Below are 72089 nucleotides of genomic sequence, written 5' to 3'. Positions count from 1 at the left end.
TCATAACATCTTCCTCTACAATGACAGACAATAAAATAATGTATAAGGGCATTGCGCACAGTGGTACAACAAGTTTACAGAGATTTTACATAGTCATGTGGCCTAGTAAGCTGGATTTTTTAAACATTATCTTCATTCATAATAATTTCATTACAAACATCAGAATAGGATTTAAAGGGATAGTGTGAAAACATATTATTTAATGCAGTTTATAATATTATTTGAAAAACATGAGTGAGCTTAAGAAGAAGCCCACATATACTCCTCCACGCCGCCTCTTTTCTGGCCCGGTTGGACTAGTGGGCATCCCTCTGGTCCCAGATTTCTGGCCTTTCTTGGACCAGGACAAGAAGCATTTCCACGTTAATCAGAGAAGCCATACTGCAGGACTCAGTGGAGGCATTCTTCCGGGATGTGTGGATCGCTTTTTGAGCTAATTAGCATGTCTAAACTTCCTGATAATGGCTTGGCACATTTCCTGTCACCTGGAGAAGTCTTGCGTATTTCTCGCAAGTCACACGCATGGTCCGTGTGTAATCCATATTTTTCTCGCCCCCATAAATTTTCATTGGCGTATTTTTTGTGCAATATGCTGACAATCCCAGCATGCTGCGATTTTCTCAGCCCATAAAATACAGCCGAGAAATATAATATTGTGAGGTTGATATCTATCTAGGAAGTATCTCAGGGTACTATCCCAATTGATTTAAGGTGATCCCGGCAGGATCACCTTGTGATTATGGTTTCTGGACCTGGGTCGTTTTTTCGAGAAATATACGGCTGATGGAAGCTGCCCCATAGAGAAACATTGGTCCGTGTGTAATGCGTTGTTTTTGTGCCTCTCCCTAGTCCGTATTTCTCTCTAGTATGACGCCGGCCTAACGCCTCTTTCACACGTTCTGATATTTCTGGTAGCGGAGATGTCCGTGTGTGCAGTACTTGGGGCACACATGTGGCATGCGTGTGCCGCATCAATACCACAAGCGCCAGGGAAGAAGTGTTAGGCCGGGGACACACTTAACGTATAAAAAAACGGTCCGTTTTTCACGGCCGAGAATCGCACAAATGTTTCAAAAACAGTGATCCGTGTGCAGTGCGAGGATGCGATTTCCTCGCATCAAATGATCCGTGTGACATCCGTGTGACATCCGTATGGCATCCGTATGGCATCCGTATGCCGAGATTTTCTCGCAAGCTTGCAAAACCGACATCTAATGGATTTATGTGCTCAAATGTTCGGGAAAACATATATACAGTATATATATATATATATATATATATATATGTCATTGAGACACATATATATATATTCTGTATTTAGATTTCATTCAGCGCGATATCTGTGAACAGCCGGTAATTCAATTGCCGGCTTTTCATTTCTCCTGCACAAACCCGACATGATATGAGACATGATTTACATACAGTAAACCATCTCATATCCCCATTTTTTTTGCATATTCCACACTACTAATGTTAGTAGTGTGTATGTGCAAAATTTCAGCGCTGTAGCTGCTGAAATAAAGGGTTAAATGGCGGAAAAAATTGGCGTGGGCTCCCGCGCAATTTTCTCCGCCAGAATGGTAAAGCCAGTGACTGAGGGCAGATATTAATAGCCTAGAGAGGGTCCATGGTTATTGCCCCCCCCCCCATGGCTACAAATATCTGCCCCCAGCCACCCCAGAAAACGCACATCTGGAAGATGCGCCTATTCTGGCACTTGGCCACTCTCTTCCCACTCCCTGTAGCGGTGGGATATGGGGTAATGAAGGGTTAATGCCACCTTGCTATTGGAAGGTGACATTAAGCCAGATTAATAATGGAGAGGCGTCAATTATGACACCTATGCATTATTAATCCAATTGTTGGAAAGGGTTAAAAACACACACACACATGATTTAAAAGTATTTTAATGAAATAAACACAGCGGTCGTTGTAATAATTTATTGTTCTCTCAATCCATCAGGAACACCCTCGCTTGGAAAAATAATAAACGCACAAGATACATACCTTCTGGTGAACCGTCTCGTCCCACGAAGTAATCCATCTGAAGGGGTTAACTAATATTACAGGCAGGAGCCCTGCTAAATGCAGCGGTGCTCGTGCTTGTAATTCCCCGGCGAATGAATGAAATGTAGGTCATTGACCTACATTTCCTTCAGTCGCGGTGATGCGCTCCCTGGTGGATGTCCTCATATGACCTGGAGCGTGGGAAAAAGTTCCCAGGCTGCAGTTCATGAGAACATCCACCAGAGGGCGCCTCACCGCGACTCAATGTAAGTACAGATCCAGCTTTCCTTTCAGCACCCGGGGATTACAGGCACGAGCGAGTGGTTTATCGCAGCTCGTGCCTGTAATATTAGTTAACCCCTTCAGATGGATTACTTCGTGGGACGAGACGGTTCACCAGAAGGTATGTATCTTGTGCGTTTATTATTTTTCCAAGCGAGGGTGTTCCTGATGGATTTAGAGAACAATAAATTATTACAACAACCTGTGTGTTTATTTCATTAAACTACTTTTAAATCATGTGTGTGTGTGTTTTTTAACCCTTTCCAACAATTGGATTAATAATGGATAGGTGTCATAATTGACGCCTCTCCATTATTAATCTGGCTTAATGTCACCTTCCAATAGCAAGGTGGCATTAACCCTTCATTACCCCATATCCCACCGCTACAGGGAGTGGGAAGAGAGTGGCCAAGTGCCAGAATAGGCGCATCTTCCAGATGTGCCTTTTCTGGGGTGGCTGGGGGCAGATGTTTTTAGCCATGGGGGGGCCAATAACCATGGACCCTCTCCTGGCTATTAATATCTGCCCTCAGTCACTGGCTTTACCATTCTGGCGGAGAAAATTGCGCGGGAGCCCACGCCAATTTTTTCCGCCATTTAACCCTTTATTTCAGCAGCTACAGCACTGAAATTTTGCACATACACACTACTAACATTAGTAGTGTGGAATATGCAAAAAAAATGGGGATATGAGATGGTTTACTGTATGTAAACCATGTCTCATATCCTGTCGGGTTTGTGAAGGAGAAATGCAAAGCCGGCAATTGAATTACCGGCTTTTCTATAGAACACCGCTGCGTATTTCTCGCAATGCACACGCATGGTCCGTGTGTAATCCGATTTTTTCTCGCACCCATAGACTTGCATTGGCGAGTCTCGGCCGAGATACGCTGACAATCGCAGCCTGCTGCGAGTTCCCTCGGATCCTGAATACGGTAGAGAAAATATCGGATGATGGGAGCTGAACCATAGATTAACATTGGGCCGAGTGCTATGCGATTTTTTATCGCATAGCACTCGTCCGTATTACGGTCTAGTGTGACCCCGGCCTTACAGTAAGCGCTGTTCCTTTGCGCCAGGTGCTGAGCATGGCTCTCATCATTCTCCCCTGCTCTGACGGCGATAGGTACAAGCAAGGGAGAATGATGAGAGCCGTGTTCAGCACTCGGTGCCAGGGAACAGCGCTTACTGTAATGCTTCTTCCCTGGTGCCCATGTGTGTCACAAGGATGACATCCATGTGTGTTATGTGTATGCACATGTGCTGGATGTTTTGTGGCCCGTGCAGACATAAAAAAATGGACGTGTCAGCATGTTCTGCCCACGGACACACGCTCCGTGGAAACACACTGACGTGTGCACAGACCCATTCACTTGAATAGGCAAATAGGCAAATAGCGCTCAGTTCCTCCCGAGTCTCTCTGCATGACTGCTCAATGGTATAAAATTCTGTGACACACCCATGGTGTCAACATGATCACTGCACCCCTAGATGAATTCAATGAGAGGTGTAGTTCATAATATGGGGTCACTTATGGGGGGTTCTGCTATTTTGGCACCTTATGGGCTCTCCCAGTGGGTCATGGCACCTGCAAACCATAACAGTAAAATCTGGCGTTCCTTCCCTTTTGAGCTCTGCCATGTGCCCAAACAGTGGTTTACCCCCACATATGGGGTATCAGCATACTCAGGACAAATAGCAAAGTAAATCTTGATGCCCAATTTCTTCTGTTACCCTTGGGAAAATAAAACATTGGGGGTGAAACGATAATTTTTCTGGAAAAAATAGGATTTTTTATTTTTATAGCTCTACGTTATAAACTTCTGTGAAGCACTTGGGGGTTCAAAGTGCTCACCACACATTTAGATAAGTTCCTTAGGGGGTCTAGTTTCCAAAATGGTGTCACTTGTGGGGGGGGGGGGGGGGTTCCTCTGTTTAGGCACATCAAGGGCTCTCCAAATGCGACATTGTGTCCGATCTTAATTCCAGCCAATTTTGTGTTGAAAAAGTCAAATGGCACTCCTTCCCTTCCGAGCTCTGCCGTGTGCCCAAACAGTGGTTTACCTGCACATATGAGGTATAAGTGTACTCAGGACAAATTGCACAACAACTCTTGTGGTCCAATTTCTCATGTTACCCTTGGAAAAATAAAAAGTTGGGGGCGAAAAGATCATTTTTATGATTTTTTATTTTTACGGGTCAACGTTATAAACGTCTGTGAAGAGAGAGAGCGACCCCAGAATGTAAAATGCATGATTTGTTTAAAAAAAATGGAATCCGTCGCTGGATTCCATCATTTGACCTCACGTTTCATCGTTTTTCGCCAGATCTGTCGCTGTCTGTCTGTCAATGTCCGTTTTCTCCGGCCACCAAAAAACAAATTTTCGACGGATCTGGCATAAAAAGGATGAAACATGAGGCCATCGGTCGCAATCCGGCGCTAATACAAGTCTATGAGAAAAAAACGGATCCGGCGGCAACTTTTGCCGGATCCGTTTTTTCAAAATTCGCCGGATTGTGCCTGATGGCAAAAACCTCACACATCAGGTTTTTGCTGCAAGGCACAATCCGGGGAATGTTGAAAAAATGGATCCGTCGCAGATTGTGAAAAACTGATGCGATGGATCCGTTTTTTCGACGGATCTGACTAGCTGATCCAGCTAATTGGATCCTAAAAAATCGGAGCATGCACAGTTAAAAAAAAACGGAATCCGGTGCCGGAATCCGTCATTTGATGGATGCGGCGCTGTCCGGTTTTTCGACGCAGACAAAAAATGTAACTTTGTACGTTTTTTCCAGACGCTGAACAAACAATTTTCACCGGATTCGGCGATCGACGGATGAAACGTGAGGCCATCCGGCGCTAATACAAGTATATGAGAAAAAAACGGATCTGTCGGATTCAGCCTGACGGCAAAAACTTGATGTGTGAAAGCAGCCTTACTTATTAATAATTTTGTGTGACATATCTCTGTGATTTAAGGGCATGAAAATTTAACCCCTTAATTCCATATGACGTACTATCCTGTCGAGGTTACCTGGGACTAACTTCCCAGTGGTTGGATAGTATGTCATATGCAATCGGCTGCGCTCGCAACTGACATCCGGCACTATGTGCCAGTAGCGGTCACAGACCGCTCCTCACACATTAACCCCCGGAACACTGCGATCAAACATGATCGCAGCATTCCAGGGGCATAGGGAAGCATCGCACAGGGAGGGGTCTCCCTGCGGGCTTCCCTGAGTCTCTCGGTACAAGGCGATGTGCTCACCGTGTACCAAGCATCTCCTCCCTGCAGGCCCCAGATCCAAAATGGCCACGGGGCAACTTCCGGGTCCTGCAGGGAGGTGGCTTACTAGCGCCTGCTCAGAGCAGGTACCTGTAAGCCTGGAGCAGTGCACATCAGATCGCTGATCTGACACAGTACCCTGCAAAGTGTCAGATCAGTGATCTGTCACTATATAGTGATGTCCCCCCCCTGGGACAATGTAATAATGTAAAAAAAAAAATATTTAGATGTGTATAAAAAAAAAAAAATAATAATTCCTAAATAATGAAAAAAAAAATATTGTTCCCATAAATACATTTCTTTATCTAAATAAAAAAACAATAAAAGTACACATATTTAGTATTGCCGCGTTCATAACAACCCGACCTATAAAACTGTCCCACTAGTTAACCCCTTCAGTAAACACCGTAAAAAAAAAAACCAGGCAAAAAACAACGCTTTATTATCATATCGCCAAACAAAAAGTGAAATAACAAGCGATTAAAAAGACGGATTTAAATAATCATGGAACCACTGAAAACGTCATCTTGTCCCACAAAAAACGAGCTGCCATACAGCATCGTCAGCGAAAAAATTAAAAAGTTATAGTCCTCAGAATAAAGCGATGCAAAAATAATTATTTTTTCTATAAAATAGTTTTTATCGTATAAAAGCGCCAAAACATAAAAAAATGATATAAATGAGGTATCCCCGTAATTGTACTGACCCGAAGAATAAAATTGCTTTATCAATTTTACCAAACGTGGAACGGTATAAACGCCCCCCCACAAAAGAATTTCATGAATAGCTGGTTTTTGGCCATTCTGCCTCACAAAAATCAGAATAAAAAGAGATAAAAAAATGTCACATGCCCGAAAATGTTACCAATTAAAACGTCAACTCGTCCCGCAAAAAATCAGACCTCACATGACTCTGTGGACCAAAATATGGAAAAATTACAGCGCTCAAAATGTGGAGACGCAAAAACTATTTTTTGCAATAAAAAGCGTCTTTTAGTGTGTGACAGCTGCCAATCATAAAAATCCGCTAAAAAACCCGCTATAAAAGTAAATCAAACCCTCCTCATGACCCCATTAGTTACAGAAAAATAATAAAATTTAAAAAATGTATTTATTTCCATTTTCCCATTAGGGCTAGGTTTAGGGCTAGGGTTAGGGTTAGGACTAGGGCTAGGGTTAGGGCTAGGGATAGGGTTAGGGCTAGGGTTAGGGCTACGGTTAGCGCTAGGATTAGGGCTAGGGTTAGGGCTAGGGTTAGGGTAAGGGCTAGGGTTAGGGCTAGGGTTAGGGCTAGCATTAAGGCTAGGGTTAGGGTCGGGGTTAGGGTTGGGGCTAGGGTTGGGGCTAGGGTTAGGGTTGGGGCTAGGGTTAGGGCTACAGTTAGGGTTGGGGCTAAAGTTAGGGTTAGGGCTGGGGCTAAAGTTAGGATTAGGGTTGGGGCTAAAGTTAGGGTTAGGGTTGGGGCTAAAGTTAGGGTTAGGGCTACAGTTAGGGTTGGGGCTAAAGTAAGGGTTAGGGTTGGGGCTAAAGTTAGGGTTAGGTTTGGGGCTAAAGTTAGGGATGGGGCAAAAGCTAGGGCTACGGCTACAGTTAGGGTTGGGGCTAAAGTTAGGGTTAGGGTTTGGATTACATTTTCGGTTGGGATTAGGGTTAGGGGTGTGTCAGGGTTAGGGGTGTAGTTAGGGTTATGGTTGGGATTAGGGTTAGGGGTGTGTTGGAGTTAGGGGTGTGGTTAGGGTTGGGATTAGGGTTAGGGGTGTGTTGGCGTTAGGGGTGTGGTTGGGGTTAGGGGTGTGGTTGGGATTATTGTTAGGGGTGTGTTTAGGTTAGGGTTTCAGTTACAATTGGGGGTTTCCACTGTTTAGGTACATCAGGGCTCTACAAACGCGACATGGCGACCGATCTCAATTCGAGCCTTCCCTTCCGAGCTCTCCCGTGTGCCCAAACAGGGGTTTACCCCAACACATGGGGTATCAGCGTACTCAGAACAAATTGGACAACAACTTTTAGAGTCCAATTTCTCTTATTACTCTTGGAAAAATAAAAATTTGGGGGTTAAAAAAACATTTTTGTGGGAAAAAATTATTTTTTATTTTCACGGCTCTGCGTTATAAACTGTAGTGAAACACTTGGGTGTTCAAAGTTCTGACAACACATCTAGATTAGTTCCTTGGGGGGTCTAGTTTCCAATATGGGGTCACTTGTGGGGGGTTTCTACTGTTTAGGTATATCAGAGGCTCTGCAAATGCAAGGTGACGCCTGCAGAGCAATCCATCTAAGTCTGCATTGCAAATGGCGCTCTTTCCCTTCCGAGCTCTGCCATGCGCCCAAACGGTGGTTCCCCCTACACATTTAGGGTATCAGCGTACTAAGCACAAATTGGACAACAACATTTGGGGTCCAATTTCTCCTGTTACCCTTGGGAAAATGTAAAACTGGGGGCTAAAAAATAATTTTAGTGGGAAAAAAAAGGAATTTTTATTTTCACGGCTCTGCGTTATAAACTGTAGTGAAATACTTGGGAGTTCAAAGCTCTCACAATGCATCTAGATCAGTTGCTTAGGGGTTTACTTTCAAAAATGGTGTCACTTGTCGGGGGTTTCAATGTTTAGGCACATCGGGGCTCTTTAAACGCAACATGGTGTCCCATCTCAGTTCCAGTCAATTTGGCATTGAAAAGTCAAACGGCGCTCCTTCCCTTCTGAGCTCTGCCATGCACTCAAACAGTGGTTCACCCCCACATATGGGGTATCAGCGTACTCAGGACAAATTGCACAACAACTTTTGGGGTCCAATTTCTTCTCTTACCCTTGGGAAAATAAAAAATTGGGGCCGAAAAGATTATGTTTGTGAAAAAATATGATTTTTTATTTTTACAGCTCTGCATTATAAACTTCTGTGAAGCGCTTGGTGGGTCAAAGTGCTCACCACACATCTAGATAAGTTCCTTAGGAGGTCTACTTTCCAAAATGGTGTCACTTGTGGGGGGTCTCAATGTTTAAGCACATCAGGGGCTCTCCAAACTCAACCTGGCGTCCCATCTCAATTCCGGTCAATTTTGCATTGAAAAGTCAAATGGCGCTCTTTCCCTTCCGAGCTCTGCCATGTGCCCCAAACAGTGGTTTACCCCCACATATGGGGTATCGGCGTACTCAGGACAAATTGTACAACAACTTTTTGGGTCCATTTTCTCCTGTTACCCTTAATAAAATAAAACAAATTGGAGCTGAATTAAATTTAATGTGAAAAAAAGTGAAATGTTCATTTTTTTTAAACATTCCCAAAATTCCTGTGAAACACCTGATGGGTTAATAAACTTCTTGAATGTGGTTTTGAGCACGTTGAGGGGTGCAGTTTTTAGAATGGTGTCATACTTGGGTATTTTCTATCATATAGACCCCTCAAAATGACTTCAAATGTGATGTGGTCCCTTTAAAAAAATGGTGTTGTAAAAATGAGAAATTGCTGGTCAATTTTTAACCCTTATAACTCCCTAACAAAAAGCAATTTTGGTTCCAAAATTGTGCTGATGTAAAGTAGACATGTGGGAAATGTTACTTATTAATAAGTATTTTGTGTGACATATCTCTATGATTTAAGGGCATAAAAATTCAAATTTGGAAATTTTCAAAATTTTTGCCAAATTTCCATTTTTTTCACAAATAAACGCAAGTAATATCAAAGAAATTTTACCACTATCATGAAGCCCAATATGTCACGAGAAAACAATGTCAGAATCACTGGGATCCGTTGAAGCGTTCCAAAGTTATAACCTCATAAAGGGACAGTGGTCAGAATTGTAAAAATTGGCCCGGTCATTAACGTGCAAACTATGCCCCGGAACACAGCGAAATACTTCCGGGACATAGTGCGCTGGCGCATGCGCACTAATGCTTTTCGGCTTTGGCCGCAGTTGGGCAAAGCATACTGGGCGTGAGCAAGGCAAGATTGCCTTGCGCAGGCGTGTACTACGGAGGACAGCGAATGAACTTCAAGCCAATATTGCGGCGAGCATGCAGCCAGCGGGAAAGGAAAAGGTGAATCAAACACCCGAAAACACCGCCCATCGGACCGAAAACTGGTCCCGCCAAATTCAGGTGACAGGTTCCCTTTAAGCCTGTCTGTGAAAGCCCTATTAACAGCTTCTAGGCTTCCACGAATATGCAGCGCCCCTACTGTCGCAGGGCCGAGGGGTACCCAGTACCGGGCCTCTGAGTCTCTGCTCTGGGGTTGTCACGGTGGCTAGGCCCAGTCCGTGACCCTGCTGAGGGGTGCCCAATGAAAGGTGTGAATGGTGGTGGTAGTGTGGTGCAGTAAATAACGAGGACACCGGGTTTCAGTCTCTTTACCTCTTTACTGAAGGCTTCAGTGTCCTCGGTCCGGAATACGGTTAACTGGGCTGCGCAAGCCTGGTCGGTCCGATGGCACCTCCAGAGTTCCCTTTGCAGGTGGAAATCTGTGCCTACCTGCTAGCGCTTGTGTGTTGTAGTCCTTCCCTGCTGAGCACCACGGGATAGTCCTCACAACTGTTGTGTCTGTTTCTCGTGTTCCCTCACAACTCTATTCTGATGTTCTTCCACGCCCCCCAAATCTTATGGTTAGGACGCCCCCGTATGACGGGGAGGCTCGGAGCTCTTCCGGGACTCTAGCGTCGCCCCACTCCTGTTGTTACCCCCCCTGTGTCTTCCTGGGTCAATTGTGTGAGACAGCCCGCCTATAACTGACTGTCCTGCCGTAGGTTTAAAGTTTGGCTTGGAGCTCTATACTTCCTCGGCGTTCCGGCCACCGGTTATGCGCCTCAATAGGATGTTGCCTCGTCTTACCGCACGACTCCTACTGGTATTCTCCTTGTTGCGTTGATCTCGTTTCTCACTCAGCTCAATATACCTCGCTTCTTGTCCTTTCTTGGGGTACCGCCGCTATATCGTGCAGGCGCGGTCCCGTAACGTTCTCTCTGGTTGCTAGGCCTCTGTCAGGATCCCACCCCTGACAGGGACCCCTCTGAATCTTCCCCTACAACACCCTCTGCCACAAGGTGTTGCCTGGTTCCAACCCAGTCAGCTTTCTCTCTAACTTCCTGCCTAACCCCCAGTTTTACCAGACTGTGAGGAGTGGCCTAATAAATAGAACCCTTAGGTCCCCCTGGAGGCCAGACTGTGAAATGTATTGGTGTCTGTGATACCTGGTCAGATGAACTCCTTCAGTGCCATCAGACGTACCATAGCCCCCCTTAGTGGCGGAGCTACAGTACTGCAACGACCAGGACTCTGGGGCGCTGCAAATAGTTCAGCAGTGACACCCATGCAATACAGTAAGCAAGGAATATTATTGATCACTCATTACTTTTTGAATAGACATTTAACAACTTATCTCCTACAGGAAAAAAGTACTGAGCGTATTTCAATATCTTCTTGTACCTTCATTATGTAGTTTTCTACGTAACTATTTCCCTTATAAACTTCTTGAAATTGAAGGGAATCGCCTAACACCAGCTGTATCACCAATAATTTTTCATCAATCATTCTTTTTACCATCATACAGTTTTTGTATTGCGTTTTTGTTCTCGTGGTATATACTGTACATTATGATTAGTGATGAGCGAACGTGCTCGCCACTACTCAGTACTTGCCCGAGTATCACTGTGCTCGGGGTACTCAGCGAGCACCGAGCACTTTCGGGATTACTTGATGGGAGCTCGGGTCTCTGCCTTTAAATTTTGGTGCTTTTTAGAGCGCCAATGAACATGCAGGGATTGTCTGCCATGCACTGTAATGCTGCAGCCATCTTTGTTGTGGTATTACAGTGATTGGCTGGCCGCACAGCATCATCAGGTCTATAAGATACCTGGCGCCGCCTTGCTCGGCGCATTCACTCCGGAATCAGATAGTGTAGGGAGAGCTGCTGCTGAGATAGGGTCAGATTTGATCTTTTATTAGTAAGGGTACTGTCACACATTGAAATTTCCATCGCTACGACGTTACGATTCGTGACGTTCTAGCGATATCGTTACGATATCGCTGTGTCTGACACGCTACTGCGATCAGACACCCTGCTGAGAATCATACGTCGTAGCAGATCGTTTGGAACTTTCTTTCGTCGCTTGATCACCCGCTGACATCGCTGGATCGTTGTGTGTGACACCGATCCAGCGATGTCTTCGCTTGTAACCAGGGTAAACATTGGGTAACTAAGCGCAGGGCCGCGCTTAGTAACCCGATGTTTACCCTGGTTACAAGCGTAAACGTAAAAAAACAAACCGTACATGCTCACCCGTCGGTGTCCTTCAGGTCCCTTGCCGTCTGCTTCCTGCTCTGAGTGCAGCCGTACAGTGAGAGCAGATCGCAGCACCGCTGCGCTTAGTTACCCGATGTTTACCTTGGTTACCCGGGGACTTCGGCATCGCTCCAGCGCCATGATTGCAACGTGTGACCGCAGTCTACGACGCTGGAGCGATGATTATACGACGCTGCGACGTCACGAATCGTGCCGTCGCAGCGATGAAAATTTCAATGTGTGACGGTACCCTTAGTGTGAGTCTACCATTGTTCAATCCAGAAATCCTAATAAACCAACAGTACTTTTTAGGGCTAATTCAGGGGTATATAGATTGCAGTACTAGGTAGGCAGGGGAGTCTATGTGCACATATCCACCTCAGTGCAAGGCCTGCAGGCACTGTATGTGAGTATATAGATCTCACTGCATACAACAAAAGGCTCCATTACTGTCTGCTGCTGTGTATTTTATATATAGCATATACCTAGCTGCAGGTATCCGTGGCTAGGATTTTTTTTTTTTTGCACCTTATACCTGCTAATTTTATTACAAAGCAATCCATAGCACCCTTTTTTCTACATTTATTTGCTTGGTCACACTGCAGACTACAGCCAGGTCATTTTAAGACAAGAGCATGAAAATCTAACAATTGAAAAAGTTTTTTTTTGTCCCAGGCATCAGATTTGAGTGTGCAGAAAATTCTGCCCTTTTTTTGGTACTATAGTATTTTTTGCAGTGTCTTACAACATTTTTGGACACCATTTTGCTGACCAAAAAATCTTTAGCTGGCCCAAAAATATTTAGCTACAGTTCTTATATTTATCACTGTGATTTGTACGCCACACGCATCGCATATCATTGCGCTAAATATTTTACAATTTTAGCACTCCAATTTTTTCTTTTTTAGTGTCATAGCCAACTTATTGACACAATTTTGGTGGGCCCAAAAAGATCAAGGCCCCATTTTGATCAGTCTGTTATCTCCGTCCGATGCCTGGTCTGTCTGTGCTCTACTTTCTTTTCAGGCATACATTCCACTTTTTGTCTGTCTGCTACCCTTGGTCTATATGGTATTTTGGGGTAAAAAAATTTTTTAAAACTCTAGGCCACATATTGAATCAGTCTGTTATCTCCGTCCGACGCCTGGTCTGTCTGTGCTCTACAAATACTTGCTTTTCAGGCATACTGTCATCTCAGTCAAATGCCTGGTTTATCTGTGGTCTACAAATACTTGCTTTTCAGGCATACATTACACTTTTTTGTCTGTCTGCTACCCTAGGTCTATACAGTATTTTGGGGTAAAAAAAAAAAAAAACTCCAGGCAACATATTGAAACAGTCTGTTATCTCCGTCCGACGCCTGGTCTATTTGTGCTTTACAAATACTTGCTTTTCAGGCATACATTGCACTTTTTGGTCTGCCTGCTACCCTTGGTTTATACAGTATTTTGGGGTAAAAACAATTTAAAAAAAACTCCAGGCCACATACCGAATCAGTCTGTTATCTCCATCCGACGCCTGGTCTATCTGTGCTCTATAAATACTTGCTTTTCAGTAGTGATGAGTGAATGTGCTCACCACTACTCGTTACTCGACTGAGTATCACTGTACTCGGTGTACTCGACAAGCACCTAGCATTTCCAGGATTACTCGGCAGGAACTCAGGTCTCCACCCTGCATTTTTGGTGGTCTTTAGAGACCCAATCAACATGCAGGGATTGTTTGCCAGGCACTGTAATGCCGCAGCCATTTATTTATTGTGGTCTTGCAGTGATTGGCTGGCCGCACAGCATCATCAGGGGTATAAGAGACCAGACGCTGCCCTGCTCGGCACATTCAGCTCCGGAATCAGACAGTGTAGGGAGAGCTGCTGCTGAGATAGGGTCAGATTTTGGGATTTCTTAGTCAGTGTGGGGTCTACCATTCTAAACTACTCAAATCGAGCGAAACCAACAGTCCTTTTAAGGACTAATTCCGGAGTATATAGGTTGCAGTGTTAGGTAGGCAGGGGAGTGTACGTCGCTCTATACATATCAGTGCAAGACCTGCAGGCACTGTATGTGTGTATATAGATATCATTGCATACATCAAGAGGGTCCATTCCATTACTGTCTCCTGCTGCTGCTCCGTATAGCATATATTGACCATATATACCTAGCCCAAGGTATAACTGGCTAGGAAAAAATTTTTTGCCAGGTTAATAGAGATTATTTTATTGCAAAGCAATCCAGAGCCCTTTTTTTCTCCATTTGACTTTTGACACTGCACAATACAGCCAGATCCTTTACCTAGCACAGTGTGAAAATCCAGCAATTTTAAAGGGGTCACAAAAATCACTTATGAGTGCGCAGAAAAATCTTTAATTTTTTTGTGGTACGGTAGAGTAGAATTTTTTTTGAGTGTCTTACACAATTTCTTGAAACCATTTTGCTAAACCCCCCCAAAAAATACATACAGGCCACATATTTTACAGTGTGGTATATCTGTGACACACCTCATACATCCATGTGCTAAAACTTTGGGCATTTTAGGCTGGTATTACATTTTTTGGCTGTCTGTTACTCTAGTTATATACAGCTCTATTTTTCATTTAAAAAAAATACAGGTCATAAATTTGGCAATGTGGTATTTCCGTGACAGGCCTCATATATCTGCATGCTCCAAGTTTGGGCATTTTAGGCCTTTAGTCCAGTTTTTTCCTGTCTGATACTCTACTTATATACAGCACTATTTTGCATTGAAAAAAAATAAAAAATACAGGCCACATATTTGGCAGTGTGGTATTTCTGTGACAGGCCTCATATATCTGTGTGCTCCAAGTTTAGGCATTTTAGGCCATTATTCCAGTTTTTTTCCTGTCTGTTACTCTACTTACATACAACACTATTTTTCATTTAAAAAAATAAAAAATACAGGCCGTATATTTGGCAGGGTGGTATTTCCGTGACAGGCCTCATATCTCTGCTCCGAGTTTGGACATTTTAGGCCGTTACTCCAGTTTTTTCCTGTCTGTTACTCTACTTATATACAGCACTATTTTACATTGAAAAAAATAAAAAATACAGGCCACATATTTGGCAGTGTGGTATCGCTTTCAGACGTCTGATGTATTTGTGGCCTACAAATTGTGGAAATTCAGGCCTACATTCCACTGTATTTGCTGTCTGTTACCCTAGTTCGGTCCACTATTTTGGTTTATAAAATTTAAAAATACAGGCCACATATTGAACAGTGTAGTATATCAGTAAAAATTCTTCTGTTTCAAGTTGTTATGGCTGCTTAATGACTGTTTTAAATGTTCCAACTACTACCACCATCATCATCTTCTGCCTAGAGGCAGTCACTGCGCACATAGAAAGTCTGAGGAGCAGAGGTTGAACGCTTGGGCGGTTACTGTACTCTGTCTCTGGATTACAAAAGCAAAATCTTCTAGATTAAATCATGACTGGAAGAGCAAGAGCACGTGGAAAAGCACGTGGCCAGGACTCGCAACTACTGAAGGCTAGTGTTCCTGTTATTGAATCAAAATCTTGTTTTTCTGACAACTCTGTTCAGGTGTGCAGAAACTATGTCAAATTGGTAGGTAGACCCCAGTGGGTCTTGTCACTGTGTCATGTTGACTACAGTCCACAGATGTTATCTAGAACCCTAATCTCACCTCTACTTTACCAGCATGATGAATTAATAGGAAAAGGACGTGGTATTGATGGAGCTGTTGTTTTCTTGCCAAAGAAACTCAATGAGATTAATGAGGTGGTTAGCCGCACATGGAATGGAGAAATAGTAAAGATGACAATTACTTTCACATTTGAGTTAAAACACACTTCACCAACTTGCTTTCACTTTTACAACATTATATTTTGAAGCCTTGAATAAAAAGTTGAACATATTGTGAAGCAAATAGGTATGAATAATTATCACCCAAATGATGTAACATAAGTCAGAACATGCACAACCTATCTGTGAGGAAATTATTTACCACCGAAATTTTGAAGTATGAGACTAGTGTCATCTTGTGGATTAATATGACCCACAAAGTCCTTCAAAGTGAAACTGTTCTGGATGTAATGTATAATTTTATCTTGAAAATTAGAAGAACATGCCTTCTATGATGCTTGCATTAAATATCTGATTGGCCAGATATGTATGGACTCAGGATGACCGGGCTGTGGGTACCTGTGCTGCGCCGGTTCTGGAACTGTCAAGGCTATGTCACCTGTTTCCCGGGGGAAGGAATAGGGGAATGGACAGGCCCCATTACCCCTGTCTGTTTAGATAGGAAACCTGGCCGTAAGCTGAGGGGAAAAAATGCAAACCAGGAGTGAGTCCCCAGCTGTCAGCGTGTGAGCAGCAAGGTGGGCAGTGCACTACGCACCTGAAGCACCGGTGCTGCGACCAACTGCAGCAGACAGACCCTGTGACCTAGAACCAGAGGGCCAGCTTAAGAGAAAGCGGGCACGACAGCAGAGATTTTTGGCGTGGACAAGCAGTGCATAGGAGGCTGAGCAGCGTGATCTTTCCTTAGAGCACTGGCGCTGCAAAGGACTGTTCCTGTTGGCTCCCACCACTAAAAGCTGTACTGCCAGAGAGCGAGGCACCGTGTGCCCAGTGACTGCCAGAGAGCGAGGTGCCGTGCATTCTATGACCGTGAGTACAGCGCATGTGCACAGTAGAGAGAGCCAGTTCATGCTACGTGTTCAGCTTTGCTAACCAAAAATTAAAAGCCACAGAGGAATGACAGAGGACATTGGAACAGTCAGTAAGGTACTCCCTTGGCATTTACCCAAACTTTGTATTCCTTGTGAGAGTCCCCCGCGCCTCAGGGTCAGGGTGATGAGAGGGTCTGAGAAAACTCTTCTCGACCTTTGCCACTGCCTCTGCTGGATTGGAGTTGTGTCTCTCTCACCTGTACTCCTTGCTTGGCCAATGAACTGTGACCTCTGCTGCCAGCGTTTTCCGATGGGAAATTTTTTAATAATTCCACAAGAAGGGCCATCTGGTCCTCCAACATTTTTGTACACCTGTCTGCCTCTGGAATAAGAGATATAAAGTTCTCCTTGTAGCATGGGTCTAGAAGTGTCACCAATCAGTATTGCCTGTCACCCAAAATTTTGAGAACACGAGGGTGACGGGAAAGGCAGTGTAACATAAACTCAGCCATGCGTGCAAGACTGCTAACAGTCAATACTTCCGTGTTCTCACCAAGAGGAAAACTCACAATGCTCTCCTCCTCCTCCTTGTCTTCAGGCCTCCACAACTTTCGACAAACCTCAGTAATATCATTGTAAATACATCATTGTAAATACATCATTGTAAATACACCCCTGTGGTTTTTATCTCTCCCACCTCGTTGTAGATTGTAAGTCACAAGCAGGATAGTTTTTGGGGGGTTTAATTATTGTTATCGTTGTTACTTAATGTAGATTGTAAGCTGTCACGAGCAGGGTAGTTTCATTTCTGTTTAATTATTGTACTATTGTTATTGTTGTTACTTAGTGTAGATTGTAAGCTGTCACAAGCAGGGTAGTTTTATTTCTATTTAATTATTGTATTATTATTATCGTTGTTACTTAGGACTGTTGTGTTTGAAACTGTTAAACTGTAAATATGTTGGCGCTATGTAAATAACTATAGATCCAGAATAAATCAAGGAGTAGCTCACTGTTTTTAATAATAACAGGTGCTCTAGAAAAAATTTCAAGCAAAAATGAAATAATTTTATTACGAATATTTTATTTTCTTTCCATATTCAAATCAATATCGCACAGTAAAGGACCATTGAGGAATATGATATGGGTATCAAAATTCAACGTTTCGGCTATATCATAAGCCTTTATCAAGAGATACCTAAATGTAAAATAAAATGACATAGAATCATATTCCATACATCACAAAATTAGAATAGAACAATAAATTGTTGTAGATTTTATATATAAAAAATATATGAAAAAAAAAAAAAAAAAAAAAAAAAATAATAATAATAATAATAATATATTAAAAAATAATAATATTATTCCTTATTATGGAATAATATTATTATTTTTTCATATATTTTTTATATATAAAATCTTCTGCGATATTAACCATATTCTTTTAGGTGACTTGTTTTTGTCAGCAATCATCCGTGTTCTCTATATGTATGATAGAGTCCTGTATCTATGAATTATTGAATCATTGTTACTTACCTCAAGTTTTGCTATACAATTGTGTATGTATATACTTTATTGTTCTATTCTAATTTTGTGATGTATGGAATATGATTCTATGTCATTTTATTTTACATTTAGGTATCTCTTGATAAAGGCTTATGATATAGCTGAAACGTTGAATTTTGATACCCATATCATATACCTCAATGGTCCTTTACTGTGCGATATTGATTTGAATATGGAAAGAAAATAAAATATTCCTAATAAAATTATTTCATTTTTGCTTGAAACAACAGTGTGCCAGATGTAAATAATTATAAATATTAATATTAGAACACAGAGAAGCAGGATGGAGACCTTAATTATGGCGTCATTGCCGCTCACCATCTTGGTGAATTCCTCAAAGTTTTGGAGGATGGTACATATGTCTGACATCCATGTCCACTCCTGAGATTTTATGTGTGAAGTCAGAACTGAATACCGACGGCCTTGTTGATGCTGTTAGTCACCAACTGCCCTCTTCTGCTCACAAATTATCTTCAACATCTGCAGTGTAGAGTTCCAAAGAGTGGGGACATCACACACCAGTCAGTGAGCCAGAAGCTGCAAACGCTGCTGAAGCATGGCAAGGGCGGACAAAGCTCTAGCTGACTTTCTAAAATGGATACGAAGAGCCTCGTACTTTTCCTAGCAGATCTGGTACTTCCATATCGCTTTTCAGAAAACGTTGAACAATGAGGTTAAGCACATGGGCCAGGCATGGTACGTGTGTGAGCTCACCTCGCCACAGAGCAGCTACCAGGTTCCAGCCATTATCACACATGACCATGCCTGGTTGTAAGTTCAATGGTGTCAGACACAGATCTGCCTGCTCTTTCAGAGATGTCTACAACTTTCCATCATTGTGCGGTTTGTCAACTAAGCATATTATCTTCAGCACAGCCTGTTGCCTCTTGGAAGAGGCAGTGCTACAGTGCTTCCAGCTTGCGAGTAAAGTGAAACTTTCGAAGATGAAGGCCGAAGAGGAAGCGAAGGAGGAGGTGCAGGAGCTGTAGACTGTGAGGGCAACCCAGATTGATGTAGGGCCCGCAATACTCAGGGTTGGGAGGATGTGCACCATCCCAAGGTCGGACTGGGTCCTGGCTTCCATTATGTTGACCCAGTGTGCCATCAGTGAGATGTACTGTCCATTTCAAGAAACTGCAAAAATGTTTGTGCATGCCCTCATGATCTCCCGCCTCGACTATTGCAACCTTCTGCTCTCTGGCCTCCCCTCTAGCACTCTTGCACCACTCCAATCTATCCTAAAGTCTGCTGCCCGAGTAATCCAACCATCCCTCCATTTTTCCTCAGCCTCTTCTCTCTGCCAGGCCCTTCATTGACTTCCTATTGCCCAGAGGCTACAGTTCAAAACCCTAACTATGACATACAAAGCCTTCCAATACCTGTCTCCATACATCTGTGACATGGTCTCCCAATGTCCGACTGGGTCAAGGCTTCCTCTACGCTAACCCAACATGTCGTCAGTGAGATGTACCGGCCCTGCCCACAAGCACTTGTCCATGTGTCTTGTCCTTTACCCCAATTCCACTACCACCCTCCGCTACTCTTCCCTCGTTCGAGGAGCACTCTGTCCACATCTGCTCCCCATCTAACCTCCAGCTGGCTGTCATCTACCGCCCTCCAGAACTAGCCATCTCCACCTTTCTTGACCACTTCACCACCTGGCTACTTAATTTCCTCTCAGCCGATATCCCCACTATCATCATGGGTGACTTCAATATCCCTATTGACATTTCCACCTCAACCGCCTCTAAACTTTTATCGCTCACAGCCTCCTTTGGTCTCACTCAATGGTCATCCGCAGCCACCCATAAAGATGGCCACACATTGAACCTCATCTTCACCCGCTTCTGTTCCCTTACTAATCTCACTAACTCACCCCTCCCCCTGTCTGACCACAACCTACTGACATTTTCTTCCCTCTCCCCTCCTAGTGCGCATCCTCCACTCCACAAACTCACTCACCCTTGCAGAAATCTCAAACACCTCAATTTACACTCACACTCTGAGTCCCTTCTCCCTCTTACAGACATAGCTTCCTTCCATGACACAGATGCTGCTGCCACTTTTTATAACACCACAATAACAGCAACACTCGATTCGACCGCCCCGCTCATGCATAGCAAAACTCGTATAATCAACAGGCAGCCCTGGATGACCAGCCTGACCAGGGTCGCTGAGTGGAGATGGAAGAGATCTCGTTCTGCTGAGCACTTCACTGCATACAAGCAGTCCCTCGCCAGCCTCAAGTCCACGCTCACTGCCGCAAAACAAACTTACTTTTTATCTCTCATATCCTCCCTGACTCACAACCCTAAGCAGCTCTTCAACACTTTCAATTCACTACTCCGTCCCCCAGCATCTCCTCCCTCCCCTCTCATTTCTGCTGAAGAATTTGCCTCTTTCTTTAAGCAGAAGATCGATAACATCAGACAAAGCTTTGGCCCGCAGCCCACAATGCCCCTCCTCTTGACTTCTCAGCCCTGTTCCAAAACCAGCTTCTCCACCATGACAGACGATCAGCTCTCCATCCTTCTGTCAAGATCACATCTCACCACTTGCACGCTCAACCGTCTCCAGTCCCACCTCATCCCTAATCTCGCAAAAGTCTTCATCACAACCCTAGCACAACTCTTCAACCTCTCACTTACAAACGGTGTCTTCCCCTCATCCTTCAAACACGCATCAATCACACCTATCCTCAAAAAACCCTCCCTCGACCCATCCTCTGTGTCCAGCTATCGCCCAATATCCCTTCTCCCTTATGCCTCAAAACTACTGGAACAGCATGTCCATCTTGAACTGTCCTCCCACTTCTCCTCCTGCTCCATCTTTGACCGGTTACAATCTGGCTTCCGACCACATCACTCAACTGAAACTGCCCTAACTAAAGTGACCAATGACCTACTAAATGCCAAGAGCAAGCGACACTACTCTGTCCTCCTCCTCCTGGACCTGTCTTCTGCCTTCGACACTGTGGACCACTCCTTCCTGTTACAGATTCTCTCATCTCTTGGCATCACAGACTTGGTCCTATCCTGGATCTCATCATATCTAACAGACCGGATATTCAGTGTCTCCCTCTCCCACACCACCTCCTCATCTTGCCCCCTGTCTGTCAGTGTTCCCCAAGGCTCAGTTCTAGGACCCCTACCCTTCTCCATCTACACCTTTGGCCTGGAACAGCTCATAGAATCCCACTGTTTACAATATCATCTCTACGCTGATGACACGCAGATCTACCTATCTGGACCAGACCTCACATCCTTACTGACCAAAATCTCACAATGTCTGTCTGCTATTTCATCCTTCTTTTCTGCTCATTTTCTAAAACTGAACATGGACAGAATTCATCATCTTTCCCCACCTCACTCTACCACTCCACCCGACCTATCCATCAATGTCAATGGCTGCTCACTTTCCCCGGTCCCACACGCTCGGTGCCTCGGGGTGATCCTTGACTCTACCCTCTCTTTCAAGCCACTTATCCAAGCCCTTGCCTCCTCTTGCCAATTCCAACTCAAATACATTTCCCGGATCCATGCATTCCTTGACCATGAAACCACAAAAACACTAGTACTTGCCCTTATCATCTCCCGCCTTGACTACTGCAACCTTCTACTCTTTGGCCTCCCCTCTAGCACTCTGGCACCACTCCAATCCATCCTAAACTCTGCGCTGCTGCCCGACTAATCCACCTGTCTCCCTGTTACTCCCCAGCCTCTCCTCTCTGCCAGGCCCTTCACTGGTTTCCTATTGCCCAGAGGCAGTTCAAAACATTAACAATGACATACAAAGCCATTCAAATCCTGACTCCTCCATACATCTGTGACATGGTCTCCCAGTTCCTACCTACATGCAACCTTCGATCGTCTCATGATCTCTTTCATTGTAATCCTGCCTGTGATAATAAAGAGATAATTAAATGTGATTTCCACAAAATCAGCAGTGTTAGCCTATGGAGAACTCAGTGACCAATGTAAAAACAGCAAGATTTTAATACCACCAAAATTGTTTCTTGTAAAAATTTATTTAAACAATAAGTTGAAATCTGATGTGATGACGAATCCCCTTTTAAATTCTTAAACTGTGTTGTCTGAAAATGTGATATCTATTAGTAAAATGATCTGCCAAGACATTAGCCACATCTTGATTATATGCTGCAGTTTACACATTTCTGCCAACTTCCAAAATATTTGAGTATATTAGTGCGAATCATCATACTGAGCTATGAGAAGAATGTAACCTCAGCTCCAAGATCTGTGATGAAATCTATGTTGCTACATCAGTTTGTCCTTTTCCATTCCCAAACTTGTAAATGTATATGTAGCGCCCCCACTGCCGCAGGGCCGAAGGGTACCCGGTACCGGGCCTCTGAGTCTCTGTTCTGGGGTTGTCACGGTGGCTAGACCCGGTCCGTGACCCTGCTGAGGGGCGTACAATGATAGGTAGAGGGAATGGTGTGCGTGATGGTGATGATGTTGTAGTGGTGCGGTGCAGGTTGCAGTAAATAACGAGGACACCGGGTTGCAGTCTCTTTACCTCTTTACTGAAGGCTTCAGGGTCCTCAATCCGGAATACGGTTAACCGGGCTGCGCAAGCCTGGTCGGTCCGATGGCACCTCCAGAGTTCCCTTTGCAGGTGGAAATCTGTGCCTACCCGCTAGCGCTTGTGTGTTGTAGTCCTTCCCTGCTGAGCACCATGGGATAGTCCTCACAACTGTTGTGTCTGTTTCTCGTGTTCCCTCACAACTCGATTCTGATGTTCTTCCACGTCCCCCAGATCTTATGGTCAGGGCGCACCCGTATGACGGGGAGGCTCGGAGCTCTTCCGGGACTCTAGCGTCGCCCCACTCCTGTTGTTACCCCCCTGTGTCTTCCTGGGTCAATTGTGTGAGACAGCCCGCCTATAACTGACTGTCCTGCCGTAGGTTTGAAGTTTGGCTTAGAGCTCTATACTTCCTCGGCGTTCCGGCCACCGGTTACGCGCCTCAATAGGATGTTGCCTCGTCTTACAGCACGACTCCTACTGGTATTCTCCTTGTTGCGTTGATCTCGTTTCCCACTCAGCACAATATACCTCGCTTCTAGTCCTTTCTTAGGGTACCGCCGCTATATCGTGCAGGCGCGGTCCCGTAACGTTCTGTCTGGTTGCTAGGCCTCTGTCAGGATCCCACCCCTGACAGGGACCCCTCTGAATCTTCCCCTACAACACCCTCTGCCACAAGGTGTTGCCTGGTTCCAACCCAGTCAGCTTTCTCTCTAACTTCCTGCCTAACCCCCAGTTTTACCAGGTTGTGAGGAGTGGCCTAATAAATAGAACCCTTAGCTCCCCCTGGAGGCCAGACTGTGAAATGTATTGGTGTCTGTGATACCTGGTCAGATGAACTCCTTCAGTGCCATCAGACGTACCATAGCCCCCCTTAGCGGCGGAGCATCAGTACTACAACGACCAGGACTCTGGGGCGCTGCATATATACGACTGAAAAAGTAGAGTAACAATCAGGAAAGTAAGCATTTCCTGTTGTGAATTCTGCTCTTTGGCTCCCTCCGGTGGTTATAAGTGGTAGTGCTGCTGTCTTTGGATCGCAGCAGTCATCAGGTGTGTCCACTTATTGCAATTCTGACTGGGCTATTTAGTCTTGCTTGACCCTTTGGTTAGTGCCAGTTGTCCATTGTTTCCTGGAGGATTCACTTCCCTGCCTGGTCTCTCTTGCTTGCTGTTCATTTCAACAAGATAAGTGCTGGCTTTGTTTTCTGCAGTCCACATGCTGTGGGCCTCATCGTTCTAGTTATTTTCCATGTTTTGTCTTGTCCAACATGTATGTTTGGGATTGTTGTCCTACTGCAGAATAAATTTGGAGCCAGTTTCCTCCTTGATGGTATTGCATGATGTATCTGCCTGTATTTCTTAGCATTTGTGACACCATTAATCCCCAAATCCCCCAACTGTGTTTGTTGAATTGCAGCCCCAAACGTGCAAGGAACCTCCATCATTCTTCACTATAGCCTTCAAACACTCATTATTATACTGTTCTACAGCCATTATGTTATATCCATAATGTTATATTCTGCCTTATGTTATATCCAGTTCATTTAAATTTTAACTCTTTAGTCCAGAATACCGACCCATTTTTTGGCATCCCAGTTGCTATGCTTTTGGCATAATTGAGTTGCTTGATTTAATTGATTGGTTTAATTTCAAAAGTATGACTTTTTAGCTGCAATTCTTTCATGAAGACCACTTCTGGCCAGACTTCTCCGGACAGTAGGTAGGTATAGTCCCAGTGATTGCTGCCAGTTCAGAGCTGAGGGCACTGCTGAATATCTTCCAGTTTAGAAGGGATAAGCATGACGTGCTGTTCATCTTAGTTTCCTTGACTGATCACTTCATCTACGGTCCTCAACATTGCATGTTATGTGTCTGTGCTTGTATATATAATATTTGTGTATGTCACTGTATATATGTCTGTATGTGTGCGCCTGTATACAGCTCTGGCAAAAATTAAGAGACCACTGCAAAATGTTCAGTTTGTCTGATTTTTCTCTTTATAGGTATATTTTTGAGTAAAATGTAAATTGTTCTTTTATTCTATAAACTTCTGACAACATGTCCCCGAATTTCCAAGCAATAATTTTTGTATTTTTTTTCTGGCAAAGAAAAAGGGTAAAAATTAAATAAAATAAACCCAGTGCTTTCAGACGTCAAATAATGCAAAGAATATAAGTTCATAATCATTTAGAAACACCAATACTAATGTTTTAACTCAGGAAGAGTTCAGAAATCAATATTTTGTGGAATAACCATGATTTTTACTCACAGCTTGGCATGCTTTCCACCAGTCTTCACACTGCTTCTGGTGCAAAAATTTAAGCAGTTATTCTTTGTTTGATTGCTTGTGACTATCCATCATCCTCTTGATTACATTCCAGAGGTTTTCAATGGGGTTCAGGTCTGGAGATTGGGCTACCCATGACATGGTTTTGATGTGGTGGTCTCTTAATTTTTGCCAGAGCTGTATATGTATATGTAACTAGTGTTGAGCATTCCGATACTGCAAATATCGGGTATCGGCCGATATTCGCTGTATCGGAATTCCGATACCGAGTTCCGATATTTTTGGGATATCGGAAATCGGAATCGGGATCCATATTCATGTAAAAAATAAAGAATAAAAATAAAAAATATGGATATACTCGCCCCTGGCTCTCAGCGGTGCAACCGGCAGCCTCCGTTCCTAAGAATGCAGTGAGTGTAGGACCTGCGATGACATTGCGGTCTTGTGATTGGTCGCGTGACCGCTCATGTGACCGCTCACGTGACCGCGACGTCATCGAAGGTCCTTCACTCTCTGCATTCTTAGGAACGGAGGCAGACGCTTGCAGCGGTGACAGCCAGGGTTCGTTGGAGGGGTGAGTATATCCATATTTTTTATTTTTATTCTTTATTTTTTACATGAATATGGATCCCACGGCCTGAAGGAGAGTTTCCTCTCCTTCAGACCCTGGGAACCATCTAGGATCGCTCCCTATTACATTCCGATATTTGTGTCAAATTGACTTGTATTGGTATCGGGTATCGGTATCGGCGATAACCGATATTTTTTGGATATCGGCCGATCCAATCCGATACCGATACTTTCAAATATCGGAAGGTATCGCTCAACACTGGTATGTACCTGTACCTTTGAAAAAGTATTTATAACCTGGGAACTTTTCTACATTTTTTCTCGTGACAACCACAAACCTAAATGTATTTTATTGGGATTTTATTTGGGATTTAATGTGATATACCAACACAAAAAGCATGTATTTGTGAAGTATAAAGGAAATTATAAACCGTTTTCTAAATATTTGGTCTCATCTGACCAGAGCACCTTCTTCCACTTGCCATGTAGAGGGCACAGCAAGCAGATGATCAGATGAGACAAAAATAGAGCTTTTGGGCTAAATGTATAACGCTAAGTTTGGCAGAAAACTAACACTGCACATCACCCTGCATGGTGCGCATGAAGGCTTTTTTGGTGTCCAATGCAACGGGTGGTTATATACATCTGGTCACCTCCATTGCTTGGACTGTGCATGCGCCGGCATCTGATGCGCAACTAATCTTGCCTCCTTCTAACATTGCGCAGTGTACATGCAGGCATCTTCTGCGTCCATAACAACGGGTGGTGACATATTTCCGGTCATCGTCGAAACATAGACTGCACATGTGCCGGAGTTCTTGGCAACAATTCTGAGCCTGTACATGATACAGTCTCCCACTGTTTCTGTCCATCGGTGTACTCACCGGTGATCAATGCCACTAATTAAGTAAGTGTATATATACACTCTCTTTGGCACACATTGGCGTAGTCGACAGGATGCAGTCTACGGACGCAGAGACAGTAGACCAGGCATCATGGATGCCCCGAAGTGCAGCTTGCTGCTGGGGGCCATGCTTAGCAATCTCCCTAAATTCATGGGGAGTAATTTAATGCTGTGGGACTGGAATGACCGGGTTAAAGGCATGTTGAAGATGCATCCTTTGATCCCCTGCTATACAGGCAGAGATTGATCTCATGGCCCTGAACGGTGAGGCTAGATGTACTGTAATGTTTCGCCCTCCTTCATGAATGGGACATTTTGAACAAGGTGTTCCAGATTTTAGAAGATATATTCAAACTCACAGAAAGAGTATGGGTACCATATATGGATCGCCCCCATGGGGCCGTGGGGTGCTCAGTACCGGGTCCTGCGGTTCACAGGGGGATGTCACAGTGGCTGACCCGGTCCGTAGCCCTGGGGCGTCCGTGTAAAAGGGAAAGGTCTTTAAAGGGATAGAGTTTATGTTCATGACGCCACCTGCGGTATTCTGTCAGGGTGACCGACTCTGCTTTAAGAGGTCCGCTGGAGTGATGTTATGGCAGCTAGATGGTTTACCTTCCCACAGGTAAAGTATGTCCCCAGGGCGTCCCAGTGTGTAAATGGTGGATGGTGAGAGGCGCAGAGAAGAATGAGGACACAAGTTTGCAGTCTCTTTACCTTTACTGAAGACTTCAGCATCCACAGTCCAGGACACCAGATCACAGGGCAGGCAGAGTCTGGCCAGTTTGGAGGCAAGTCCAGAGTCCCATTGTCAAGGTGGAAATCAGTAGCCTTCCCTTGCGCTGCAGTGTTGTAGTTAATTACTGCCTATGGCTTCACATAAGGTCCTCACAGATGTAATGTCTTTCTCTCTGTCCCCCATATAGGATAGGACAAACCCGTATGACTGGTGGCTTGAAGGTGTTTATAGGGACTCTAGCATGCCTCAGCCTCCAAAGGTTGCCACCGTGCCTCCAGGGTGTAGGGTGGACAGGTAACTTGCAATCTCTGGAGCAAAGAATAAAGGTCCTTACTCCCTCGGTGTTCCGGCCACTGGGCTTCAGAAGGAGGCAGCCTGTGTAGGGCTGGTCCCCTTCTGGTATCCTCTCCTTTGCTGCGACTCCCTTCACGCTCGCTGCAATACAGTTCTGCCTTCTGAATGTCTCTTCCTAGGAGCTGCAGCTCTGAGGGCATGCACAGCTCCGGGTCCTTTCTCCTTCGTTCACTGACAGGATCCCACCCGTCAGGGACCAACTAACTGAGCTGAGCTCAGCCAGCAACTAACTAAATTTCCCTACAGGTGACCAGTTTTACCTATGTGGGGAGTGACCTAATAAATAGGAGCAGAAGCTCCCTCTGGTGGCCTGGAGTGTGAAATGTGTTGCATGTTTGTGATACCTGGATGCAGTTATCCTTCATTGCCTCCAAACAAAGTATCACTCTCCCCGAGAGGAAAGCAATACCACTGCGATGACCAGAACCCTGGGGAGCCGCATATACTCTATAGTAAGATCAAAATGTATAATCGTATTGACCAGATACACAATTGAAACACTAAGAAAAGTGGAGTTCCATACACATAATAAAATTAGCAGTATATTTTATTAAACATAATATTGTTCAAATATCACAAAAACTGAAGCACAAACAAGAGATATAAAAAACCCTAGTGAGAACCAAATAAGTCCCTGGCATAAAAACTAGTGATAACTAGGGTTGAGCGACTTTTCATTTTTTGAGATCGAGTCGGGTTTCACGAAACCCGACTTTCTCAAAAGTCGGGTCGAGTGAAATCGGCCGATCTTATTGAAAAGTCGGGGTTGGGGATCGGCCAAAACTTGTGTGCCAAACCGCATATGACCCTCCTAGGAAGCACGCGTAAGACAGCAGGAGTATGGGGCGGCAGCCTTGGCAGGGATGGTCCGGAGTAGTGACGTACCTGCCTTGTCCATGGCTGAACCAGAGTGGGCCCAAGAAATCCGAAAGTAAATACGGGAAATGGGGGAAGAGTAGTCCATATTCAGAAGAGCCCCCACTGCAGCTTCAAAGATGTCTAGAGACAGGACTAAATCCAAGACTCGCTTGCCCGTTGAACATCGCCAGGGAATGGGACAACCCCGTGCAGAATGTATCCAATTTTGTTTCAAGTGTGGAAATGCCGGACATTATGCTCAAGGGTGTGTGAGACAGGAGTGGTCCCTACGTCGGCAGCCATTAAAATTAGTGGGCTCCGTGGCTGGGGGATGCTGCCCGGAGCCTGAAAAGCCAAGGAGGAGAGAAGGCAGTCCTGAAAGTTTAATTTACCTGAGCTCCCTTGTATGGGATGAAATGGATGGTCGAGCCGTTCGCTGTCTAGTTGATGCTGGTTCCCAAGTGACAACTGTGCCAGAAAGTATTTTAGATGTCATTTTCTTGAGGCTACACGGCCCGAATGGGGCCCAGTGATCATGTTAACGGTGGCCGATCAGTTGCCCATCTGTTGTGAACTCTGTTTTCAGGCTCCCTCTTGTGGTCACTGGTGGTATGGTGTGACTTTTGCTTTGGGCTCCCCCTGGTGGCTTTGTTTGTTATCCTGCTGGTCTCTGGCTATCAGCTGGTTCGTTATCCTCTGGGAGGTTCCTATATAGCTCTGTTTTACTTCCACTTGTTGCCGGCTGTCAATGTAATCAGTGCTACTCAGATTCCTTCTGACTACCTCGCTCCCAGTCCATCCAGGACAAGCTAAGTTTTGTTTGCTCATTTTTTGATCAGCAGTGTTTATCATGTTTTCTTGTCCAGCTTGCTAAAATGTGATTCCCTTGCTTGCTTGATGCTCTAGTGGACTGAGTTTCTCCCCACACACCATTAGTTGGTGCGTGGGTTATTGAAATCTCAGGATGGATATTTTGTAAGGGTTTTTTATTGATCGCATAGACCCCTGCGCTATTTTCTGCTTTCTAGTACTAGTGAGCCTCTTTTGCTGAATCTGATTTCATCCCTACGTATGTGCCTTCTTCTTACTTCACCATTAATATTTGTTGGGGGCTTCTATATCTTTGGGGATTATTTCTCTGGAGGCAAGCGAGGTCTTTCTTTCTCTTTAGGGGTAGCTAGTTCCTCAGGCTGGCTCGAGACGTCTAGGAATTTTTTAGGCACGTTCACCGGCTACCTCTAGTTGTGTTTGATAGGTTCAGATTTGCGATCAGTCCAGTTACCATCTCCCTAGAGCTTGTCCTTAGTTTATTCACTTACTGGTCTATTCGTGATCCTCAGCCACTAAGGATCATAACACCCATCCTGGTCGCAGGGGTGGTATGGATGCAAATTCTAGTGTGCGGCAAAGATGTGGGCCAGAAAGGAGTTGTGTTGACTGGCAGAGACCCTGGCAACGGCCCTGCAGTGAATTTGGGGATGAATGTGCTGAAAGAACTCAGGACTCTCTTGATCAGCGAGTCACCAGACGCTTTCCTGGACCAATGGAGCCCACAAACTCCCCAGAGGAAAGTGTTTCGACAATTGATACGGGTTGCCCAGGCCCAAGAAACATCAAGTGAAGGGAAAGTCTTAAGAAAAGTGATAGTCCCTGCTGGTAAACTCATTCTATCACCTGGTCATACTGTGCTCACGCTGCCCTACGAGCTTGTACGAGCTTGTACACCCCTCGAAGGGGTGAAAGTCCAGATAAAGCCAACCTTAATGGACCAAATACTCTCGGGACTACTCATTGCTCGGACATTAGCCATCATCCATGGTGGTGCGGTGTGTCAACCCCAAGACAATCTTACTCTCTCACCCAAGAGTGAAGTGGCAGAGGTGCTGGGCATGCCTGAGGAATTGTGGAGTGGCCCCCAAGCGCAGGGCAGTGGGGTACCCGGTACCAGGTCTCTCGGTTCTGGGGATGTCACGGTGGCCCGACCCGGTCCGTGGCACTGCTAAGGGGCGCCCAATAAAAGGTGTAGGTGATGGTGTGGGTTGCAGGAAATAATGAGGACACAGGGTTGCAGTCTCTTTACCTCTTTACTGAAGGCTTCGGCATCCTCAATCCAGAGCACTGCTAACTGGGCTGGCTGAGACCAGCCGGTCCAAAGGCACATCCAGAGTTCCCTTTGCAGGTGGAAATCAGTAGCCTACCTACTAGCGCCTGGGTGTTGTAGTACTTCCCTGCTGAGCACCAAGGGATAGTCCTCAGAACTGTCGTGTTTGTTTCTGTTCTTTCTCTCCGTCCCCCAGATGATATGGATAGGATGCACCCGTATGACGGGGTAGGCCTGGAGTTATTTTATAGGGACCCTAGAGACGCCCCTCTCCCACAATTGCCTCCGTTGTCTTCATTAGGTGTAAAAGGTGAGACAGCCAACCTAAAGTTAACTGCCCTGCCGTTGGTTTGAAGTAATGCGTAGTCTATTACTTCCTCGGCGTTCCGGCCGCCGGCTACGCACCTCAGCAGGATGTTGCCGATCTCGGGGCACGACTCCTACTGGTTCTGTCTCCTTTGTGCTGTGATCTCGTTTCTCACTTCTCCACAATATCCTTCGCTTCGTGTCCTTTCTTAAGATGCCGCCGCAATGAGGTGCAGGCACGGCTCCGTAACAATCTGTCCTTTCGCTAGGCCTCTGTCAGGATCCCACCCCTGACAGGGACCCCCCTGAATCTTCCCAAGTAACGCTCTCCTCTCACTAGATGTTACCTGGGCAAAACCCAGTCAGCTTCTCCCTAACGTCCTATCCAACCCCCAGTTTTACCAGAGTGTGAGGAGTGGCCTAATACATAGAACCCTTTGCTCCCCCTGGTGGCCGGAGTGTGAAGTGTAATGTGTGTGACTGTAATACCTGGTCAGGTGAACTCTTTTAGTGCAATCAGACGTAACATCACTCCCCTTAGTGGCAGAGTGACATTACTGCAACGACCAGGACTCTAGGGCGCTGAAAATTGATGCAGCTGGAGGCCATTCAGTTGGCCATAAAACAAGGAGATCCATGGACTGTAGCCTTTGCAATGACTCCGGAGCACCCGTGCCGAATCTTGGAGCAGATACGGGCAGAATTGACGGGACTCTTCACCGCAATAGGTGCAAAAGGTGGAAGCTGTATTACCAGGATGTCTTCACCCATCGTGAAGATGACTTCAGGTGCACTACAGATATAACCCATGAAATACCCACAGGAAGTGCTGCACCGATCCAGGAGAGATACCAGCAGATACCGCCTTAGATGTACAAGGAAGTGAAAGAAATGTTGGCACACATGCTGCAGAGTGGAGTCATGCGGGAGAGTCAGAGCCCGTGTCCAGCTCCCATTGTCCTAGTTCAGAAAAATGATGGGACCCTTTGGTGTCAACTATAGGCGAATGAATGCCTGTATGGTGCGGGTCTCTTACCCCTTACCCAGAATTAAGGAGTCACAATCTGCCTTGGGAAAGGCAAAGTATTTCTCATTCCTGGATCTGGCTAGTGGATACTGATAGGTGCCCCAAGACTGGCCTAAGACAGCTTTCATACTGCCCATGGGATTGCTTGAATTTAATCGGATGCCCTTCGGACTGACTAATGCTCCTGGGACGTTTCAGCGATTGATGGAAAGGTGTTTGGGGGATCTGAACTTCGAAGCAACACTCATCTACCTGGATTTTCTATGCAGCCACCTTTGAAGAGCACCTCCGGTGGCTGGAGCAAGCGTTGAGTCAACTGGAGAAGCACGGCCTGAAAGTAAAGCCCCAAAAATATCACCTCTTCTGTAAGCAAATCGAGTACCTGGGACATGTCGTCTCCGCTGAAGGGGTGAGAGCTACATGTGAGAAGATAGCGGCAGTTCAGGAATGCCCACTCCAAAGTCAGTAAAGGACATTCAGGCCTTCCTGGGGCTTACAGGGTACTACCGAAGGTTCATGATGAATTTCACTCGCATCGCTAATCTGCTGGAACTATTGAAAGGGGTGCCGTCTGGTGCAAAGAATTGGACCATTCAGAGGGGAGATAGCCAAGAGGAAACCTTCAGAGCCTTGAAGATAGCCTTGACTGAGGCCCCAATACTCATCTACACAGACTTTTCTCACCCTTTTATTCTACACACCGATGGAAGGCTTCATGGTCTGGGGGCTGTGCTATCCCAAATGCAGGAAGGGAAAGAACGAGTGATTGCCTACGCAAGCTGGTCCCTCCATGACTCAGAATGTAACCCGGACAATTACAGTTTCTTCAAGTTGGAATTGCTGGCGTTATTGTGGGTGTGGCGCCCCTAGGGGTATTTGCCACAAAAATAGTTATTGACACCAAATACAAATATTAAAATAGCAAGACTGCACTACCATCTCCGGCCAGAAGGGGGAGCTCCAGAGACTCCCCTTCATCTATTCTGGTCTGAGAAAAGGACTGGCAGTTGGGTTGAGGAGCTGAAAGTGAGAGGTCGTATAACTGAACTCCTAACAGCCCTATGACGGATTATAGGCCTGTAATACCCATAGTAGGAAAAGAGGAATAGAGAAAAAGGACATTGTGAGAACCGGGTAGCAATAACCTCTACCCAGAATAGGCGCAGAGACGGATACCGGATCCGTGGCTATATTCATTAGATATAATACAGCAACCGGAAGGAAGTGAGGTGATATCAGCTTCACCAGGGTAAGACGCAGCAACAGACACAGAGTTCAGCGGTACTCCCAGAGGGGGTAAGCCGACAAAAAAAGGACTCGGGTTGTCCGTCGAACCAGAGCACAGAAGAGACAGATTGGGTCGGCAGCCAGTTCACATACAGCAGCAGGGCCATACAGAAACTGCGCATAATAAGAGGTGGAAATCCTGACAGGATCAAAGTAATTCAGAGTTCTTAAACAGACTCCGGTGACAGTATTGGTTGCAAATCCCTTTTTGTTAAAGTAAACTGGTTAAACGTTTCAGCGCCTCAGTCTTTCATTTGGACAATAGCCATCGATCCAGGATCGGGGTCATCACAGCTGAGAGGACCTGCTGCTGATCAAGTAAGTGTCTGTTCCTTCATGATATCCCTTACACTGTGCATCGCCTGAGGCCACAGCACCGGGCCAAGCCACTAGTGACATCCCCCTCAAGAGACGGACCTCATTGATCTGGTGCTGGGTACCTCGGTCTCACGGGTGTCACAACTGGCGTCACGAACAGGATTGGGCCAGCCCGTACACCGGGTATTGTGTGCCGTAATTGGAGTCTGAAACTGTGAAAATTTGGATGAAAAATCTTGGAAATTGACTTTGTTAAAGAAAATCCCGTTCCCCATTGAAAACTATGGAAAGTGACTTTTCTCCATTGGTTATAATGGGGTAAAAATGGCCGCCATCCCCTGATGTAATCATCTCATAACCGTTAGGCACAGAACTGTTAATCGAGCTACGTCATTACCCAAGCCCCAGTCTAACTGAAAAACTTCAAAATCCATCATCACAGAGCGTGCGGCAGTTAGAGGCAGCAGGGGGCATGTCATTGTCATCCTGCTGCACAGAGGAACGAATCTACATTATCTAGACGGAAGCTGGGACCGGAGGGGTCTGGATTAACTAAGGGGGTACAGTATGTCGCAGCACGGAGACGCCGCAGCACCCGGCGACGCTAATGCAGCTGAAAGACAGAGTGTCGATAGAGAGCCTGGCAGCGCAGCAGTGCAAGGAGTGGTGCCCATCATGCCGGTGTTGATGCCATATACCCCGGGTGGCCCGTGGCTTCCAATGTATGAAGGTGAACCTAATACCCTTGACGGTTTCAGGGAAAAGATGCTGGCTCATTTTGATATGTTCCCCGTGGGTGAAGCTCAGCGTGTTAGTCTCCTGATGATGCAGTTAAGTGGCCACGCTAAGCGAGAAGTTACAGCATGGGCAACTGATCTAAAAGGTACTGTTGAACGCATATTTGCTGGATTAAAAGCTACATTTGAAACCACTACCAGCAGCAAAGCTAAAGTACGATTCTTTAATTGCAAACAAAAAGCTAATGAGGGCGTGAGAGATTTTGCCTTAAACCTGCAGGAAGCCCTTAAATCACTTACACTGGCTGAACCCATTTTTAACACAGGAGCCGATAAACTGCTAAGAGATCAATTTATTGAGGGACTCTACACCCCTTCTCACCGGGGGCATGTGAGCATGCTTGTTTTTAAGAACCCTGAATTGACATTTGCCCAATTAAAGGAGAGCGCTATACGTCTCCAGCTGGCAGAGGCACCTCGGGATCAGGATCTCACACAACCCATGGCAGATGCACTTCAGCAACGGGGAATGCCAGTGACATTAGCTACGTCCGGTGCCAGTGCTAAGTCCCTGGGGCCCATTACTAATGAGGCTCTTCAGCAAAAGCTTGACTCTTTAACTGATGTTGTTGCTTCAATGGCTAAAACCATGCAGGAGATGAGAGAACCCAAGATGGAGTTGGCAAACCGTAGAGAGGATGTTCCATGGATGAGGTCCCGGAGATACCCGACATGGAGAGGACGACCCCGTGACCGCTACCAACCGGATGGACAGCCCATTTGCCGCCGTTGCCAGCAGCCAGGCCACTTTGCACAAAATTGTGATTTAAATGGGAATCCCCTGGGAATGCGGGTCGCTTCGCAGGAATGAATTTTCAAGGCCCAACACCCTGGCACGACAGGTACATCGGAGGACAACCCATCATCCCTATCGTGCTGGACGGAATTCCCCTCAACGCTTTGCTGGATACAGGTTCCCAGATTTCATCTATACCATATATCCTTTATAAGAGGTGCTGGGCTGAGGTAGATATTGATAAAGGACCCTCTGATGTTGAAATAGATATATGGGCCAGTAATGGTAAGTTGGTACCGAAACTAGGATTCAGGGAGATGACCATAAAGATTGGTAAAGCAGAATTGAAGAAACAGGGTATAATTGTCATTGATGTTGACCGACAGAACTGTGAACCAACTGTATTGATAGGAATGAATGTCTTAGAGAACTGCTTTTCCGAAGTTATTTCTGTCTTACAACAAATTGCTGAAACTGCCCGATCCTGCCAGCAGAGAGTTCTCCGGAGGGAAATAAAAGTATTAATGTTAAGGCAACAGATAGAAGTTGCAGGTGGAGAAATCGGCAGTGTGAGGGTGAGTGATCCAACGTCTATTGTAATCCCACCAAAAACAGAAATGCTGGTATGGTGTAGAGCGGCCATTGGTACTAAAGGATGAGACTATCAAGCCTTAATAGAACCAGCGTACACCGACAGCAGGCCCACTATACTCACGGCATGAGGGGTGGTCGAGGTACACCGGGGACGGGTGTCGGTATGACTTTTGAACTGTGGAGAGGAAGAGGTCACTTTTAGTGTTGAGCATTCCGATACCGCAAGTATCGGGTATCGGCCGATATTTGCTGTATCGGAATTCCGATACCGAGATCCGATACTTTTGTGGTATCGGGTATCGGTATCGAAACAACATTAATGTGTAAAATAAAGAATTAAAATAAAAAATATTGCTATACTCACCTCTCCGACGGAGCCTGGACCTCACCGAGGGAACCGGCAGCGTTCTTTGCTTAAAATGCGCGCTTTTCCTTCCTTCCGTGACGTCACGGCTTCTGATTGGTCGCGTGCCGCCCATGTGGCCGCGACGCGACCAATCACAGCAAGCCGTGACGTAATTTTCAGGTCCTTCTAGGCATTCAGTATTTTAAAATTACGTTCCGGCTTTGTGATTGGTCGCGTCGCGGTCACATGGGCGACGCGACCAATCACAAGCCGTGACGTCACGGGAGGCTGGACACGCGCGCATTTTAAAATGCGCGCGTGTCCTGCCTCCCGTGACGTCCCGGCTTGTGATTGGTCGCGTCGCCCATGTGGCCGCAACGCGACCAATCACAGCAAGCCGTGACGTAATTTTAGGTCCTTCAGGATTTTAAAATTACGTTCTGGCTTGTGATTGGTCGCGTCGCGGTCACATGGGCGACGCGACCAATCACAAGCCGTGACGTCACGGGAGGCAGGACACGCGCGCATTTTAAAATGCGCGCGTGTCCAGCCTCCCGTGACGTCACGGCTTGTGATTGGTCGCGTCGCCCATGTGACCGCGACACGACCAATCACAAAGCCGGAACGTAATTTTAAAATACTGAATGCCTAGAAGGACCTGAAATTACGTCACGGCTTGCTGTGATTGGTCGCGTCGCGGCCACATGGGCGGCACGCGACCAATCACAAGCCGGGACTTCACGTAAGGAAGTAAACGCGCAAATTTTAAGCAGACAACGCTGCCGGTTCCCTCGGTGAGGTCCAGGCTGCGTCGGAGAGGTGAGTATAGCAATATTTTTTATTTTAATTCTTTCTTTTACACATTAATATGGATCCCAGGGCCTGAAGGAGAGTTTCCTCTCCTTCAGACCCTGGGAACCATCAGGGATACCGTCCGATACTTGAGTCCCATTGACTTGTATTGGTATCGGGTATCGGTATCGGATTGGATCCGATACTTTGCCGGTATCGGCCGATACTTTCCGATACCAATACTTTCAAGTATCGGACGGTATCACTCAACACTAGTCACTTTGCCAAGGTACGCTACAGTGGCAAAGTTATATACTGTTGACAACAATGCCATCACAACCGTTGTTAGAATCGACCTGTCAGGTGGAAAATAATGGCTCAGATGGAGAATCGGAGGATTGGTGCCAACAGCTAGACGTGGGTGTAGATTCAACACCTATCCATCACAGACAAGGGGTGTATAGATTAGTGACGGAATATGAACAGGTCTTCAGTAAACACCCATTGGACTTCGGACGGATAGAAGGGGTGGAACATACAATCCCCACCGGTGACCATCCCCCGATAAAAGAAAGATATAGACCCATACCGCCCGCTCACTATCAATGCGCGAAGGACATGCTGAGAGAGATGAAACAGGCCGGGGTAATAAGAGATAGTTGTAGCCCTTGGGCGGCCCCTCTGGTGATTGTCAAAAAAAAGGATGGAACCATGAGAATGTGCGTAGACTACCGGCGGATTAATAACATCACCCATAAAGACGACTATCCCTTGCCTAGGATAGAAGAGTCCTTGACTGCTTTGAAATCTGCTAATTATTTTTCCACCTTAGACTTAACAAGCGGGTATTGGCAAGTCCCTGTGGCTGAGAGAGATAAAGAAAAAACGGCATTCACCACACCAATGGGTCTAAGCGAATTTAATCGGATGCCGTTCGGACTCTGCAACGCATCCGGTACTTTCCAGCGACTGATGGAATGTTGCCTCGGACACAAGAACTTCAAGACCGTCCTCCTGTACCTAGATGATGTGATCGTCTATTCAAAGACTTACGAACAACACTTAACAGACCTGGCAGAGGTGTTTGAAGCCTTATCCAAGTATGGTATGAAAATCAAACCATCCAAATGTCACCTTCTCAAGCCAAAGGTACAATACTTAGGGCACATCGTGAGATCGGAGGGAGTAGCACCGGATCCCGAGAAAATAACTGCCATAAGGGATTGGCCAAGACCTACCAACGCAAAAGAAGTGAGGCAATTCTTGGGATTAGTGGGTTACTATCGTAGATTTATAAAAGGATTTACCAAATTGGCAGCGCCCTTGCAAGATGCTTTGATAGGGCAGACGAAGAATCCTTCAACCCGAAACCCTCCTTTTCAGTGGAATGACGAAAGAGAAGACTCCTTTGAACAACTAAAGAAGGCACTAACCGGAGAAGAAGTTCTGGCGTACCCGGATTACCATCAACCTTTCATCCTCTACACCGATGCCAGTAATGTGGGATTGGGAGCGGTGCTGTCACAAAAGCAAGAAGGTCGTGAGAAAGTCATCGCCTTTGCAAGTAGAAAACTCCGGCCTACTGAAAGAAATTCTGAAAATTATAGCTCCTTCAAATTGGAGCTACTGGCAGTAGTTTGGGCTGTGACTGAACGTTTCAAACACTATTTGACCGGTGCAGAATTTATTGTCTATACTGACAACAATCCATTGACCCACCTAGACACGGCTAAATTAGGTGCGTTAGAACAGCGATGGATAACCCGGTTATCTAATTACAACTTCGTGATCAAGTATCGAGCAGGTCGCAAGAATGGAAATGCCGATGCCCTATCCCAGATGCCACACTTGAGAGATATAGAAGAAGAAACGGGGGAGCTTGAAGAAATTGAACTACCAGCCTTTCATCAGCCTAAGGTAAAACATCGTCAGTCAAATACCTATCAGAAACAACAAGAAGTGAATTTTAATCCGTTAGCACACCATAGATGGGCTGACACCCAAGATAGCAATCCGTCTGTGAAGCTAGTGAAGGAACTATTGACTGAGCAAAGTGCATATCCCGATGAGGATGCCCCAGAAGAGACGCATCAACTCTGGAAACAGAGAGGCAAAATGTTCCTGTATCAAGGGAAACTCTGTAGAAGATACACCAATCCGAAAACACATGAATTGGTTTGGCAGATTATCGTGCCTAAACAAGATGTGAGGATGGTCCTCGAGGCTTACCACAATGGTGCTGGTCACTTTGGTTGGAAAAAGCTAGAAGTACTTCTGAGAGAAAGATTTTATTGGGTCGGGAATCGGGATGAGAAAATCAATCGAACAGTGGTGTAGAAACTGTGGCTCGTGCAACCTCAGAAGGAACGATCAAAAGAGCCAAAGGGCACCACTGCAGCCCATAATCACCAAACAACCACTTGAACTGGTAGCCATGGACCACGTGAAGTTGACACCGAGCCGGTCCGGTTACGTCTATGCCTTGACCATCGTGGATCATTATTCGTGCTTCTTGGTAGTAGTACCTGTAAAAGATCTGACTGCAAAAACAGCAGCCAAAGTGTTCCAAACGTACTTTTGTAGACCCCATGGATATCCGGAACAGGTTCTCACTGACCAGGGTACAGCCTTTGAATCAGAGATCTTCAGAGAATTCTGTAATATGTATGGTTGCAAAAAGATCCGGACGACGGCCTATCATCCGCAAACAAACGGCTTATGTGAGAAGATGAACCATATTATGATAGACCTACTAAAGACTTTACCTGAAACGGAAAGGAATCAATGGCCAGAGAAATTGCCTGACTTGGTGGATCTGTATAATCATGTCCCGGTGAGCTCTACCAACTGCACCCCAGCTTATCTTATGCGTGCAAGACCCGGCCAGTTGCCAATCGATCTAGAAATGGGAATTCTGAAACCAGACGCAGAAGTTCAAGACTCCAATTGGGATGTCGTACGGCAAAAGCAGTATCGCCAAGTGCAAGAGAGTGTGGAAAGAAGCCTCCAGCAAACCAGAGAAAGACAAGAGCGAACTTTCAACCAGAATGCTCTAGCAACTCCATTAAGACCGGGTGACCAAGTACTCAAGAGGAATCGTCGAACCAATAAACTGGATAATCAATGGGAAGCCGTACCCTACACAGTTTTACCTACAAGAATGGATAATCCTAAAATGTGTCTCATTAGCAAAAACGGAGGTTTAACATCTGTACTAGTGTCAAGAGACAATCTTAAATTATGTCCGGAAACGTTGAAAGAGCCAGAAGTTGTCCAGCCAGAATCAGAAGTTATTCAACCTATACAGGTTCAACCAGTAAAGGAAAAAGAGGAGGAAATATATCACACCTGTATAGGAGACTTTCCCAAAACCCTACTAACATACCATGGTGCAGTAGTGGTTCCCATGGTGGCCTTTTATCCCACACCGAATCCAATATGAGAAGTCCCATGACAGGAAGAGGCTGACCCCGAACTACAAGAGGTTCCAGGTCAGGAAGAACAGATTCCTGATCAGAGTGATCCCATTCACGGTGGACTTGCCAACCCCATAGTGGTGGAATTATCTTTAGCAGAGAGGGCAGATACTATATCCGCAGTAGACAGTAGTACACCACATAAAGAGACACCGCTATTACGTAGATCCCAGCGTAGTACCCAGGGTCAATTACCGGCCAGGTATGCGGATTATCAACTACAAGACTATAGTCATTGTTATCGTTCTGTAACGTTTAAGCCCAGTACCTACAGAGACTTACCTGTATGAACTTATGAGCATATTCTTGAACTTTTTATCAGCCCGGAAACACTAAATCAAAGCTCCGGAAAGACTGCTTTGTGAACTTTGCTTCCTAGTACCTTCAAGGATAGAACTGTATTAATGGACGCAATTTGAAGTGACTTTTTACAGAATTCCATTTTTTTGCTTCTTTGAGTGGTTTTTGTAACTTTTCATTTTTAAGACTCTGTACATATCAATTGTTATTTCAAAATGTTATCATCCCACAGTCCCGGAGTACTGTTCTTAACTAAGGGGGAATGTGGCGCCCCTAGGGGTATTTGCCACAAAAATAGTTATTGACACCAAATACAAATATTAAAATAGCAAGACTGCACTACCATCTCCGGCCAGAAGGGGGAGCTCCAGAGACTCCCCTTCATCTATTCTGGTCTGAGAAAAGGACTGGCAGTTGGGTTGAGAAGCTGAAAGTGAGAGGTTGTATAACTGAACTCCTAACAGCCCTATGACGGATTATAGGCCTGTAATACACATAGTAGGAAAAGAGGAATAAAGAAAAAGGACATTGTGAGAACCGGGTAGCAATAACCTCTACCCAGAATAGACGCAGAGACGGATACCGGATCCGTGGCTATATTCATTAGATATAATACAGCAACCGGAAGGAAGTGAGGTGATATCAGCTTCACCAGGGTAAGACGCAGCAACAGACACAGAGTTCAGCGGTACTCCCAGAGGGGGTAAGCCGACAAAAAAAGGACTCGGGTTGTCCGTCGAACCAGAGCACAGAAGAGACAGATTGGGTCGGCAGCCAGTTCACATACAGCAGCAGGGCCATACAGAAACTACGCATAATAAGAGGTGGAAATCCTGACAGGATCAAAGTAATTCAGAATTCTTAAACAGACTCCGGTGACAGTATTGGTTGCAAATCCCTTTTTGTTAAAGTAAACTGGTTAAACGTTTCAGCGCCTCAGTCTTTCATTTGGACAATAGCCATCGATCCAGGATCGGGGTCATCACAGCTGAGAGGACCTGCTGCTGATCAAGTAAGTGTCTGGTCCTTCATGATATCCCTTACACTGTGCATCTCCTGAGGCCACAGCACCGGGTCAAGCCACTAGTGACATCCCCCTCAAGAGACGGACCTCATTGATTTGGTGCTGGGTACCTCGGTCTCACGGGCGTCACATGGGCAATGACCCAAAAATTTGCTGACTACTTGTTGGGGTCGGAAGTCTTGATTGTCACCGATAACAATCCCCTGGCCCACCTAGAAAATGAAAAACTGGGGGCATTGGAGAAGAGATGGGTGGCCCGCATGGTGAAGCATTGATACAAGATTGCATATTGGAAAGGAGCCAAGAATACGCATGCTGACGCTCTGTCCCGAGTGACTCATGAGCAACTGGGACGCGACCGAGACAAAGTGTTGGAGGCAGAAGAGATTCCTGGCTTCCTGAACCTCGCCAGGTCATTGGCTGCGATGCAGGGACACTTTGGGGAGGCATTGGGAGAACAAGTGCTGGGACAACCTCGGGATGACTGGGTGCAACCACAGCAGGAAGATAGAGAGCTTGCCCAGTTGAGACAGTGGGTGGCTTTGAAGCAAAGTGAAAGAGGAGCTCTGACTCCGGGAGAATCTGCAGATTCTCAGGCAGTGGGAGAGGCTCCAACTGAAAGACGGCTTGCTGTATTGAAAAGTGCAGTTGGTATGAGAGTTGGGGATCACCTGGAAAGTGGTGCTCCCAGAGAAGTTGATTGGCATAGTGGCCACAGAGGCCCATGAGAGAGGGATTCACTTTGGGCCAGAAAAGATGTTCCAGTAGGTACAGAAGCTCGTCTATCACCCTCTATTGAAGACTGCAGTAGAGGAGGTCTATCAGCGCTGTCGTAGCTGGGAACTGGCTAAATCTCCAGAACAGAGAGCCCCCATACAGACCATTGTGATGTCTGCCCCCTTAGAATTGTTGATGATTGACTACTTGACTGTGGGTCTGGCTCATCTCGGATATGAACATTGACTGGTGATGACAGACCACTTTACCAAATTTGCTGTGGTGATGCCAACACGGGATCAAACTGCCGAGTCAGCTGCGCAAGCTATCTGTCAAAACTTTATCTGGGTGTATGGTTGCCCAAAGAGAATTCATTCTGATCATGGTGCTTGTTTCCGAGTGATGAAAGAGTTACATCAGCTGCACCAGATTGAGAAGTCAAGAACGACGTCTTACATCCTCAGAAGAATGGAGCCTGTGAACGCTGCAACTGGACGCTGATTCAGATGTTGAGAACATTGCAAGAAGATTGGAAAGTTTGCTGGCCTGAGTATGAAGCTGAAATGGCCTGGGTGTACAACAACCGAGTGCATAGTACAACAGGATACACGTCATATACCCTGCTGTTTGGGCAAAAAGGACAGGAGATTACAGAACTGGAACTGGATCCAGAAGACTACCCACGGGCAGGGGTGTCTTCCTGGGTCTGAGAACATCGACATCGGTTGCAGACTCTTCATCGGTTGGTGCAGACCAAGTTTCGAGAAGTGGAGCACCATGAAGTGCCGCCCCTTCGAGGGACAGCTCTAAAGGTAGGAGAATGGATGCTGGTCCGAGACAAAAAGGCCTCGGGGCAAGTTAGAGTACTGATGAGAATAAACTCTGTATCGGGTGAAACGTTGAGTTGGAGCTGATGGTTCAGTGTATGAAGTGCAACCCGAAGAGGAGAAGGAGGTGCCTACCCGAACAGTCCATTGATGCATGTTGCATCCTTGCCTGTCACGGGACCCTGCAGAAGAGGAGAGGGAGTCAAGCCCTACCAAAACGTTCACTCCCGTGGCTCCCGATTATAAGGAAGAACCACTTGCCTCAGTCTCAGACTTGCATAGTCTGCTCCTCGCCAGTCCAAGGGAAATGCATAGCCTTGAAACTCTGGAGATGTCTGATTCATTGGACCCGGACGTGCTCCAGTCTTCTGCCCATCAACCTGACTCTACCACTCAACCTGAGCTACGCCATACTGAGTGGACTACAGCTGGAATACCTCCCACTAGTTATGAAGAAGACCAGTTTATTTGGCAACGGAGTGTTCGAGAAATGGAAGAGAGTCAACGTCTACTGAAAGCACTTTCGCCAATGGAATGGCGAGCTAAAGGAGAGGGAGAGTGTAAGGAGGAAGACTGGGCTGTGGGTACCTGTATTGAGCCGGGTTCGGAACTGTCAAGGCTGAGTCCCATGTTGCCCAAGGGAAGGAATAAGGGAAAGGACAGGTCACATGACCCTGGAAGATGGACAGGTCACATGACCCAGGAAGATGGGGCATGTTTAAGCCAGAAGCAGATAAAAAAGCATGCAAAGCAACAGTTAATTTCCCACCGTCAGGGAGAACGCAGCAGGGTGAGAAGCATGCTCCGCATCCTGAGCTCCAGTGCTGCAACCTATGGCAGCCGACATTTTCTGGTAACGTCAGCGGGACAGTGCGTGTAGAGAGTGCTGCGTGTCCAGAGGCAGTTAAGGCCGCGCACGTGCAAAGAAATGTGGGCCAGTTGTAGGACATTAGGCCATGGTACCATATGCTGGAAAGCACACCTGAGCTCACGTTTGATTCCGGGATTAGTGCAGCCCTCATTGCTTTGGCTGCACAGGCTCATGGACTAGGGGCTCAACAGGTAAAACCGGAGACTGCCCGTTGCCACCAGAAGCTGGATCGCTGTCTGTGGAGACCCCATCTATGGACACTACTCTGACCTCTGCCAGTACTACAACCCTCAACGGATCATCTGCGGTGGAGGAGCATAAGGACATGATAAGTTTGATAATTTGACTGCTGTCATCTTACGTTTGCTCTTTTTTCAAATTTAGCTGTTTATATCCCTGCGAGGAGTTTTCTCCTTTGTGTTAATTAAATTTAAATTGTTAAATTGTTAACCCCTGCTCTGTCTCCTTTGTGTCACTGCATCCTGCAACCTGCATACAACGTTACCCAGACTATCCCACTGAACATTCGCTCTCCTTTTACCATGGGCCTAATAATCTCAGACCAAAGAACAAACATATAATTTCAAAAGTCAACATATAGATAACAGTCTATTCCTCCTGGCTTACTGAAAATAGACATCTGGTCAATTAAGATAAAATGCTGTGTCATCAAAGTCCTGTTGAAAGTTAATAGCTGCTGAGTAAAAAAATGGATTGCATACGGACAACACAGATGAAGAGTGAGAGGAAATCAATTGATTCCAAAGAAGATAATTCAGTTAAAACTTAAAACACCATTGGTGTTTTCCAAAATTGTCTTCAAAATGACACGTGCACATTCCCTATCAGGGTCCACCAACACTGGGTCTACAGTGATATGTTATTTTTAATTAGGTGCACATGTATGACAATGGTTGAGGCAACTGCAGATCTTCTTTCTTCCTATGTTTATCTATTTGATAACTCGGGTGGCATGTTATATAACTGACAAGATAACAGTCAGCTAAATGTACATGACAAGATCTTGGTGCACGTGTTTATCTGTCCAGGACTTTGAATCCTCTCTAAAGTCACATGAGTTCTGCTATTTCCAAAACCAACAAATCTTTTCTACTATTGCAACCACGCTGTTGACTTCATTATCTATGGTCCTATGATGCTTTTTTTACAGTCAATCAAGCAAATAAGGTACTTAATTTTCTATAGTTTTGCCTGCAATTCATTGGATACAATTTTTTTAGTGGTCTTCAGAATTATTCTATTTGCACTTTTTCACATGTATAAGGCCATGTTCACACTTTGCGGGTTTTACCGCGGATCTGCGGTGATTTTGATGCTGCGGGTCCGCAGCAGTTTCCATTGCGTTTACATTTACATATAAACCCTATGGAAACCGCAAACCACTGTGCACATGCTGCGGGAAAAAACGCGCAGAAACGCAGCGGTTTACAACCCGCAGCATGTCACTTCTTTGTGCAGAATCGCTGCAATTCTGCACACATAGGAATGCTTCGAACCGCTTACTTCCCGCATGGGGCTGTGCCCTGGGAACCATATTTGTGTGTAAAAAAAAGAAATAAAATAAAAAATAATGATATACTCACCTCTCAGCGCTGCACGCGGCCATCTGGTCTGGGTTGCTGTGCGAGCAGGGCATGAGATGACGTCGCGGTCACATGACCGTGACGTCGCGGTCACATGACCATGACATCAAGAAGGTCCTTCTCGGCACAGCATCTTTGGAACCGGACCACCGCGTGCAGCGCCGAGGAGATCGGGACATCAGAGGGTGAGTATATAACCAATTTTTATTATTTTTACCATTACTATTGATGCTGCATATTGCTGCATATGCAGCATCAATAGTATAAGAGTAAACCCGCAGCGGAAACCGCAAAACAAACCGCGATAAATCTGCAGGGATAACCGCAGCGGTTTTGCCCTGCAGATTTATCAATTCCGCTGTGGGAGAACCCGCAGAGGACGCCGCAAAGTGTGCACATAGCCTAATAGTATATAATGCATATGAGCTATGCATATAAACATAGTAGCATACAAACTCCTAACTGGTTAATCTTCATTGGCCATAAAAGTGTAGAGTATAAAAATATAGATGAACACTGTACATGGGAGATGACATGCTGCAGTGTAAAATAACACAGGTTGGAAATTTGGGAATTGAGAGTTTGGTAAAAGACAGAACTCAACTTTTCATGGACATACTCTGCAACATATTTTGTAGAACTTTACAAATGAGAGAATATATGTAGATACAAAATCAGGTATTACAGACAAAATAATGAACAATTCAAACAACAGGAGTGAGGTACCTGCTCAAAAGAGCTTACAATCTATGTGGAGATAGGGGTTAAAGTAGTAAAAATGTTTGTTTTGTGCAATGGTCCAGCCATCTTTTACAGTAAACATTAGCCTGCACAAGCCAGTCATCTAGCTAGTATCTTTGTGTGCATAGACGTGGTGTTCGATTGAGTACACAGGATGTGAATTACTGTTGGATAAAGGGATCATCCATAGAGGAATAATGAACAAGAGATTGTTTACAGAGAAGAGTTTGAATAAGGAATAACATAGGTCTGCCTAAAATCTTGTTGACTTAGGGCACTCTTAAAACTGTGAATCTTGGAAATTAACCTTGCATACCTTTGGTAGTGCATGCCAGAAAATTGGTGTAGCTTAAGAAAAGTCTTTTATTCAGGAACAATTGTTTTTGCATTTTATTTTGCTGATATTTCAAGATTTTAGATTTTGTGTTTTGGGATATCTTTTTTTATATTTTTCATTGTACATCTAAATTAGAATTGATTTATATTCATTTTCTTTAGTTCAAATAAACAGATATTTTTTAGTTTGGAAGCTTTTAAGCGATGACAAAGGCTTGAATGTGAGATTTGAAGGACAAAGCAGAGTCAAAGATACAAAACATTAGATCTGAGAAGCACAAAGTACAGAGTTCACCATCTTCAGTAGATTGTCTGAAGATCGTCAGCACAGAAAGAAAAAGCCCCTACTTGGTTTGAGATGATATTGTTTTGTTGGTATATTATGCAGTCATAGCAGCTTGTACCTGTTCACGCTTACTTTATTCTGTTTGGAGGTGCTGGTCAGTTTTTTGTTGTATCTATCTATCTATCTATCTATCTATCTATCTACACTCCTCAACATTGAAATTGCAACACCTAGGGTTGAGCGACTTTCATTTTTTTAAGATCGAGTAGGGTTTTGGGAAACCCGATTTTGTCCAGAGTCGAGTCGAGTGCAGTCGGCCGATTGTCGCTAAAAGTCGGGGATCGACCGAAACACGAAACCCAATGCAAGTCAATGGGGAAGCATAGTCGGCAGTGAGTGGAGGCCAGGAAAACACCTACAGTGCCCATTTTAATGCCAAAAACATCCATTCTTGTTTCTGAAGCTTGTCAATCTTAATTAACTTTATAATAATAGTTGGGCATAGGAAATTGGGGGTCATTTGGCAAAAGTTGTGGGGGGAGTAGGGCTGGCTCAAGTTTTTCGTGGGCCCAGGAAATGCGGACTACGTCACGGCGGTGTTGCAGGGAGAGGTAAGTATTTCAACGTTGCAAGTGCTGTGATCCTGAGCAAGCAGGGGGGGCCCACTCGTTCGCATTGGCACTGGCACAGGGCCCCTCAAAGTACGGCGGTGTGTTTGCATGGCGGGGGCGCCTCCCACCAGCAGCGACACTTTTGCGTACTCTGAGGGGCCCTGTGCCAGTGACGTCGCCAACGAGTATGCCCCCCGCACCTGATGAAGGAACCTGCACTTTCATCTGCACCTTCCTCTTTGTCCCTGTGTAAGGTGGTATAACATGCGGGAAGGGGAACCTTACTTTCAGCAGGGTCAGATTCTGGCTGTGTAGAGTACAAGGGAAATGTAGTGGTCTAGGTCAATGTACCAGCAGACTCATCTAGCAGTGGCTGGGCAATGGGCAGGATGAGGAGGAAACAGATATAGGGCCAAAGAATAAAGTAGGCTAAATGCAGATCAAAATTGGTAACAGGACTAAACAGGCGGCATTGCTTTGTTCAGTGGAGTAGCAAACCCAAGAGCAGCAGACACTGTTTCAAGGGCCTAACCACACTAGTAGGCCAAATGCAGTTTAATATCTGATAGTATAGGCCGAAAGCCAGAATGTGGAAGCTCAGCTTTGTTCAGTTGAGGACAACACCAGGCAGGGGCAGACACCTTTAGTAGGCCGGAACAGCCAATTTCATTTTTAAAAATCGTAATTTGGAACAGAAGGTTGAAGCACAGCTTTATTCAGTTGAGGACAACACCAGGCAGGGGCAGACACCTTTAGTAGGCCGGAACAGCCAATTTTAAAAAAAAAACAGCAGTTAATAAGAGGCAGAAGGTAGAAGCTCAGCTTTATTCAGTTGAGGACAACACCAGGCAGGGGCAGACACCTTTAGTAGGCCGGAACAGCCAATTTCATTTTTAAAAATCGTAATTTGGAACAGAAGGTTGAAGCACAGCTTTATTCAGTTGAGGACAACACCAGGCAGGGGCAGACACCTTTAGTAGGCCGGAACAGCCAATTTTTAAAAAAAACAGCAGTTAATAAGAGGCAGAAGGTAGAAGCTCAGCTTTATTCAGTTGAGGACAACACCAGGCAGGGGCAGACACCTTTAGTAGGCCGGAACAGCCAATTTTTTAAAAAAACAGCAGTTAATAAGAGGCAGAAGGTAGAAGCTCAGCTTTATTCAGTTGAGGACAACACCAGGGAGGGGCAGACACCTTTAGTAGGCCGGAACAGCCAATTTCATTTTTAAAAATCGTAATTTGGAACAGAAGGTTGAAGCACAGCTTTATTCAGTTGAGGACAACACCAGGCAGGGGCAGACACCTTTAGTAGGCCGGAACAGCCAATTTTTTAAAAAAAACAGCAGTTAATAAGAGGCAGAAGGTAGAAGCTCAGCTTTATTCAGTTGAGGACAACACCAGGCAGGGGCAGACACCTTTAGTAGGCCGGAACAGCCAATTTCATTTTTAAAAATCGTAATTTGGAACAGAAGGTTGAAGCTCAGCTTTATTCAGTTGAGGACAACACCAGGCAGGGGCAGACACCTTTAGTAGGCCGGAACAGCCAATTTTTAAAAAAAACAGCAGTTAATAAGAGGCAGAAGGTAGAAGCTCAGCTTTATTCAGTTGAGGACAACACCAGGCAGGGGCAGACACCTTTAGTAGGCCGGAACAGCCTATTTTTTAAAAAAACAGCAGTTAATAAGAGGCAGAAGGTAGAAGCTCAGCTTTATTCAGTTGAGGACAACACCAGGCAGGGGCAGACACCTTTAGTAGGCCGGAACAGCCAATTTCATTTTTAAAAATCGTAATTTGGAACAGAAGGTAGAAGCTCAGCTTTATTCAGTTGAGGACAACACCAGGCAGGGGCAGACACCTTTAGTAGGCCGGAACAGCCAATTTTTTAAAAAAACAGCAGTTAATAAGAGGCAGAAGGTAGAAGCTCAGCTTTATTCAGTTGAGGACAACACCAGGCAGGGGCAGACACCTTTAGTAGGCCGGAACAGCCTATTTTTAAAAAAAACAGCAGTTAATAAGAGACAGAAGGTAGAAGCTCAGCTTTATTCAGTTGAGGACAACACCAGGCAGGGGCAGACACCTTTAGTAGGCCGGAACAGCCAATTTTTTAAAAAAACAGCAGTTAATAAGAGGCAGAAGGTAGAAGCTCAGCTTTATTCAGTTGAGGACAACACCAGGCAGGGGCAGACACCTTTAGTAGGCCGGAACAGCCAATTTCATTTTTAAAAATCGTAATTTGGAACAGAAGGTAGAAGCTCAGCTTTATTCAGTTGAGGACAACACCAGGCAGGGGCAGACACCTTTAGTAGGCCGGAACAGCCAATTTTTTAAAAAAACAGCAGTTAATAAGAGGCAGAAGGTAGAAGCTCAGCTTTATTCAGTTGAGGAAACACCAGGCAGGGGCAGACACCTTTAGTAGGCCGGAACAGCCAATTTCATTTTTAAAAATCGTAATTTGGAACAGAAGGTAGAAGCTCAGCTTTATTCAGTTGAGGACAACACCAGGCAGGGGCAGACACCTTTAGTAGGCCGGAACAGCCTATTTTTTAAAAAAAACAGCAGTTAATAAGAGGCAGAAGGTAGAAGCTCAGCTTTATTCAGTTGAGGACAACACCAGGCAGGGGCAGACACCTTTAGTAGGCCGGAACAGCCAATTTTTTAAAAAAACAGCAGTTAATAAGAGGCAGAAGGTAGAAGCTCAGCTTTATTCAGTTGAGGACAACACCAGGCAGGGGCAGACACCTATAGTAGGCCGGAACAGCCAATTTTTTAAAAAAACAGCAGTTAATAAGAGGCAGAAGGTAGAAGCTCAGCTTTATTCAGTTGAGGACAACACCAGGCAGGGGCAGACACCTTTAGTAGGCCGGAACAGCCAATTTTTTAAAAAAACAGCAGTTAATAAGAGGCAGAAGGTAGAAGCTCAGCTTTATTCACTTGCAACTTCTTGGCAATAATATAAAGAGAAGACGCGACAGGACAACACTCGGTGGATGCCATATCTGTGTTTTCAATGGAAAAAAACCTTTCAGTTAACTACTTGCAGGAGAAAGTTTTTGTAGCTGGTGGCCAATTTTTGTACTGTACCAGTTTTTTGTTGTATGTGTTTTTGTTTTTAATGTTAAAATGTCTGCATTTGATATCTCTCCAGTATTTTCTTTTTTATAAGCAAAATACTGCAGTTTTACATCGGTTACATGGATACACAGGCAGCAGTGTTGTCAGCGGGGGAGTATTTAAAGTAGGGACCGCAGACAGGCTATCAAAGGCCTAAAATAACAAACAATAGGCTCATGGCAGTTTTACATCGGTTACATGGATACACAGGCAGCTTGGTGGTCAGTGGAGGAGTATTTAAAGTAGGGACCGCAGACAGGCTATCAAAGGCCTAAAATAACAAACAATAGGCTCATGGCAGTTTTACATCGGTTACATGGATACACAGGCAGCTTGGTGGTCAGTGGAGGAGTATTTAAAGTAGGGACCGCAGACAGGCTATCAAAGGCCTAAAATAACAAATAGGCTCATGGCAGTTTTACATCGGTTACATGGATACACAGGCAGCTTGGTGGTCAGTGGAGGAGTATTTAAAGTAGGGACCGCAGACAGGCTATCAAAGGCCTAAAATAACAAACAATAGGCTCATGGCAGTTTTACATCGGTTACATGGATACACAGGCAGCTTGGTGGTCAGTGGAGGAGTATTTAAAGTAGGGACCGCAGACAGGCTATCAAAGGCCTAAAATAACAAACAATAGGCTCATGGCTGTTTTACATCGGTTACATGGATACACAGGCAGCTTGGTGGTCAGTGGAGGAGTATTTAAAGTAGGGACCGCAGACAGGCTATCAAAGGCCTAAAATAACAAACAATAGGCTCATGGCAGTTTTACAGCGGTTACATGGATACACAGGCAGCTTGGTGGTCAGTGGAGGAGTATTTAAAGTAGGGACCGCAGACAGGCTATCAAAGGCCTAAAATAACAAATAGGCTCATGGCAGTTTTACATCGGTTACATGGATACACAGGCAGCTTGGTGGTCAGTGGAGGAGTATTTAAAGTAGGGACCGCAGACAGGCTATCAAAGGCCTAAAATAACAAACAATAGGCTCATGGCAGTTTTACATCGGTTACATGGATACACAGGCAGCTTGGTGGTGAGTGGAGGAGTATTTAAAGTAGGGACCGCAGACAGGCTATCAAAGGCCTAAAATAACAAATAGGCTCATGGCAGTTTTACATCGGTTACATGGATACACAGGCAGCTTGGTGGTCAGTGGAGGAGTATTTAAAGTAGGGACCGCAGACAGGCTATCAAAGGCCTAAAATAACAAACAATAGGCTCATGGCAGTTTTACAGCGGTTACATGGATACACAGGCAGCTTGGTGGTCAGTGGAGGAGTATTTAAAGTAGGGACCGCAGACAGGCTATCAAAGGCCTAAAATAACAAATAGGCTCATGGCAGTTTTACATCGGTTTCATGGATACACAGGCAGCTTGGTGGTCAGTGGAGGAGTATTTAAAGTAGGGACCGCAGACAGGCTATCAAAGGCCTAAAATAACAAACAATATGCTCATGGCAGTTTTACATCGGTTACATGGATACACAGGCAGCTTGGTGGTCAGTGGAGGAGTATTTAAAGTAGGGACCGCAGACAGGCTATCAAAGGCCTAAAATAACAAATAGGCTCATGGCAGTTCTACATCGGTTACATGGATACACAGGCAGCTTGGTGGTCAGTGGAGGAGTATTTAAAGTAGGGACCGCAGACAGGCTATCAAAGGCCTAAAATAACAAACAATAGGCTCATGGCAGTTTTACATCGGTTACATGGATACACAGGCAGCTTGGTGGTCAGTGGAGGAGTATTTAAAGTAGGGACCGCAGACAGGCTATCAAAGGCCTAAAATAACAAATAGGCTCATGGCAGTTTTACATCGGTTACATGGATACACAGGCAGCTTGGTGGTCAGTGGAGGAGTATTTAAAGTAGGGACCGCAGACAGGCTATCAAAGGCCTAAAATAACAAACAATAGGCTCATGGCAGTTTTACATCGGTTACATGGATACACAGGCAGCTTGGTGGTCAGTGGAGGAGTATTTAAAGTAGGGACCGCAGACAGGCTATCAAAGGCCTAAAATAACAAACAATAGGCTCATGGCAGTTTTACATCGGTTACATGGATACACAGGCAGCTTGGTGGTCAGTGGAGGAGTATTTAAAGTAGGGACCGCAGACAGGCTATCAAAGGCCTAAAATAACAAATAGGCTCATGGCAGTTTTACATCGGTTACATGGATACACAGGCAGCTTGGTGGTCAGTGGAGGAGTATTTAAAGTAGGGACCGCAGACAGGCTATCAAAGGCCTAAAATAACAAACAATAGGCTCATGGCAGTTTTACATCGGTTACATGGATACACAGGCAGCATTGTTGTCAGCGGGGGAGTATTTAAAGTAGGGACCGCAGACAGGCTATCAAAGGCCTAAAATAACAAACAATAGGCTCATGGCAGTTTTACATCGGTTACATGGATACACAGGCAGGCAGCTTGGTGGTCAGTGGAGGAGTATTGCAAGGAGTGTCTGTCCCAGTACTCCCAAAATATAAATAGATGTTAATGTCTCGCAAAACAACCAAAAAAAAAAAAAAAAAAGGTGGCATACTTAGGTACAGGGGTGGGCTCATCTGCTGAGTTTCTGACATAGTAATTTGGCAGTAACTATTTAATGGTGCCAATATAGGACACAGACACAGACTACTTTAAGTTGCATCATAGATGTCTACAAATTTGTATTGTCAGTGCCAGTCAGACATTGAATGATGTCAGCGAATAGACTAAAGATTGGTGGAGCTGTGCGACATAATTTTGCACGTGGTAGAGCACAGTTTGAGCTGGGGGAGGGGGGAACTCTCTTGAGACCGGCGGGACCGCCCCAGGGCCCCTCATGTTACAACGGTGTGTCTGACGTTGGGTGCGCACCACCACCGCCAGAGACACTACATTGTACTATGAGGGACCCAGTGGCAGTGCCGTCGACCAAAAGCGGGCACACCCACCTCTTCAGACAAACAGCAGTCTCACGGGTGCTTGCGCCAAGTCGCGATACCACGGCCCCGTGTGGGGAGTTTGGCCATTTAGGGAGGTGTAAACATGTCGTATGCTGGACAATCAGCTGCAGCAAATTATACATTAGAAAAGTAATTCACAGTAGTCCACAGGCAAGAGCTTTTCATAGGAAAGCTAGGTGTCGGCCGGGCAAGGTGGGGCAAAAGATTTCGAAATCCAGTTGTGGTTCATTTTAATGAATGTTAGATCGTCAACATTTTGGGTAGCCAGACGAGTCCTTTTTTCGGTTAATATTGAACCTGCAGCACTGAATACTCTTTCTGATAGGACACTTGCTGCCGGGCAAGCAAGCTCCTGCAATGCATATTCTGCCAATTCTGGCCAGGTGTCTAATTTTGATGCCCAGTAATCAAATGGGAATGATGGTTGAGGGAGAACATCGATAAGGGATGAAAAATAGTTAGTAACCATACTGGACAAATGTTGTCTCCTGTCACTTTCAATTGATGCAGCAGTACCTGTCCTGTCTGCGGTCATAGCAAAATCACTCCACAAACTGGTCAGAAAACCCCTCTGTCCAACGCCACTTCTGATGTGTGCACCCCTAACACTCCTAGTCTGCTGCCCCCTGGAGCTCGTGTGAGAACGATCACGTGCGCTGTGTGCTGGGAATGCCTGAAGCAAACGGTCAACAAGAGTTGATTGTTTAGTTGCTAATATTAGTTCCAAGTTCTCATGTGGCATAATATTTTGCAATTTGCCTTTATAGCGTGGATCAAGGAGGCAGGCCAACCAGTAATCGTCATCGTTCATCATTTTCATAATGCGTGTGTCCCTTTTTAGGATACGTAAGGCATAATGCGCCATGTGGGCCAAAGTTCCAGTTGTCAAATCTCCTGTTGTGATTGGTTGAGGGGCAGTTTCAGGCAAATCTACGTCACTTGTGTCCCTCAAAAAACCAGAACCCGGCCTTGCCACGCAACCAATTTCCAGTGCCCCCGGGAAAGCTTCCGCATTAAAAATATACTCATCCCCATCATCCTCCTCGTCCTCCACCTCCTCTTCGCCCACTACCTCGTCCTGTACACTGCCCTGACCAGACAATGGCTGACTGTCATCAAGGCTTTCCTCTTCCTCTGGTGCAGACGCCTGCTCCTTTATGTGCGTCAAACTTTGCATCAGCAGACGCATTAGGGGGATGCTCATGCTTATTACGGCGTTGTCTGCACTAACCAGCCGTGTGCATTCCTCAAAACACTGAAGGACTTGACACATGTCTTGTATCTTGGACCACTGCACACCTGACAACTCCATGTCTGCCATCCTACTGCCTGCCCGTGTATGTGTATCCTCCCACAAAAACATAACAGCCCGCCTCTGTTGGCACAGTCTCTGAAGCATGTGCAGTGTTGAGTTCCACCTTGTTGCAACGTCTATGATTAGGCGATGCTGGGGAAGGTTCAAAGACCGCTGATAGGTCTGCATACGGCTGGCGTGTACAGGCGAACGTCGGATATGTGAGCAAAGTCCACGCACTTTGAGGAGCAGGTCGGAGAACCCAGGATAAGTTTTCAATAAGCACTGCACCACCAGGTTTAAGGTGTGAGCCAGGCAAGGAATGTGTTTCAGTTGGGAAAGGGAGATGGCAGCCATGAAATTCCTTCCGTTATCACTCACTACCTTGCCTGCCTCAAGATCTACTGTGCCCAGCCACGACTGCGTTTCTTGTTGCAAGAACTCGGACAGAACTTCCGCGGTGTGTCTGTTGTCGCCCAAACACTTCATAGCCAATACAGCCTGCTGACGCTTGCCAGTAGCTGGCCCATAATGGGACAACTGGTGTGCAACAGTGTCATCTGCCGATGGAGTGGTTGGCCGACTGCGGTCTGTGGAAGAGCTGTAGCTTCTGCAGGAGGAGGAAGGAGGATGAGGAGGATGAGGAGGAGGAGGAGGAGGGGGTGCGAACGCCTACAGCCAACTGTTTCCTAGACCGTGGGCTAGGCACAACTGTCCCGAAATTGATGTCCCCTGTGGACCCTGCATCCACCACATTCACCTAGTGTGCCGTGATGGACACATAACGTCCCTGGCCATGCCTACTGGTCCATGCATCTGTAGTCAGGTGCACCTTTGTACTCACAGATTGCCTGAGTGCATGGACGATGCGCTGTTTAACATGCTGGTGCAGGGCTGGGATGGCTTTTCTTGAAAAAAAGTGTCGACTGGGTAGCTCGTATCGTGGTTCAGCGTACTCCATCAGGGCTTTGAAAGCTTCGCTTTCAACTAACCGGTAGGGCATCATCTCTAACGAGATTAGTCTAGCTATGTGGGCGTTAAACCCTGTGTACGCGGATGCGAGGATAAGTACTTCCTTTTTCTAACCAGAGTCTCATGTAGTGTGAGCTGAACTGGAGAGATGGAAATCGTGGAACTTGCGGGTGTGCCGGTGGACATGGCAGACTGAGAGACGGTTGGAGACGGTATTGTTTCCGCCGGTGCCCTAGATGCAATATTTCCTCCTACAAAACTGGTGATTCCCTGACCCTGACTGCTTTTGGCTGTCAAAGAAACCTGCACAGCTACTGCCGGTGGCGCGGAAAATGGTGGCCTTACAGTGACGGAAGGGATGTTGCGTTGCTGACTAGCTTCATTGGCCGAGGGTGCTACAACCTTAAGGGACGTTTGGTAGTTAGTCCAGGCTTGAAAATGCATGGTGGTTAAGTGTCTATGCATGCAACTAGTATTGAGACTTTTCAGATTCTGACCTCTGCTTAAGCTAGTTAAACATTTTTGACAGATTACTTTGCGCTGATCAATTGGATGTTGTTTAAAAAAATGCCAGACTGCACTCTTCCTAGCATCGGATCCCTTTTCAGGGACTGCAGACTGAGCTTTAACCGGATGGCCATGCTGTCCTCCAACAGGTTTTGGCTTTGACACGCGTTTTGGGCCAGATACGGGCCCGGCAGATGGAACCTGTTGCGATGTTGATGCCTGCTGCGGCTCTGAAAATTATAATAATGGATTAAAGGGTTTTCAAATTCCAACTAATCATATAATAAACCCAAAACAATCTTTATTATTAAAAGGGCAACCATGCCACCATAAGTGACCAAACCACAAAAATAACCAAAACAACGAAAAGAGTGTCCCACCCAATTAAAAAACTATGGGGTATAACTAGCAATCCCTACGCTGATTCCTAGATGCTACCTGCCTGCCGGCGGAGGTTGGCACCCTAGGGGGGAGCGTATTTGGCGCCCCCGCTCCTCGATGGCTGACCCTAGTGGCCCTAATAGACCCTACAGCCTCTAGTGGATCCCGCTACCCGTAGGTTTAAGGGACCCCTAAATCTAAACAGGCTGCAACTGTCTAGGGAAAACTAACCCCCATATATGTTAAAAACAATAGAACACATGAGGACTAGACCGGTGATAGATATGAAAAGTCAGGGCAGATGAAGGTACCCTCCTTTTGTGGCTACTCAGCTGAAAAGCTCCTGTCACTGAGGACAGGGGCTATCAAAAAGATAATAAATAAGAAAAAATGAGATATACACTGAACACCAAGTGTATACAGACACTAATAGTCACTTAGATCTTGTGCTCTATCAGCATGATCCAACACCACCTATATAACCTATATTACCACAGTCCTAGTATCAATATAAAGCCTGTAGATGCTTGTAGGTCACCAAATACCGGTGATATACACATATATCCCATCTACTGCAAAAAATAGACTGTCAATCTAAATACTATTGGTGTTCAGTAGCCACAGTAGAAACAGATATAAGGTAATCATTGATACTCATCTGTATCATGCCCGACTTTTCACACCGTCTGTCCTTTCAAAATTAACGCCTCAACGCGTTTCGCCTGCCTAGGCTCATCAGGAGGCCCGATGACTTGATAGCTCTGTGTCCCAAATATAATGGCTAAATGCCCGCCGATGTCAACTCACTTTTATTTCCCCCGCTTGTTTCGCCGTGTCCAAGCCACTCCCCATGGCTTCCTACCTCGCGTTCTCATCCTCTGCAAATGATTTCCAAGCGCATGCGCGAGCTGGAGCGCAACTGCGCCCGTGTGTTCAAACCACTCCCCTGGCTTCCTGCCTCGCGTTCTCATCCTCTGCAGATGATTACCAAGCGCATGCGCAAGCTGGAGCGCCACTGCGCCCGACTGTTCACACCATGCTCATCCCGGGCATACAAGCGCTTCCGGTTCATCCGGAAAACTACTTCCTCTGCGTAATAGCTACACGCTAAACATGAGCATGCAGCTATATTCGGTTGCCTAGCAACCCACTGGAAGCGCCTGTTTGTTTAAACTACTGCCCCCAATGTTAAATTACTTCGGCGCAATTCATCTGGAAACTACTCCACACATTACTGAGGTGCTCACCATGGGTATATTGCTAGAGCGGGTTAAAAAAACCAAATTTATAGGAACGCCCATTCCTTTAGATACCTTCAGACAGAAACCGGACGGATTGGGATCATGCCTGTATCAAGCACCTCCCTCCGCCCCCAGACTGTCAACAATACATAGGGCACTCGCACAAAAAAACCCCGCTCTTTCTTGTGAAAATCACGTATAGCTGGGAGAAAATAAAAGTTAGTGCAAAAAAGATAGACAGTATCTATGATAGAAACTATATAGTATATAAATATATATCATTTCTAAAGCTACGAAATCCATGCATCAGTTTGAATGGTACAGTTGCCCAGGACCCTATCATGTTACTATTTTATACGGGTATAAAAAGGAAAAATCTTACATATTACATGAGGAATATGGAGTTACAAGAAACAGGCATATGAAACCTGTTCATTCAAACCAAGCGGTTCCCGGGACTCCATTCTAAAAATCCATTCGCATTCACGGCGTAGGATAGATTTATCCAGGTTGCCCCCCCGGGGGTTTGTACTCACCACCTCCATGATGGTAAACCTAACTCCCATTACGTCATCACTATGATGGGAGCGCATATGTTTGGCTAATGGGGTGTCCCGGTTATTTCTGATGTCACCCATGTGCTCCCCCACTCTTCTCCTGAACTCTCTCTTTGTCTTGCCCACATAATCTCTAGGGCAAGAGCAGGAGGCCACATATACCACGCCAGTAGTCTTACAATTTGAGAACTCTCTCTGGTAAAAGATTTTCCCCGTAGATGAACTCTGGAAACTTTTGCCCGGTTTCATCCACTTACAAAGGCTACAGTCTCCGCATTTAAAAAAGCCACACGGTCTCCTATCCAACCAAGTATTCCCAGGCCTGGGTCTCTGATATTGACTATGTACAAGCATATCCCTAATTGACCTGCCCTTCCTAAAGGTGATGTTAGGGCGGTCGCCAACCAATTCCTTCAGGTCAGGGTCAAATTTAAGGACGTCCCAGTGTTTTGTAAAGATCTTTCTTATATCCTCATGTCGTGAATCAAACGTCCCAATGACCCTCACCACATCCCCGGGATCATCCTTCATACGTTTTTGTAACAGCCTCTGACGATCCGTCATTCTAGCACAATTAAAGGCTGTATCAATAATGTGTCTCGGGTACCCCTTCTCATGAAACCTGTTTGACATATCTGCCGCCTGACTTTTAAACACGTCAAGTCTGGAACAGTTTCTCCTCAGCCTAAGAAACTGTCCCTTAGGGATCCCTCTCTTGAGGGGAGTCGGGTGGTGACTCTGCCAGTGCAGAAGACCATTAGTGCTTGTAGGCTTCCGGTATATGCTCGTGGAGACTCCTCCATGTGTCTCCTTTTTGATTTTAATGTCCAGGAAAGCCAGTTCCATCTCGTTAATTTCAAAAGTAAATCTAAGGCCCAGATCGTTGATGTTCAGGACCCGCAAGAAATCATGGAACTCGTCCTTTTGCCCCGTCCACACTACCAGCACATCATCAATATATCTATACCACATGGATATATGTTGATGCCACCACTCCTCCTCACCCCCGAACACCACAGTCTCCTCCCACCAGCCCAGGAACAGGTTGGCGTACGATGGGGCACAGGGGCACCCCATCGCCGTGCCCCTGAGCTGGTGGAAGTGTCTGCCGTCGAAGGTGAACGCATTATGTGTCAATATATACTCAAGTAGTGCCAGAACAAAATTGTTGTGTCCAGTACAAGTCACCGATCTCTGCTGTAGAAAATGTTTCACACCCTCTATCCCTGCTTGATGTGGGATGCTGCTATATAATGCTTCTATATCAATCGAAGCCAGCCATGCATTTTGGCTCAGGCACACCCCCTCCAATTTAAGAAGCAGGTCAGCCGTATCTCTCAGGTATGAGGGAATCGAGATCACAAAAGGGCGAAGGATCTGATCCACATAGAGTCCACAATTTTGTGTAAGGGAGTCCACCCCCGAGACGATTGGTCGTCCCTTAAGGGGGTGTAGACCCTTGTGGACTTTGGGAAGTGCATAGAATGTTGCAGTGATGGGAAATTCTGGTAACATAAAGTCAAATTCATTCTTTGAAATCAGGCCCTGGGTTAGAGCATTCCCTAGCATACCCCTCAATTCATCTTTAAAGGTCACCATTGGGCTTTCAGAGAGAATCTCATACGTTGTACGATCCTCCAATATGGAGGTGCACATTGCCCGATATTCTGGATGGTTCAGGATGACCAGATTACCCCCCTTGTCTGAGGGTTTAATGATAATCTGGTCATTCTTCCTCATCTCATTCAAAGCACTACGTTCCCTAACTGAGAGATTGTCCTCTGATTGCCAATCACATTTCCTCAGTTTCTTAAGGTCCCTCTCAACTAGTAATGAGAATAAATCGACACTACTCATGTCGCCCTGGGGCGGCATCTTGACGCTTTTATTTTTCAATGAGGTAAACGGGCCTTTCCCTCCTTCCGGGGTTTTGGAATTCTCTTGTAGGAGACCCCGAAGTGCCTCATAGCCAATCATATCCTCGTCTTGTAGACCTAATCTATAACATTCCTCCCTGTTATTCTGTTGGAAGAATTTTTTCCATTTCAGTTTCCTACAAAACAATTGCAGATCCTTGACCCATTCAAAGCAATTAAATTGATTCGTAGGAACAAAACTGAGGCCTCTCTGGAGCACCTTGTACTCATCATTAGTCAGGGTATGCGAGGACAGGTTCACAATCAGACCCCTGCTTAGTTGAAGCGGGTTCTGAGGTCGTAGCCTGCTCTCGCCCCCTGCCCCAAAAAAGAGGAGGAAGAGGAGGAGGCAGGTGTTGACAGGGGTGTAGCAGATATTTGCCCTATGGTTGTGTTGGGTGCCAGAAATGGGGTCATGGTGCCCATTCCACCTTTGTGGGCCCCCCTCCCCCTCTTTCCCGGTCTCCCCCTCCCACCTTGCCATCTCTGCCTAGATTGATGACCTCTGAAGAATTGTTGTGTATTTATCACTGTTGTCTCTGTCCTTTCTGTATCCGACGTATCAATGTCGGAAGAGGAGGCTTCAGACTGTCTCTCTACCTGAAAGTTAAGGACCTGATTTTCTTTAAAGTCCTTCAGGTCCCTTTGGAACTGTAGATGTTTCCTTTCTTTAAGGAGCGCCTGATATCTTTCCACTGAGGTCTGTAACAGACCTTCTCTTCTATTGAAGTCGGGATCAGATCTACACTTCAATACCCGCTCTATTAGCTTGTTCAACTCAGTTGTGGACTTCTCGAAAACTTTTTTCTCCTCTGTTAGTAAGATTTGCATGAACCTAATTGATGACTCGATCGATTCTTTAAACCATACATTCATTAAGTCAGGGGACGCAATCCTTTGTGAGGGGGAAATATTTATTCTCAGTCCCCTGGGGACAATCCGATTTTTAAGGTAATTTTCCAGCGTCCTAATCTCCCACCATGATTTCAAATGGTTTTTGTAACCACCATATACCTCGTTGAACAAGTTTTTTAGCGCTAAAGGGCCTGTACTTGTACCCTGTGACCCGTCAATGCTAAAAGCCTGATTGGCGTCTTCCAGCCAGAGATCCGAATTAATAGGGCCCACCAAAAAACTGGCCATACCAAACTGGATACTTCAACTCTGAAAATTATAATAATGGATTAAAGGGTTTTCAAATTCCAACTAATCATATAATAAACCCAAAACAATCTTTATTATTAAAAGGGCAACCATGCCACCATAAGTGACCAAACCACAAAAATAACCAAAACAACGAAAAGAGTGTCCCACCCAATTAAAAAACTATGGGGTATAACTAGCAATCCCTACGCTGATTCCTAGATGCTACCTGCCTGCCGGCGGAGGTTGGCACCCTAGGGGGGAGCGTATTTGGCGCCCCCGCTCCTCGATGGCTGACCCTAGTGGCCCTAATAGACCCTACAGCCTCTAGTGGATCCCGCTACCCGTAGGTTTAAGGGACCCCTAAATCTAAACAGGCTGCAACTGTCTAGGGAAAACTAACCCCCATATATGTTAAAAACAATAGAACACATGAGGACTAGACCGGTGATAGATATGAAAAGTCAGGGCAGATGAAGGTACCCTCCTTTTGTGGCTACTCAGCTGAAAAGCTCCTGTCACTGAGGACAGGGGCTATCAAAAAGATAATAAATAAGAAAAAATGAGATATACACTGAACACCAAGTGTATACAGACACTAATAGTCACTTAGATCTTGTGCTCTATCAGCATGATCCAACACCACCTATATAACCTATATTACCACAGTCCTAGTATCAATATAAAGCCTGTAGATGCTTGTAGGTCACCAAATACCGGTGATATACACATATATCCCATCTACTGCAAAAAATAGACTGTCAATCTAAATACTATTGGTGTTCAGTAGCCACAGTAGAAACAGATATAAGGTAATCATTGATACTCATCTGTATCATGCCCGACTTTTCACACCGTCTGTCCTTTCAAAATTAACGCCTCAACGCGTTTCGCCTGCCTAGGCTCATCAGGAGGCCCGATGACTTGATAGCTCTGTGTCCCAAATATAATGGCTAAATGCCCGCCGATGTCAACTCACTTTTATTTCCCCCGCTTGTTTCGCCGTGTCCAAGCCACTCCCCATGGCTTCCTACCTCGCGTTCTCATCCTCTGCAAATGATTTCCAAGCGCATGCGCGAGCTGGAGCGCAACTGCGCCCGTGTGTTCAAACCACTCCCCTGGCTTCCTGCCTCGCGTTCTCATCCTCTGCAGATGATTACCAAGCGCATGCGCAAGCTGGAGCGCCACTGCGCCCGACTGTTCACACCATGCTCATCCCGGGCATACAAGCGCTTCCGGTTCATCCGGAAAACTACTTCCTCTGCGTAATAGCTACACGCTAAACATGAGCATGCAGCTATATTCGGTTGCCTAGCAACCCACTGGAAGCGCCTGTTTGTTTAAACTACTGCCCCCAATGTTAAATTACTTCGGCGCAATTCATCTGGAAACTACTCCACACATTACTGAGGTGCTCACCATGGGTATATTGCTAGAGCGGGTTAAAAAAACCAAATTTATAGGAACGCCCATTCCTTTAGATACCTTCAGACAGAAACCGGACGGATTGGGATCATGCCTGTATCAAGCACCTCCCTCCGCCCCCAGACTGTCAACAATACATAGGGCACTCGCACAAAAAAACCCCGCTCTTTCTTGTGAAAATCACGTATAGCTGGGAGAAAATAAAAGTTAGTGCAAAAAAGATAGACAGTATCTATGATAGAAACTATATAGTATATAAATATATATCATTTCTAAAGCTACGAAATCCATGCATCAGTTTGAATGGTACAGTTGCCCAGGACCCTATCATGTTACTATTTTATACGGGTATAAAAAGGAAAAATCTTACATATTACATGAGGAATATGGAGTTACAAGAAACAGGCATATGAAACCTGTTCATTCAAACCAAGCGGTTCCCGGGACTCCATTCTAAAAATCCATTCGCATTCACGGCGTAGGATAGATTTATCCAGGTTGCCCCCCCGGGGGTTTGTACTCACCACCTCCATGATGGTAAACCTAACTCCCATTACGTCATCACTATGATGGGAGCGCATATGTTTGGCTAATGGGGTGTCCCGGTTATTTCTGATGTCACCCATGTGCTCCCCCACTCTTCTCCTGAACTCTCTCTTTGTCTTGCCCACATAATCTCTAGGGCAAGAGCAGGAGGCCACATATACCACGCCAGTAGTCTTACAATTTGAGAACTCTCTCTGGTAAAAGATTTTCCCCGTAGATGAACTCTGGAAACTTTTGCCCGGTTTCATCCACTTACAAAGGCTACAGTCTCCGCATTTAAAAAAGCCACACGGTCTCCTATCCAACCAAGTATTCCCAGGCCTGGGTCTCTGATATTGACTATGTACAAGCATATCCCTAATTGACCTGCCCTTCCTAAAGGTGATGTTAGGGCGGTCGCCAACCAATTCCTTCAGGTCAGGGTCAAATTTAAGGACGTCCCAGTGTTTTGTAAAGATCTTTCTTATATCCTCATGTCGTGAATCAAACGTCCCAATGACCCTCACCACATCCCCGGGATCATCCTTCATACGTTTTTGTAACAGCCTCTGACGATCCGTCATTCTAGCACAATTAAAGGCTGTATCAATAATGTGTCTCGGGTACCCCTTCTCATGAAACCTGTTTGACATATCTGCCGCCTGACTTTTAAACACGTCAAGTCTGGAACAGTTTCTCCTCAGCCTAAGAAACTGTCCCTTAGGGATCCCTCTCTTGAGGGGAGTCGGGTGGTGACTCTGCCAGTGCAGAAGACCATTAGTGCTTGTAGGCTTCCGGTATATGCTCGTGGAGACTCCTCCATGTGTCTCCTTTTTGATTTTAATGTCCAGGAAAGCCAGTTCCATCTCGTTAATTTCAAAAGTAAATCTAAGGCCCAGATCGTTGATGTTCAGGACCCGCAAGAAATCATGGAACTCGTCCTTTTGCCCCGTCCACACTACCAGCACATCATCAATATATCTATACCACATGGATATATGTTGATGCCACCACTCCTCCTCACCCCCGAACACCACAGTCTCCTCCCACCAGCCCAGGAACAGGTTGGCGTACGATGGGGCACAGGGGCACCCCATCGCCGTGCCCCTGAGCTGGTGGAAGTGTCTGCCGTCGAAGGTGAACGCATTATGTGTCAATATATACTCAAGTAGTGCCAGAACAAAATTGTTGTGTCCAGTACAAGTCACCGATCTCTGCTGTAGAAAATGTTTCACACCCTCTATCCCTGCTTGATGTGGGATGCTGCTATATAATGCTTCTATATCAATCGAAGCCAGCCATGCATTTTGGCTCAGGCACACCCCCTCCAATTTAAGAAGCAGGTCAGCCGTATCTCTCAGGTATGAGGGAATCGAGATCACAAAAGGGCGAAGGATCTGATCCACATAGAGTCCACAATTTTGTGTAAGGGAGTCCACCCCCGAGACGATTGGTCGTCCCTTAAGGGGGTGTAGACCCTTGTGGACTTTGGGAAGTGCATAGAATGTTGCAGTGATGGGAAATTCTGGTAACATAAAGTCAAATTCATTCTTTGAAATCAGGCCCTGGGTTAGAGCATTCCCTAGCATACCCCTCAATTCATCTTTAAAGGTCACCATTGGGCTTTCAGAGAGAATCTCATACGTTGTACGATCCTCCAATATGGAGGTGCACATTGCCCGATATTCTGGATGGTTCAGGATGACCAGATTACCCCCCTTGTCTGAGGGTTTAATGATAATCTGGTCATTCTTCCTCATCTCATTCAAAGCACTACGTTCCCTAACTGAGAGATTGTCCTCTGATTGCCAATCACATTTCCTCAGTTTCTTAAGGTCCCTCTCAACTAGTAATGAGAATAAATCGACACTACTCATGTCGCCCTGGGGCGGCATCTTGACGCTTTTATTTTTCAATGAGGTAAACGGGCCTTTCCCTCCTTCCGGGGTTTTGGAATTCTCTTGTAGGAGACCCCGAAGTGCCTCATAGCCAATCATATCCTCGTCTTGTAGACCTAATCTATAACATTCCTCCCTGTTATTCTGTTGGAAGAATTTTTTCCATTTCAGTTTCCTACAAAACAATTGCAGATCCTTGACCCATTCAAAGCAATTAAATTGATTCGTAGGAACAAAACTGAGGCCTCTCTGGAGCACCTTGTACTCATCATTAGTCAGGGTATGCGAGGACAGGTTCACAATCAGACCCCTGCTTAGTTGAAGCGGGTTCTGAGGTCGTAGCCTGCTCTCGCCCCCTGCCCCAAAAAAGAGGAGGAAGAGGAGGAGGCAGGTGTTGACAGGGGTGTAGCAGATATTTGCCCTATGGTTGTGTTGGGTGCCAGAAATGGGGTCATGGTGCCCATTCCACCTTTGTGGGCCCCCCTCCCCCTCTTTCCCGGTCTCCCCCTCCCACCTTGCCATCTCTGCCTAGATTGATGACCTCTGAAGAATTGTTGTGTATTTATCACTGTTGTCTCTGTCCTTTCTGTATCCGACGTATCAATGTCGGAAGAGGAGGCTTCAGACTGTCTCTCTACCTGAAAGTTAAGGACCTGATTTTCTTTAAAGTCCTTCAGGTCCCTTTGGAACTGTAGATGTTTCCTTTCTTTAAGGAGCGCCTGATATCTTTCCACTGAGGTCTGTAACAGACCTTCTCTTCTATTGAAGTCGGGATCAGATCTACACTTCAATACCCGCTCTATTAGCTTGTTCAACTCAGTTGTGGACTTCTCGAAAACTTTTTTCTCCTCTGTTAGTAAGATTTGCATGAACCTAATTGATGACTCGATCGATTCTTTAAACCATACATTCATTAAGTCAGGGGACGCAATCCTTTGTGAGGGGGAAATATTTATTCTCAGTCCCCTGGGGACAATCCGATTTTTAAGGTAATTTTCCAGCGTCCTAATCTCCCACCATGATTTCAAATGGTTTTTGTAACCACCATATACCTCGTTGAACAAGTTTTTTAGCGCTAAAGGGCCTGTACTTGTACCCTGTGACCCGTCAATGCTAAAAGCCTGATTGGCGTCTTCCAGCCAGAGATCCGAATTAATAGGGCCCACCAAAAAACTGGCCATACCAAACTGGATACTTCAACTCTGAAAATTATAATAATGGATTAAAGGGTTTTCAAATTCCAACTAATCATATAATAAACCCAAAACAATCTTTATTATTAAAAGGGCAACCATGCCACCATAAGTGACCAAACCACAAAAATAACCAAAACAACGAAAAGAGTGTCCCACCCAATTAAAAAACTATGGGGTATAACTAGCAATCCCTACGCTGATTCCTAGATGCTACCTGCCTGCCGGCGGAGGTTGGCACCCTAGGGGGGAGCGTATTTGGCGCCCCCGCTCCTCGATGGCTGACCCTAGTGGCCCTAATAGACCCTACAGCCTCTAGTGGATCCCGCTACCCGTAGGTTTAAGGGACCCCTAAATCTAAACAGGCTGCAACTGTCTAGGGAAAACTAACCCCCATATATGTTAAAAACAATAGAACACATGAGGACTAGACCGGTGATAGATATGAAAAGTCAGGGCAGATGAAGGTACCCTCCTTTTGTGGCTACTCAGCTGAAAAGCTCCTGTCACTGAGGACAGGGGCTATCAAAAAGATAATAAATAAGAAAAAATGAGATATACACTGAACACCAAGTGTATACAGACACTAATAGTCACTTAGATCTTGTGCTCTATCAGCATGATCCAACACCACCTATATAACCTATATTACCACAGTCCTAGTATCAATATAAAGCCTGTAGATGCTTGTAGGTCACCAAATACCGGTGATATACACATATATCCCATCTACTGCAAAAAATAGACTGTCAATCTAAATACTATTGGTGTTCAGTAGCCACAGTAGAAACAGATATAAGGTAATCATTGATACTCATCTGTATCATGCCCGACTTTTCACACCGTCTGTCCTTTCAAAATTAACGCCTCAACGCGTTTCGCCTGCCTAGGCTCATCAGGAGGCCCGATGACTTGATAGCTCTGTGTCCCAAATATAATGGCTAAATGCCCGCCGATGTCAACTCACTTTTATTTCCCCCGCTTGTTTCGCCGTGTCCAAGCCACTCCCCATGGCTTCCTACCTCGCGTTCTCATCCTCTGCAAATGATTTCCAAGCGCATGCGCGAGCTGGAGCGCAACTGCGCCCGTGTGTTCAAACCACTCCCCTGGCTTCCTGCCTCGCGTTCTCATCCTCTGCAGATGATTACCAAGCGCATGCGCAAGCTGGAGCGCCACTGCGCCCGACTGTTCACACCATGCTCATCCCGGGCATACAAGCGCTTCCGGTTCATCCGGAAAACTACTTCCTCTGCGTAATAGCTACACGCTAAACATGAGCATGCAGCTATATTCGGTTGCCTAGCAACCCACTGGAAGCGCCTGTTTGTTTAAACTACTGCCCCCAACGTTAAATTACTTCGGCGCAATTCATCTGGAAACTACTCCACACATTACTGAGGTGCTCACCATGGGTATATTGCTAGAGCGGGTTAAAAAAACCAAATTTATAGGAACGCCCATTCCTTTAGATACCTTCAGACAGAAACCGGACGGATTGGGATCATGCCTGTATCAAGCACCTCCCTCCGCCCCCAGACTGTCAACAATACATAGGGCACTCGCACAAAAAAACCCCGCTCTTTCTTGTGAAAATCACGTATAGCTGGGAGAAAATAAAAGTTAGTGCAAAAAAGATAGACAGTATCTATGATAGAAACTATATAGTATATAAATATATATCATTTCTAAAGCTACGAAATCCATGCATCAGTTTGAATGGTACAGTTGCCCAGGACCCTATCATGTTACTATTTTATACGGGTATAAAAAGGAAAAATCTTACATATTACATGAGGAATATGGAGTTACAAGAAACAGGCATATGAAACCTGTTCATTCAAACCAAGCGGTTCCCGGGACTCCATTCTAAAAATCCATTCGCATTCACGGCGTAGGATAGATTTATCCAGGTTGCCCCCCCGGGGGTTTGTACTCACCACCTCCATGATGGTAAACCTAACTCCCATTACGTCATCACTATGATGGGAGCGCATATGTTTGGCTAATGGGGTGTCCCGGTTATTTCTGATGTCACCCATGTGCTCCCCCACTCTTCTCCTGAACTCTCTCTTTGTCTTGCCCACATAATCTCTAGGGCAAGAGCAGGAGGCCACATATACCACGCCAGTAGTCTTACAATTTGAGAACTCTCTCTGGTAAAAGATTTTCCCCGTAGATGAACTCTGGAAACTTTTGCCCGGTTTCATCCACTTACAAAGGCTACAGTCTCCGCATTTAAAAAAGCCACACGGTCTCCTATCCAACCAAGTATTCCCAGGCCTGGGTCTCTGATATTGACTATGTACAAGCATATCCCTAATTGACCTGCCCTTCCTAAAGGTGATGTTAGGGCGGTCGCCAACCAATTCCTTCAGGTCAGGGTCAAATTTAAGGACGTCCCAGTGTTTTGTAAAGATCTTTCTTATATCCTCATGTCGTGAATCAAACGTCCCAATGACCCTCACCACATCCCCGGGATCATCCTTCATACGTTTTTGTAACAGCCTCTGACGATCCGTCATTCTAGCACAATTAAAGGCTGTATCAATAATGTGTCTCGGGTACCCCTTCTCATGAAACCTGTTTGACATATCTGCCGCCTGACTTTTAAACACGTCAAGTCTGGAACAGTTTCTCCTCAGCCTAAGAAACTGTCCCTTAGGGATCCCTCTCTTGAGGGGAGTCGGGTGGTGACTCTGCCAGTGCAGAAGACCATTAGTGCTTGTAGGCTTCCGGTATATGCTCGTGGAGACTCCTCCATGTGTCTCCTTTTTGATTTTAATGTCCAGGAAAGCCAGTTCCATCTCGTTAATTTCAAAAGTAAATCTAAGGCCCAGATCGTTGATGTTCAGGACCCGCAAGAAATCATGGAACTCGTCCTTTTGCCCCGTCCACACTACCAGCACATCATCAATATATCTATACCACATGGATATATGTTGATGCCACCACTCCTCCTCACCCCCGAACACCACAGTCTCCTCCCACCAGCCCAGGAACAGGTTGGCGTACGATGGGGCACAGGGGCACCCCATCGCCGTGCCCCTGAGCTGGTGGAAGTGTCTGCCGTCGAAGGTGAACGCATTATGTGTCAATATATACTCAAGTAGTGCCAGAACAAAATTGTTGTGTCCAGTACAAGTCACCGATCTCTGCTGTAGAAAATGTTTCACACCCTCTATCCCTGCTTGATGTGGGATGCTGCTATATAATGCTTCTATATCAATCGAAGCCAGCCATGCATTTTGGCTCAGGCACACCCCCTCCAATTTAAGAAGCAGGTCAGCCGTATCTCTCAGGTATGAGGGAATCGAGATCACAAAAGGGCGAAGGATCTGATCCACATAGAGTCCACAATTTTGTGTAAGGGAGTCCACCCCCGAGACGATTGGTCGTCCCTTAAGGGGGTGTAGACCCTTGTGGACTTTGGGAAGTGCATAGAATGTTGCAGTGATGGGAAATTCTGGTAACATAAAGTCAAATTCATTCTTTGAAATCAGGCCCTGGGTTAGAGCATTCCCTAGCATACCCCTCAATTCATCTTTAAAGGTCACCATTGGGCTTTCAGAGAGAATCTCATACGTTGTACGATCCTCCAATATGGAGGTGCACATTGCCCGATATTCTGGATGGTTCAGGATGACCAGATTACCCCCCTTGTCTGAGGGTTTAATGATAATCTGGTCATTCTTCCTCATCTCATTCAAAGCACTACGTTCCCTAACTGAGAGATTGTCCTCTGATTGCCAATCACATTTCCTCAGTTTCTTAAGGTCCCTCTCAACTAGTAATGAGAATAAATCGACACTACTCATGTCGCCCTGGGGCGGCATCTTGACGCTTTTATTTTTCAATGAGGTAAACGGGCCTTTCCCTCCTTCCGGGGTATTGGAATTCTCTTGTAGGAGACCCCGAAGTGCCTCATAGCCAATCATATCCTCGTCTTGTAGACCTAATCTATAACATTCCTCCCTGTTATTCTGTTGGAAGAATTTTTTCCATTTCAGTTTCCTACAAAACAATTGCAGATCCTTGACCCATTCAAAGCAATTAAATTGATTCGTAGGAACAAAACTGAGGCCTCTCTGGAGCACCTTGTACTCATCATTAGTCAGGGTATGCGAGGACAGGTTCACAATCAGACCCCTGCTTAGTTGAAGCGGGTTCTGAGGTCGTAGCCTGCTCTCGCCCCCTGCCCCAAAAAAGAGGAGGAAGAGGAGGAGGCAGGTGTTGACAGGGGTGTAGCAGATATTTGCCCTATGGTTGTGTTGGGTGCCAGAAATGGGGTCATGGTGCCCATTCCACCTTTGTGGGCCCCCCTCCCCCTCTTTCCCGGTCTCCCCCTCCCACCTTGCCATCTCTGCCTAGATTGATGACCTCTGAAGAATTGTTGTGTATTTATCACTGTTGTCTCTGTCCTTTCTGTATCCGACGTATCAATGTCGGAAGAGGAGGCTTCAGACTGTCTCTCTACCTGAAAGTTAAGGACCTGATTTTCTTTAAAGTCCTTCAGGTCCCTTTGGAACTGTAGATGTTTCCTTTCTTTAAGGAGCGCCTGATATCTTTCCTCTGAGGTCTGTAACAGACCTTCTCTTCTATTGAAGTCGGGATCAGATCTACACTTCAATACCCGCTCTATTAGCTTGTTCAACTCAGTTGTGGACTTCTCGAAAACTTTTTTCTCCTCTGTTAGTAAGATTTGCATGAACCTGATTGATGACTCGATCGATTCTGCGGCGGCCCCTCCTCCACCTCCGCTTCTGAACTACTGCCGCCTGCACCCTGTTCCCCCAATGGCTGCCAATCGGGGTCAACAACTGGGTCATCTATTACCTCCTCTTCGAGCTCGTGTGCAACTTCGTCTGTGTCACTGTGTCGGTCGGTGGTATAGCGTTCGTGGCGGGGCAACATAGTCTCATCAGGGTCTGATTGCGGATCAGTACCCTGAGAGGGCAATGTTGTGGTCTCAGTCAAAGGAGCAGCATAGTACTCTGGCTGTGCATCAGTGCACTCCATGTCAGAATCTACTTGTAATGGGCATGGCCTGTTAAGTGTTTCACTTTCTAAGCCAGGGACGGTATGTGTAAAGAGCTCCATGGAGTAACCCGTTGTGTCGCCTGCTGCATCCTTCTCTCTTGTTGTTGTTTTTGCTGAGGAGGACAAGGAAGCGACTTGTCCCTGACCGTGAACATCCACAAGCGACGCGCTGCTTTTACATTTACCAGTTTCAGAAGAGGAGGCAAAAGAGCTAGAGGCTGAGTCTGCAATGTAAGCCAAAACTTGCTGTTGCTGCTCCGGCTTTAAAAGCGGTTTTCCTACTCCCAGAAAAGAAAGCTTTCGAGGCCTTGTGTAGCCAGACGACGAAACAGGCTCCACAGCTACAGACTTAGGTGGAATATTTTTATCCCCACGACCACATGATGCTCCACTACCACTACCATCATTACCAGCTGACAATGAATGCCCACGGCCACGACCTCTTGCACCAGACTTCCTCATTGTTTGAAAAACTTAACCAAATTAACTTTATTTGTTGCTGTCAAACA

Source organism: Ranitomeya variabilis, chromosome 1 (genome assembly GCF_051348905.1).
Source record: "Ranitomeya variabilis isolate aRanVar5 chromosome 1, aRanVar5.hap1, whole genome shotgun sequence".
Classification (NCBI taxonomy): Eukaryota; Metazoa; Chordata; class Amphibia; order Anura; family Dendrobatidae; genus Ranitomeya; species Ranitomeya variabilis.
This window is presented reverse-complemented; position numbering follows the sequence as displayed.